General features: G+C 48.7%; 2 protein-coding genes across 4 annotated transcripts; one reads left to right on the forward strand and one right to left on the reverse strand.

Annotated features, from left to right (window-relative positions):
• The first annotated feature begins 3,896 nt into the window (after window positions 1–3,896).
• Window positions 3,897–46,906, forward strand: TTLL9 (tubulin tyrosine ligase like 9). Of its 3 annotated transcripts, none has more exons than XM_058685226.1 (16): window positions 3,897–3,969; window positions 7,112–7,155; window positions 13,689–13,781; window positions 15,620–15,703; window positions 15,888–15,999; window positions 16,754–16,939; window positions 25,825–25,893; window positions 26,498–26,572; window positions 27,744–27,834; window positions 28,757–28,797; window positions 29,694–29,781; window positions 35,394–35,452; window positions 36,479–36,675; window positions 38,392–38,505; window positions 39,945–40,069; window positions 46,517–46,906. In XM_058685226.1, exons 1-16 carry the CDS (start codon window positions 3,955–3,957, stop codon window positions 46,591–46,593), a joined length of 1,470 nt encoding a protein of 489 aa, XP_058541209.1. In that variant the 5' UTR covers window positions 3,897–3,954; the 3' UTR covers window positions 46,594–46,906. The 3 variants fall into 3 exon arrangements, with proteins under 3 accessions (XP_058541209.1, XP_058541210.1, XP_058541211.1); XM_058685227.1 differs by having other exon boundaries at window positions 36,512–36,675; XM_058685228.1 differs by lacking the exon at window positions 15,620–15,703.
• Window positions 46,907–48,635: 1,729 nt separating this feature from the next.
• Window positions 48,636–55,095, reverse strand: PDRG1 (p53 and DNA damage regulated 1). The gene is made up of 5 exons (XM_058685254.1): window positions 54,909–55,095; window positions 53,215–53,290; window positions 52,137–52,211; window positions 50,144–50,224; window positions 48,636–49,545 (listed from the first exon to the last, which is right to left on the reverse strand). Exons 1-5 carry the CDS (start codon window positions 54,993–54,995, stop codon window positions 49,463–49,465), a joined length of 402 nt encoding a protein of 133 aa, XP_058541237.1. The 5' UTR covers window positions 54,996–55,095; the 3' UTR covers window positions 48,636–49,462.
• Between the last annotated feature and the right edge of the window lie 1,661 nt (window positions 55,096–56,756).

Here is a 56,756-nt window from a genome sequence, read left to right on the forward strand (position 1 = left end):
CTATTGTGAGTTTGGTGTGCATCTTTCTAGTATTTTTAAACTTTGAATGCCAATATATCCGTAAGTATGTAGAATACACTTTTGTATGTTTATAATTAATACAAATTTCAACCTTTAAAAATATTTGTCATCCTGCAAGTCTCTTTTATTCACTCAACAGTAAGTTTGGGGTTATTTTTTATGTTGATACAGATCTGGAACATTAATTTTTAGCATTATAGTATTTTTATTAGAATATATTCCATTTTATTAATCCATCTCGCTAGGAGTGGACATTTAGATTGTTTCTAATATTTCTTATGATTATAAAGAATGTTTTGGGGTGCCTGAGTTGGTTGAACATCCAACTCTTTTTTTAATTTTTTAATGTTTATTTATTTTTGAGAGGGGGGAGGGGAAGAGAGAGAGAGAGAGAGGGAGACACAGAATCTGAAGGAGGCTCCAGGCTCTGAGCTGTCAGCACAGTGCCCAGTGCGGCGCTTGAACTCACGAGCGTGAGATCATGACCTTAGCCAAAGTCAGATGCTTAACCAACTGAGCCATCCAGGCTCCCTGAGCACCCAACCTTGATTTTGGCTCAGGTCATGACCCCAGGGTTGTGGGATCGAGCCCCACATTGGCCTCTGCACTGAGTGTGGAGCCTGCTTGGGATTCTCTCTCTCTCTCTCTCTCTCTCTCTCTCTCCCTCTCTCTCTCTCTCTCTCCCTCTCTCTCTCTCTTTCTCTCTCCCTCTGGCCCTCTCCCCGCTTGTGCTCTCTCTCTCTCTCTTAAAAAAAAAAAGAATGTTGGGGCGCCTGGGTGGCGCAGTCGGTTAAGCGTCCGACTTCAGCTCAGGTCACGATCTCGCGGTCTGTGAGTTCGAGCCCCGCGTCGGGCTCTGTGCTGATGGCTCAGAGCCTGGAGCCTGCTTCTGATTCTGTGTCTCCCTCTCTCTCTGCCCCTCCCCAATTCATGCTCTGTCTCTCTCTGTCTCAAAAATAAATAAACGTTAAAAAAAAATTAAAAAAAAAAAAAAAGAATGTTGCAGGGGCGCCTGGGTGGCGCAGTCGGTTAAGCGTCCGACTTCAGCCAGGTCACGATCTCGCGGTCCGTGAGTTCGAGCCCCGCATCGGGCTCTGGGCTGATGGCTCGGAGCCTGGAGCCTGTTTCCGATTCTGTGTCTCCCTCTCTCTCTGCCCCTCCCCCGTTCATGCTCTGTCTCTCTCTGTCCCAAAAATAAATAAAAAATGTTGAAAAAAAAAATTAAAAAAAAAAAAAAAGAATGTTGCAACAAACATCCTTGTACATATAACCTATGAACAAGAATGAGAATTTCTTTAGGGAAGGATGACGTCTTGCCTCAAAGTGATAGTCCCCAGGTTGTGCAGCTGTATTCAGAGAGCTTCTAGAATACATGTCCAGTAGTGGAATCAGGTTGTGAGTTGTGTGCATTTTCAACTTTATGAGATATTGCAAATGGCCTTCCAAAGTGTGACTGTACCAACAGCATATAAAGGTTTGATTTCCACACATCCTTAAAAATACTTGACATTAGGAGTGCCTGGGTGACTCAGTCAGTTAGGTGTCCAACTTCAGCTCAGGTCATGATCTCGCAGTTCATGAGTTCGAGCCCCACATCGGGCTCTGTGCTGACAGTTCGGAGCCTGAAGCCTGCCTACTTCCAATTCTGTGTCTCCCTCTCTCTCTGCCTCTCCTCTCGCTCATGCTCCGTCTCTCTCTCTCTCAAAAATAAATAAACGTTAAAAAATTTGTTTTAAATGTTCTTATTTTTATCTAGATGATGTGTTTAAAATAATATTTTATAATTGTTTTGATTTACATATCTCAATTTGCTTATTGGTTACTTGAGTTTCTTCTGCTGAAAGTTTTCTATTCATGTACTTTGTCCAGTTTTCTTTTGTGAGGTAAGAGTAGTCTTTTTCTTAAGAGTTTGTAGTTCTTTGAGTACTGGTCCTTTGTTATATGTGTTGCAGATATTTCCTCCTCATCTGTAGCTTGTCTTTTTTTTTTTTTTTTTTTACCTCTATTTATTTATTTTTGAGAGAGAGAGAGAGAGAGCGCTAGTTGGGGAGGGGCAGAAAGAGAGGGAGAGAGAACAAATCCCAAGCAGGCTCTGCACTGTCAGCGCAGAGCCCGACATGGGGCTTGAACTCATGAAACCGTGAGATCATGACCTGAGCCAAAGTCGGACGCTTAACCGACTGAGCCACCCAGGCGCCCCTGTAGCTTGTCTTTTAGTTGAACTTACAATGTTTTTTTGTTGTATGGCAGTTTAGATTGTGAGAGGGTCACAGATTTTTTCTGCTGAGTTGTGCTTTATTAAGAAATATTTCTCCACCATGACATCATAAAATATTATATATATGTATATTTTCTAATAACCTGAAGTATTTGTTTGCCATATTTATTCTTTAACCTGCTTGAATTAGGCATCTGTTTTTCACTCCTACAGAAAGCCAGTTTCTCAACGCTATGTACTGAGCTCCCCATCCTTTCCCCACTGACTTATGATGCCACCTCTATTGCACATCAAGTTAAAACGCACACATGCACACACACACACATGCACACAGACACCTGTGTCTGTTTCTAGGATCCCCTTATTATTCCATTGATATTTGCCTCTCTTGGGTTGAGACGGTTTCGCAAAAATCCTGACTGAATTTGGGATAATACACATTTTTTTGATATTGAGTTTTCCAGTCCATGAACAGGGTATATTCCTCCATTTATTCAGGCTTTCTTTAATGTCCTTCAATGTTTTGTAATTTTCCCTGTGAGAACATACACTCCACAAGGGCAGTTGCTTGTTGGTTTTGTTCATTGTTGTATCCTCAGAGTCAAGAATGAGGCATGCCATAAGACTAGAGGCTTAAAATTAAAAGAAAGACTAGAGGCTTAATAATTTGTTGTTTAATGAAGCATCTTGCATATATTTTATTAGATATATTCCTACATAACTTATATTTTGTTGCTATAAAACAAACAACACATTTTTTTTAACAGTTTCTAATCAGTTATGGTTGGTATATAGATCCCAAGACAGTGGAGAAGTGAGGCAGGAAAAGGCAGGGAGTCAATACAGGGTTCAATGGCAAACAAATTGCTACTTCAGGCTATATGTAGTGTAGAGACACGATGGGATTCGTGTTCTAGAATGCTCTATAGGGGCGCCTGAGTGGCTCAGTGGGTAAAGCATCTGACTTTGGCTGGGGTCATGAACTCACAGTTCCTGAGTTCGGGCCCCCTGTTGGGCTCTGTGCTGATGGCTCAGAGCCTGGAGCCCGCTTCAGATTCTGTGTCACCCTCTGCCTGCCCCTCCCCGACGTGCATTCTGTCTCTGGCTCAGTCTCAAAAATAAACATTAAAAACAAATTTTTTTTTTTAATGCTCTTTAGCTGCAGTGCCAAGAATGAATTGTTATGGATAGGCACTAGCAGACTGGTCAGCAGGCGTTGACGTGACTCCTGGCATCGAGTTGGTGCCTAAGAATTAGAGAGAGTGGCTGAGCAAAAGCAGGAGTGCCTGGCCACGTTGCCAACTGACCAACCGACAAGGTGACTGACTTAGGCACCGAGTAAAGAAACAGTGCCGTTGCATTTACCAAAGACTGGCCACTTTTCAGGCTAGGTGCTCTTAGGTCAAGCGAAACGTAGCTGGAGGAGGCGCAGTAAGTGCCTGCGAAAGGCAGCCAGTCTCCGGCCGGGTGCGCCCCCGGGTCGCGGAGGCTACGGGCTGGGAGGGAAAAGTCCGGGGAATAGGGGGATCTGGGCCTCTAGGGCGCGCGAGCTTCCCGCGCCCCGGGTCAGGCGCACCAATCGCGCGGAGAGGAGGCGCCTCGGCTCATCCAATCAGCACGGCGGATCCGGACACCCTCTGTCGCCTTGGCAACGGGACGCAGGGGCTCGGGCGCGGCGAGGTGGCAGTTTGGGTCTGGTCCTGTGGAATCGTATTATGTCGCGCCCGAAGGTAGGAGTGCCACGGGGTCCAGATGTTTTCAACGTCCCGAGAGAGAGGGAGGGAGGCCGCGGAGGGATTCAGACTCGGGGGGGGGGGGGGGGTTGTACGGAGTCTCCGCGGAGTGATGCCGGACAAGGAGGAGGAAAATGAATTCAGAGAAAAGACTTCAAGCCCTGGCTGGCCTCGCGCCGCCGCCCGAGATGCTGCGCGAGTCCGCAGCCGGGGCTTGCTGGCGGGAAAGCTACGAAAATGTGGGATTCTAAACTGTACTCAGCGATTTCGGGGGCCCTGGGGGCAACCTCAGAACCTAGAAAAGCTCTTAGAGATCTATTCATCCCGCCTCCTGTTTGCCTACCTATCCATCCATTCGTAATGCATTCATCCTCAAACGCTAATCAATGGCTTCTCCAAACCGAGCCCACTGCTGACCAGTGAGGAGGACACAGAGGTGAATCACATAAGTCCCTGTCCTCTAGGAGTGCACAGGCCAGCGCCCCCCCCCCCCCACACTTTAAAGTGGGGAAAATGTGGCCCAAAGAAGGGAAATGAATTACTCTAGAATCCACCCTCCTCCCCACCAGCCTGCTTCTTATCCCGTGTTCTCTCATGCATGGCACCCCAGTTCTTTAAATTCCATCTCACAACAAAAAAACCAGTGATTACATTGGGCTCACTCAGATAATCCAGGATAATCTATTTTAAAGTCAGTTGATTATGTCTGCAACTTTAGTTTTCCTTTGCAATGTAACATATTTACAGGTTCTGGGATATTAGGACATGGGCATCTTTTGGGGGATCATTATTCTGCCTATCACAATATTCTATCATCAAATAACTGGAAAATGAAATTGTAAAAAGTACTATTTAAAAAAGCATCACATGGGCACCTGGGTGGCTCAGACAGTTAAGCATTCTATTCTTAATTTCAACTCAGGTCTTGATCTCAGGGTCATGAGTTCAAGCCCACAGCTGGGCTCCATGCTGTGCGTGAAGCCTACCTAAAAAAAACAAAAAAACAAAAAAAAAATTAAAATAACATTACAAAATCAAAGTCCTATGAAATAATTTAATTTAAAATGTCCAATGGAGGTGCCTAGGTGACTCAATTAGTTAAGTGTCTAACTCTTGGTTTCAGCTCTGGTCATGATTTCACAGTTTGTGAGCCCTGAGTCAGGCTCTGCACTGACAGCTCAGAGCCTGCTTAGGATTCTCCCTTTCCCTCTCTCTCTCTGGCCCTCCCTCGCTTGTGCTTTCTCTCTCTCTCAAAATAAATAAACATTTAAACAAGTCCAAGACTTCTGTACTGAAAACTAGAAAATATTGTGGACAGAAATTAAAGAAGAGCTAAATTAATGGAGAGATAGATCATATTCAGGGATTGGGAGACTCAATACATAATGATGTCACTTCTCAATATGATCTATAGATTCAATACAATCCCAGTAAAATCCCAACATGCTTTTTTTGGAGAAATTAGCAAGCTGGTTCTAAAATTTATATTGAAGTGCAAATGACCCCAAATTGCAAAGACAATCTTGAAAAAAAGCAAAGTTAGAGGACCTATGCTACTTGATTTCAAGATTTACTAGAAAGCTATGGTAATTAAGACAGTGTGGTGGTGACATAAGGGTAGATAAATAAGCAAATAAGATGGAGTCTAGAGACAGACCCACATATACACAGTCAACTGAATTTTGACAGAAGAGTCAATGTAATTCAGTGAGGAAAGGAAAAGTTTTACAACCAAATACTCTGAGCAACTGGATAAACTGATGGAAAATAGAACTGAAAACATGAAAGAGTATAAAAGATATAATAAATAAAAAAAGAGTAGGACACCTGACTAGTCCTGGGGTACTTGGAGGGGCTTGTGTATATGACTGAGATAAGAGTTCATTTGCTTTTGTGGGGGGCTAGTTTCTGTCTGTTTCATAAAGCAGTACTCTCAATCCCTTTCCACTGTCCCTATCCCTCTGAGGGATATGATGGTGTGGTAGGCAGAATTCTAGATGGCCCCCAAGATTCCCACCCCTTATGGACATACCTTGTGTAATTCCCTCCCCTTGAGTGTGGGTGGAGTCTATGAATTTGATGGGATAGTTACTACCGTGATTGTTACTGTGCATGGCATAGGACTCTATCGTGGCTGACTTGGAGAGGAAAGGGTTGGAAGTCAGAGAAATGAGCTCCTGCTGGCCTGGAAGAAAGCAAACATCCATGTTGTGAACTGCCTAGGGGGTTATGTTGAAAGGAACTGCGTGGCCTCTAGTTGCTGAGAGCAGACTCCAGTCGACAGCTAGCAAGTAAACAGAGACCTCAGTCCTGCAGCCCCAAGCAACTGAATTCTGAGAACAATCTGGATGGTCTGGGAAAAGGACCCTGAGCCCTGGATGAGAAACATAACGCAGGCCATCACCTTGGCTGTAGCCCTGTGAGACCTGGGCAGAGGATCCAGCTAAGCTACTCCTGGCCAGCGGAAACTGCAAGACATAAATTTATGCTGTTTTAAGCCACTAAGTTAGTGGTAATTTGTTATACAGTAATAGAAAACAAATGCAGATGACAAGTCTGTCTAAGCTACAGAAGTCATCCTGCACACGACCAATTTTGATTTCTTTCTCATACCTGCCGTTAGGGATCAGTCTTGCCAGGACTGAAGGCCAAACTGTTTTAGACGTGGTAGAAGCAAAATAATACCCACTCTGCTTTGAGGATTTGAAAGGCCCATTTTGGATGCAAGAGATTAACTTTGCTCCGAGCCTTTGACTCAGTCCACTCCTGGATCATGGATCTAATCAAACATGTTTCAGCTCCTTCTCACAGAGCCTGCTGAGCTCAGCCCTTAAAACTCAGCCCTCAAAACTGGGGTTGGACCTTTGGAGTGCTGAAAACTAGGTGTTCACTCTACTGGTCATGCTTGTGGAACAATCCTATGAGGTGGGCCCTTGAATACCTGAGGATTTATCCCAAGGACCAAGTTGCTGGGCACATATTGACCAACGTGAACTTGGCCAGGCAGGTCCTTCTTGTCTCAGCATTGGGCGATACTGCATCGGATGGTTTCAGCATTTTAAGATCTGCGGTAAGTTGAGCTGGGAAGGCAGTGTGGATATACAGAACCAGTTACATCACTTTCCTTTTCTCATTACAGAATCAAAATTACAAGGGCCATGGATTATCAAAGGGAAAAGAGCGGTGAGTGGTCCCACGCAATCTAATAAACGCAGAACTAAATTCCTCCTCTCTCCTCCCTCCCACCCCCCTCCCTCCCTTCTTTCCTTCCTTCCTTCCCTTTTCCCATCTCTCCACCCCCCTTCTTTGCTTCAGTAATGACAATGATAATAACAAACAATCACTGAGCACTTACCATGTGCCAGGCTAGTTGTTTTATCTCTTTGAATCTTTGCCACAGTCCTTTGAAGTAGATACTGCTATTGTGTCCATTTTATAGATGGGGAAACTGAAGCCCAGAGAGGCTAAGTAGGTAACTTGCTGAAGCCTGTAGGATCAGTTAGTGGCAGAGCTTGTTGGGCTCCAGGGCCCACGATGCCCAAAGCAGGAGGGAGCGGTGTGGACTTCGCTGGAGGTTTTTCGTGAGAAGTTAGAAGTTACACCACACACGCCGTGGCGCATATTTTCGATACTTCTGTTTCATTAGGTATTTCTATTCTTTCTAAAGTCACATCTGGCCATGTCACCACTGAGGAGGGTGTGTGTGGTCTCTGACCCCACCTCTCGTGCAGCGCCCATCGACTTTGCCTTCTTTCTCTACCTACTGAGAGAACTTTGCCACCAATTTCAAATCTCTTACTCTCTTCCACAGAGCAGCTCAGCTCTAGTCTGGGTCCTGACCCTAAATTTACACAGCCACTCCCACCCCAGCCAAAAAAGGGCACTTCAGTTAACAGGGTCTATTTTATTGGGTCAGGCACCAATTAGAAATGTGTTTAGCTACAAGTAACAGGAAACCCAACTAATAGTAGCTTTAAACAATTATATTTGCTTTCCTCATATAACGAAGAGTCAAGAGGGCGGGTGCAGAGTGGTTCAACGCTCTCAGAGCTAGCGTCTCTGTGATTGCCTCGACCTTTTCCCTCTGGACACTAAGTGGCTGCTACAGCTCCAGCCTTCATGTCATGATCAAGGTGGGAAGGAGTGGCAAGGGAAGTCTCAAGCCACATTCCTTTCTTTCTTTCTTTCTTTTTTTATTTTTAAGGTTTATTTGTTTTTGAGAGAGACCGAAACAGCGTGAACAGGGGAGGGGCAGAGAGAGAGAGAGAGGGAGAGAGAGAGAGAATCCAAAGCAGGCTCTGTGCTACCAGCACAGAGCCCGATGTGGGGCTTGGACTCGTGAAACTGAGATCATGACCTGAGCTAAAACCAAGGTTTGGTTGCTTAACCGACTGAGCCACCTAGGTGCCCCATCTTTCTTTATTTTCATCAAAAGAACCAGTGCTTTCCAGGAACCCACCCTCTTTAGCCATCTTATGTTTTTATCTTACCAGAATCGTGTCGCCTGGACACCCTTAGCAGCATGAATGGTTAGGAATATAAGTTACATAAGTGACGTTATCGTGTTATTATTCTGCACCCTGCTTTTGTCACACAAAATTCTATTTTCAGTATTTATCCACGTTGGTGCACGTAGCTCTGGATGCATTTTGACTACTATCTGTGTTCCATTGTAAGCCACAAGTCATTTATCTGCTTCCTGTTGAGAGGCCTTCTGGCTGGGCCTTAGAATTGAATTAGAATTAGAAAGCACACCCTGAGACAAGGGTGTGTGAGCAAGTCGTTTATTTGGAAAGTTGGAAGGTGATTTCAGTAAGCATTGGCAGGGCAGAGGGGTTGCAAGGCATCCAAGGGAAGGAAACCAATAAACGGGGCATTACAGACAGGTTATTGTGGTGGGCCAGTGGGGCTCAGTCCTACTGGGGATTCCTAGGAGATAGTACAGAATACTGCAGACTCGTCCCCACTGAGTTTTGAGGAACTGGAGGCCTTACCCATCAACTCCAGTCGTCATTAGTTGTATGCTGGTGTGGGAAGGGCACTTGGGACCTGCTTTAAGCACTGGTTGAGCTGACTGCGTGCACAGGAATGGAGAATGTCCAAGGGACAAGGGTGGGCCACCAACCGTGTGCTGCAGGTTATTTCCGTACAAAATAGTAATAATTACAAACGAACATCCGTGTACATATAATGCCTAGGGTATCTATCTAGGGTATAGAGCTAGGATGGAATTGCTGGCCATAGACTATGTGCAAGTTCAGTTTCACTAAATACTGCCATGTGGTTCTCCAGAGTTCCTTCTACCAGTACAGGAAGAGTTTCCATTTTAGCACATTGTTGCCGAACTTGGACGTCTAGGTTTTTGCCAGTCTAATGTGCCTGAATAGTAACTGACAGTTTCAATCTGCCAGATTGCTCTCTAAAGATTTATCCGATTTACAGTTCCATCAGCATTATAGGATAATTGTCATTTCTCTACATTCTTGTGAACGCTTGGTATTTGTCTGATTTTAAACATTTCCCCCGACCTGATGGATATTAACATTGGGTCTCTTCATTGTTTTGGATTAATGTTTAAATACTCCTTACTTTACTACTTTATAGCAGGGGTTCTTAAAATTTGAGCTCAAATTTTCTACTTCAAAATTATTATGGACTCTTGTCAACTTTTATCATAAACACTTCAAAAATTAGAAATTTAAAACGATACATTTAAAAAATTTTATTAATTCATTTAGAAAGCAATAACGGACTCATTACCTGGTAGTGTAAATGATGCATTTTTACGAACTATAACCGTATTCTCCCTCCTCCAAATTTATTATGATGAGTAGTAAATGTTTGCACATCTTTGTGTATTTCTTAAATGTCTGGCTTAATAGACAACATTTGGCTTCCTGAACCTTCTGGATTCAATCTGTTGTGATATGTTGTTTTGGTTGAAGAAGAGGAAGGAAATCCAGCCTCACAAATGTATGTAGTTGGAAAAGGGAGGACTTTGTGTACCTCTGGAAGAGACTCGGAGACCCTGAGGACTACTTGGACGACCCACCAAGAACTGCTGTTTTAGGGAATTACAATACGCATCCTTAACTCATCACCGTCTACTGTGAATCAGTAATTATACCACTTTGTGCACAATGGAAGAACCTTAGAACAGCTTGCTCTGTTTACTCCCCTCTGGTCCTTTGTGCTGTTATTTTTGTCATGTATTTAAAAAAAAATTGTTAATGTTTCTTTTTGAGAGAGAGACACACACAGAGCACGAGTGGGGGAGGGGCAGAGAGAGAGAGACACACAGAATCCGATGCAGGTTCCAGGCTCCGAGCTGTCAGCACAGAGCTTGATGCAGGGCTCGAACCCATGAACCATGAGATCATGACCTGAGCCGAAGTCAGATGCTCAACCGACTGGCCACCCAGGTGCTCTGACTCTTTGCCATGTATTTAAACACTAAAGAAGGTGCTTCAGGGTCAAGGAAAATTATCCCTGATGGAGATTCAGATGTACCAAAATGGATATGTGAGTAGAAAGAGAGATCAATTGATTGATTTTCCAGATGATGTGAAAATGTTAGGGTTTAGGAGCTAACAGTCAAGAAGGAATTCTTGAGACATCTTTGGTGCAAAAAGGTGGTTTATTAAGGCATGCAGACAGGATCTATGGGCAGGAAGAGCTGCACAGGGAGCGCCTGGGGTGGCTCAGTCAATTAAGCATCTGACTTTGGCTCAGGCCATGATCTCAGGGTTTGTAGGTTCGAGCCCCACATCAGGCTCTATGCTGACAGCTCAGAGCCTGGAGCTTGCTTTGGAGTCTGTGTCTCCCTTTCTTTCTGCCCCTCCCCCACTTATACTCTCTCTCCCTCTCTCTCTCTCAAATATAAATAAACATTAAAAATTAAAAAAAAACAACAACAGATGCACTGGGGTTGTGAGGAGTGGCTGATTATATTGGGTTTAGGATAACGTAAGTCTCTAAGGAATTTGGAAGCAAGGTTTCCAGGACCTCGAGGGGCTAGCTGTTGTTAGGATACAGTCATTTACAACGGTCTAGTAAAACCTTAGTCATGAGACCCTTCAGGTGGATGTCAGTGGGCCATGTGTTTGGAGGACGATTGCTAACATATATCTTGGTTACGGAGGGCAGGGGGAGAGGTAGAGATAAGGGATTTTCTTTACAGGATCCTAGAGGTCAGGCTAATGTCAAGCTAAGGTTGCCTTTTATCTCTAGCAAAGTATTAACATGGAGGCAGTCGAGTTTCTGGAGGAAGGTCACTCTGTCTCAAGGACTTGTCAATGTGCTATAAGTTGTAAAGAAATTTAACTTTTTTTTTTTTCTTTTGCCTTTGTTTTCCACTCCACAGAGACCGTAAGCCCTTTCTTCTGACCACTACTTAGGGTTAGGGGCCGATCATTTGATTCCTCCTAAAGCTGAGTGGAACATGGGTTGGGCCAAAGCTTTAATTACAGTGAGTTGGCCCCAAGCCCAACCTCCTGTACTGCCATTTTGAGCCTTTGCCCCGGAAGGGGGTTGAACTACAGTTCAGTGTTTGTGTATTTGTTTGTTTGTGGGTTGTTTTTTGGTTCATTTTTGGATTCAATCTGGCAGGGCTGCCAGAATGCCCACACCACATCATTGTGCAGGAGTATGGGTTTTCTCTCTGCTTTACTACGTTCTCTACTGTTTCTTTCTTAAGCAAATTTGCCGCAATGTTGTTTTGGTTCGGTTCGGTCTGCTTTGGTTTCCGAATGGGACTCTTCCAGATTTTGATTTGTTTGGCCGCCCTCCCTCTTGTCCAAGCACAGCTGCTTTCTCCTGGTGACTGCTTCTCTGTGGCTGGCTCGTTCCTCCCCTTGCCCAAACTCAGACGCCCCCCCAGACCTGGACACCTGCTATAGCTCTCTGCTCCCCGCTAAGGGCTTTTTTCTCTCTGGAATCAGTTCAGGTTTTCTTTTGTCCGTTGCTCCCCACTAGCCCCATAGTCAAGTGTGCTGTTTAGTTTGCACATTTTCCCCCTCCCTGCTTCAGTAGGACTGAGAGTCTTTCGCATCCTCTTCCACTATAACCTGCGATATTTTAATTTGCGTTTACTTGATTGTCGGGAAGGTTGAGAATCTTTTCTCGTGCTTACTGGTATGTTTCCCCTGCTATGAATTGCCTGTTCAATCCTTTAGGCATTTTTGTCTTTTTATTTTTAAAAATTTTTTTTTCAACATTTTTTATTTATTTTTGGGACAGAGAGAGACAGAGCATGAACGGGGGAGGGGCAGAGAGAGAGGGAGACACAGAATCGGAAACAGGCTCCAGGCTCCGAGCCATCGGCCCAGAGCCTGACGCGGGGCTCGAACTCACGGACCGCGAGATCGTGACCTGGCTGAAGTCGGACGCTTAACCGACTGCGCCACCCAGGCGCCCCATTTTTGTCTTTTTAAAAATGATTCGTCGAAGCTCATTCTGTACTTGGTCCAAATGTCTTACAGATTGTAAGCATTACAAATATTTTGTCTTAATCTGTAACCAGTCCTTTAAGCTTTATTCGTGGTGTATTTTGTTACAGAGTTCTGTTGTATATACAGAAAGGTGCATGTGTCGTAAGTTTATAGCTCAGTGAATTTTCGTCAACTTAATACACCCACATATCAGGAATCAGAACATCACCAACACTCCAGAAACCCCACTCATGCTCTCTTTCTATCATTCCCCCACAAAGGTAGCCATTATCCAGACTTCTAATGATGTGCTAATTTTTTTAATTAAATAGTTACTTTGAGATAATTGTAGATTTATATGCAGTTATAAGAAATAATATAGTGAGGGGTGCCTGGCTGGCTCAGTTGGTAAAGCATGTGACTCTTGATCTCAGGGTTGTGAGTTCAAGCCTCATGTTGGGTGAGGAGCCTACTTAAAAAAAAAAAAAAAAGTATAAGAAATAATATAGTGAGTTACCATGTGCCCTGTATTTGGTTTTCTCCAATGGTAACAGAGAATACAACTATAATGCGGTATCACAACCAGGATACTGACATCCATACAGTCAAGATAAGGAAAGTTCCCATCACCACTGATTCCTAATATGACCATTTTATGACCACATCCACTTCCTCCTCCTCCCTCTGCCTTCTTCCACAATCCTACCTCCCCCCTGTGCTTAACCCCAAGCAACTGCTAATCTGTTCTTCATTTTAATAACTTTGTCATTTCAAAAAGTCATATAGGGACACCTGGGTGGCTCAGTCAGTTAAGCGGAGAACTCTTGATTTTGGCTCAGGTCATGATCTCACAGTTTGTGGGCTGGAGCCTCACGTCAGGCTCTGCACTGACAATGAGGAGCCTGCTTGGGATTCTCTCTCTCCCTCTCTCCTTCTCTCTCTCTGCCACCCCCCTCCCCCACTTGCATGTGCGTGCATGCTCTTTCTCTCAAAAGAAAAGCTATATAAATGGAATTGTACAGTATATAAGAACGTTTTAGGATCGACCTTTTTCACTCGGCATAATTCCCCAGAGATGCATGCAGGTTGAATGTACACATATTTCACTCCTTTTTATTGCTAAGTCAGTATTCCATGGCATGGATGGACCGCTATTTAACCATTCACCCATTGAAGGACATCTGGGTTGTTGCCAGCTTCGGGCTATTCTGGATAAAGCTGCTGTGAACATCCACGCACAGGTTTCTGCGTGACCCTGAGCGAGTGATCTGTCACCCTGTCTTGCAGAGAGCAGAGAGCTTCAATCCGATTCAAGACCACTCTCATGAATACTCTCATGGATGTCCTTCGCCACAGGCCGGGCTGGGTAGAAGTAAAGGAGTAAGACGCATCCCCACCCCCTGCCAATCTCGGCCCTCTTTCCCTTTGACTCACCAGGCCTTGTCTCCCTCTGTTTTCTCCCAGTTCCTGTGGGTGGCTCCTGGGACTTGTCCCAATTTGGCCATGACAGGGACCAAAATTTATTTGGCACTCCGAGTGTATCAGGCACATTACAGACGACATCTCTGCCTTGTCTAAGTCTTAGAACCATCCAGCAAGATATGATTATGTTCAGAGGGATCAAGCCAATTGTTGAAGGTCACACAGCACATGTGTGTCAGAGTGGGAGTTGCTCCCAGTTCAGTTGGACTCTTCCGTAGCCAGGGTCCTAGAGCTCTCTGGAGAATCAAGGAGTGCAGCCGTCACAGACTAGCTGGCTTGAATCCTCTAGGGATGGCAGGTCGAGGTCAAGGGCTGCTCGTCCCTGGCCACTTACTAGTCCTGTGACTTTGAACGAGTTACTTGACCCCTAAGCCTACATCTCTTCTATGGTGGGCCCTGGGGATGCTGAGATGAACAATGTCTGGCACATAGCAGGTGCTAATGTTAGTGAGGGCTAAGGTTGGGCTGCATATAACAGAGACCCAAAGCAAAAGAGTCTCTGACGGACCAGAAGTTTATTTATTTATCTCTCCCACCAAAGTCCAGGTGTAGGAATTTCAGAGATCGCATAGAAATTTGGAACCACCTGTTTCCGTCTTTCCATCCTGCCATCCCTTGAGTGAAGCCCTTCTCACGGTCTAAGGTGAAGCTCCAGTCTTGCATCCACAGGGCGAGCAGCAGTAGGTAGGAAGGAGACAAGAAAGTACACGCCCTGCCCTTGAAGGACACAGCCCAGAAGTCCCTCACGTTGGCCAGACTTAGCCTAGCTGCAAGAGAATCTGGAAAATGTAGCTTTTATTTTGGAAAATGTGGATTACATTTCCCCAGGTAAATGTTGGGAATTCTATTACTGTAGACAAAAGGGGGAGAATGGATAGGAAGGGGGAGGGCCACCAGCTGCCCTGACCTGGTGCTCAGTCAATGTTGTTGCATAACAATAGCTGAGCCCGTTAGACACTCTTTACTATAGCAGTTTACACGCCTGACCTCTGAATCGTCCAGCAAACCTTCTTCTGGGAGGTGCTATTATCATACCCATTTGCTGGAAAACGGGACACCTGGGCATGGAAGAGTAAAAAGTGCCATGTTGGAGGTCACTTGGCTTGTCAGGGCTTGGGCTGCACCCAGTCGGTCTGTGTGCAGAGTCCCAGGTGCATTTCTACCCTCTCGGTGAATGAGGAAACAAATGAGCCAATGGATGAATCCGTGATTCCCACTGCCTGGTACTGGAGTCTAGTCTTCAGTTAATGCTGTAATTTTGTAACTTAAAAAAAACAAAAACAAACAAACAAACAAACCACGTTGGAAGCAACGGTGGTGGCATTATTTTCTTTCCTGTCACATCCTTTTCAAGCACCTCCTCTCTGCACCCCAGCTCTGGCATCGGATTCTGTGGATTAGCCTGGGTAGGAATGCTGATGCTGCTGTGCCCTGGGCGAGCGAGGTTCTCCTCGACTCAGGGCTCCAGGGATGATTGTAGTCACCTCTTGAGGCTGTTCTGAGGACTCAGTGAGGGGAGGGCTTTGTGGACAGGGAAGGGCTTACAGATGTTATCGGGAGGCACTGCTTGGTGATGTGGGCCGGGGGTGGCAACCCAGATGCTTCTAGAGCCCAGGCAGGTAACCTGATCAGGTGAGGCTGGCTGGTTGCCATGGGCCGTAGGCAGTGGTAGGTAGGGGCTGTGATCTGGAGAGGGTGCGTCCCAACTTGGTGGCTGTTCCTCACTCCCGCGACAGGTGCCAGGAGGCATCAGGACCCCGTGTGGCCGATACCCCGGTTGTTCAAAGGGAACCCAAAGGAAGTCAGCAGCCTGGATTTGTGTAGGAACGTTTCTCCCGTTCTCACTCTGGCCTAGCGAAGCACACTGTGGGCAGGGCTGGCCCACGGCACCCCCTTGAGGCTCCTTATGAAACTTGCTTGTCCCTCAGCTGCACCTCCATGGGCCCCAGGCCCTCAGCAGTGCTGAGGTCCTTACCTCATGACCTTTGTCCCACCCACCCCCAGTGAAGGGGACTGGGATTTCTACTGGTGTGACGTCAGCTGGCTCCGGGAGAACTTTGACCACACCTACATGGACGAACATGTGCGGATCAGTCACTTCCGAAACCACTACGAGGTGAGCTGGGTGGGCTGGTGGTGGCGGGGGAAGGGGGGGCACTGAGTCGGCCCCTTCATGTCACTGCATGTCGCAACGAGCAGGGGCTGGCGCGGGAGTGCAAGGAGCAGAATGGAAAAGCGTAAGGGAGTTTGGGGTACATGCCAGGTGGGGAGCATGTGCACAAGATACACGATGGGCTAAAGGATGTGAGAGGGTAAGGATCTAATACCCGAGCAGCAGGCTATCTTGGGGTGGGGACTCAGGTCACAGGCTGGTGGGCATGTCAACACTACAGATGTGAGGGGCAGCCTGGCTTGGGGGGCAAGGGCCGCAGGAGCAGGATGCTTGAGCCATATGGTGATTTCAGGGAAGAGACAGATTGAGCAGTCGGGAGTCTAGAGCTGGGAGGGAGGTCCGGGAGGAATCAGATCACAAATCACACTGGAGGAGCCAAAGATGCTGAGATTTGAAAAGGTTAGTGCAGCTTAGAAGTTAGCAACATGAACTTTGGAGTCAGACAGGCCTGGGTCAAGTCCTGGCTGTGCCTTCTGTTAGCTGGGTAGCTCTGGGCAATTGACTTAGCCTTTCTGAGCCTCAGTTTTCTTGCCTGTAAAGTGGGGATGGTTATAGAATAGCAGGCTCTCAAAGTTACTCTTCCTGTTATTGCTACTTCGTGGGCCGAGAATGGAGGCTGTGGGAGGCAGTGATGATGGCTGGGGCTGGGAGGTGGGGCACGAGCGCTAACAGCCTGTCCACCCATCCCGCCGCCCAGCTGACGCGCAAGAACTACATGGTGAAGAACCTGAAGCGGTTCCGGAAGCAGCTGGAGCGCGAGGCAGGGAAGCTGGAGGCAGCCAGGTGCGACTTCTTCCCCAAAACCTTTGAGATGCCATGCGAGTACCACCTGTTCGTAGAAGAGTTCCGCAAAAACCCGGGGATCACCTGGATCATGAAGCCTGTGAGTGCCTGGTGCCCAGTCAGGGGACCAGAGGAAAGGGGCAGTGGGAGGGAGGGCTGCCCAGGCACCAGCAGGGATCCTTCATGGCAGAACCCCTGCCTGGGGTTTCAGCCTTAAGTGCACCATCTGCCTCCCCAGAAGAGCTTTTTTTTTTTTTTTTTTTTTTAAGTTTATTTATTTTTGACAGAGAGAGAGAGTGAGTGGGGGAGGGGCAGAGAGAGGGAGACACAGAATCTGAAGCAGGCTCCGGGCTCTGAGCTGTCAGCACAGAGCCCGATGCGGGGCTCGAACCCACAGACTGCGAGATCATGACCTGAGCCGAAGTCAGACGTTTAACCGACTGAGCCACCCAGGTGCCCCTCTGCCGAAGAGCTTTGTCTCCTCTTTGCAGTGTTTGAACCCAGCAGCTATGACTGCTAGTACACAGTAGGTGCTCAATACATGTTTACTAGGTGGAAAAGTATCCTCAGGACACCAGGGCAGAGAATCCAGAGCCTTGCTGGAGCTCAGGTCCCCACCTCTCTTCCTGACATGAGAGAAAATGGTGGCAGTCAGGCCATGCCAAGCGCTTTGCCTGCATTACCTGATTCTCCAGATGGTCTTTGGGATGAGATATTACCTTACTTTATTTTATTTCATTTTTAAATATGTATTTATTTATTTTGAGAGAGAGAGTGTGTGTGCGCTTGCGTGAGAGCAGGGCGTGGAGGGAGAGGTAGAGAGAGAGAGAGGGAGAGACTCCCAAGCAGGATTGTCGTGGGGCTTGATCTCACAAACCATGAGATCATGACCTGAGCTGAAGTTGAGTCAGACGCTTAACCCGACTGAGCCACCCAGGCGCCCCAATATTACCTTGGTTTATAGATGAGGAGACTGCGACCCATTTATTCAAGCATTCCACAATGTTTACCGAGCGCTGGCTACATGCCAGGCATAGAAGTAGGTGCTAGGGACACAGCCCTCGGCAAATTGGAAGTGGGTCTCTACCTTCCTTGAGTGCAGACGATACAGAAGATACCTGTGTGAGTACGGTTGTTCTAAGTGACACTAGAGAGGAAACAGTAGGAGGTTCCCTGCTGCCCAGCGGGCTTTTCTGAAGGGAGATTGGGCTCCGAGGTCAAATCCCTTAGTTTAAATACTGCCTGTACCACTTCCTTGCTGTGTGACCTCAGACAGGTTACTTAACTTGTCTGTGCCCCAGTTTTCCCATCTGCAAAGTGAGACTGTGTTACCTGTCACATAATGTTGTGGTGTGATTAACACAGGTAGAGCATACCTTAAGCACTCCATAAATGATAGCTGCCATTGTTATTAGTGTTATTAAAAGAATTGTTGACTTTGACTGAAAGTCAAGAAATATTGACCGTGGCCTGAAGGATGCCGAGGAGTCAGCCTGGCGAAGGGCAGAAGTAGGGAAGAGCATTCTGGGAAGAGGGACTGCATGCATGAAAGCCTTGCATCCGGAGGTAGCCAGCCCTTCGGGGATCAAGAAACTGAGTGGAGGGCAGGCGCGGCAGAGCACCTATGAGCCCCTCGATTGTTCCTCGTGCCAGGGCTGGTTTCTCACCACAAAGCCACCATAGCCTTGAATGGTATCATCAAAGCCCCCTAATATTTTCTGGGCTTGGGACCGTGCCAGGCCCCAGGAAGGGAGCTGGGGGGAGGACGTGGGGGGCAGCCCTTCCTCGTGCAGCTGGGGACTAGACCTGGTGTTGGCCGATATGCACATTCAACCAAGAGCACAGCTGCTTGGAGGGGGAATCGACGTGCCAGACAGAAACGACGGATCCTCCCGACTGGGTCCCAGCCAGCGTTGACCCCGGGACCTCCTGCACCTGTCCCCTCCTCTGCAGCCGGAGAAGAAGGGGTTCGTTAGGCACAGGAAGACTACAAGCCACAGGGCGGTCCCAGCTCCCAGCATTAGCCTCTCAGACAAATGGTAATTTGTGCTAATTGGGATGAGCAATTGCATATTAAGTTGATTCCTTTCCCAGCCCACGGCCTTTGTTAGAGGCAGACACAAGACAGCTGTAATTAAGAGGAGGCATCTTGGCTGTGTGCGTGTGTCCTTGCTCCTGAATAGCTGTGGCGCCCTGCCTGGGGTGTGGGGAGCCGGGAGTGGGTGCTCTGAGCTCTAACTCTGTACCCGCCACGCATAAGCCCTGGGCAGGTTCCTCAACCCCTCTAAGTCTGCGTCCTCATCGTCCTCATCCATAAAATGGAATTAATGAGTGCACCTACCTGCCGGGCTTGCGAGAGAATCCAATGCGGTTATACACATTATATAAAGGGTTTGGCACTTAGGTGTCCAGTCACTGACCGCTTTTACGGTTATTTCCAAGACTCCAGGCGACACCTGGAAAGCACGAGGTCGGTGCTTCCAAGCCCAAATGTGCCCACAATCATCAGGCAACCTGGTTAAAGGCAGAGACTGATTCGGCAGGTCTGGGTCGGTCTGAGAGTCTGCCTTGCTAACCAGCTCCCAGGTCAGGCCCTTGCTGCTGGTCCACGGACCACACTTTGAAGAGTGAGACCCTAGCGGAATCATTTTCAAAACTGAGAGTGCATCAGAATTTTCTGGAGAGCTTATTAAAGCCCCCCTCCCATCCCCCAGGGTCTGATTCAGTAGGCCTGATGTGGGGCCAAAGAACTTGCATTTCTAACAATTTCCCAGGTAGAGCAACCAAGGGTTCTCTGGAGCCACAGAACCATGAACCGCTGGGACGGAGTATTCGTTCTGGGATCCTGTTGTTTGGATCCTTCGGGGTGGGGAAAATGTTAAAAAAAAAAAAAAAAATTACTCCAAATTCAGAAAATAGAAAAAATCCCGAATCCCTCCACTCCTCCCACAAGGCCTGTCTCTGTGAGCCAGCTTGTCCTCGTGCACCCACACACAAGAGTTTTCACATAGCTGCCATGGCCGGCGGGTCAGGATAGCCACTGGCCTGCCTTTTCCCTCTGGCATCTCCTCTGCACGGTCGGTGCCCTAGGGCCTGCTGACTCTTCAGCTTCCAACTCCACTCCGGGCAGCAGAGCAGGGGCGATGCGGGGGTGGGCGGGGTGAGTTGGACTCAGAAGGGAGTAAGCAGCATCATCCCCTCCCTGCCATCCGCAGGGACCCCTCTTCCCACGGAGCCTGAGCCCCAGCCCATCTCAGAGTATAAGAACAAGCCCTTGGCTTTGCCATTTAAAAGTCTAACTGATGTAAAAATTGCATCGATCCCAACTTATTTGCCATCGAAACATTCTCCCTTCCTACCAGCTCAGGCCCTCTGGGTGGGCAGGAGGTCGGCAGGATGCCTTGGGCAGCAAATAACAGAAATCACGACTACAGGGAGCCCAAACGAGAGGGCTGGTAAAAATAGTGTTTCACACGGTCACAAAATAGTGTTTTTAAAAGGATAAAATAATTTGGTTATAAAAAGAAGCAACTCTATTGAAAAACAGTTATCAAGCGGTTAGTCTGGGTCCTCTGAGAAACAAATGAACATGCCGGGAGTTTTGCATGTGAGGAATTGGGGGAGGGAGTGGGGGGAGCCTGGACGGCAGTCAGACCCCAGCGAGGGAGAGAGGGAAGGAAGAGAAGCACCTAGAGGCCGGGCAGCAAGGCCTGGGGGAGGCCTCATGCCAGAGGAGGCCCCACTCTCCAGGGAGTGGGCCAGCCTTCAAGGCCCCCTCTGTCCTCTGTCCGTGGCAGGAGCGTCCCCTGCAGGCGGGGCCCCACAAGTGCAGCGTGGATTGCGGTAGTAGAAGCTGGCGGTCAGTCCAGCACCTTCCGCAGTTGGAGACCTGCTAGCATGTTCTCACAACGGCCACACAAACTATTAAATGATCTGTATGCAGTAACAGTAACAATATATGTGCTTTTCATTAACAGTGAGAGTCTAACAGCAGGCCCCATTGTTACCATACTTTCAAAATCATCACAAGCAAAAACAATATTTTGAGACACCTGCAGCAACTCTAATGTGATCTAAAAATAACCGAGATTTCTTCTGAGAGTAAAGTCACAGGCTTGGCTAGTACTACTAGGATTTGTTGTCTGCATTCATAACGGGAAGCAGTGGGAAAATCTGGTTAGGATGAAAAACTTTCTTCTCTTTCGAGTTTACAGACCCCAGGACATTTCCTTTAATGACGAGAGGTCGCTTCCAGGGATGATTCAACATCATAGGGCAGCTCGACATCATCATCGGTTCCCACCCCAGCGGGCTGGCCGCTACTCTTGGTCACAATGTAGCTGCCAAGCTCTAGCTTCACCTCCTCACGCCTCCACTATTGCCACAGGATTGAAGGAACACCCTGGTCTTGTGTGTCCCTTTTGAAGAAGACACAAACTCCCCAGAGGTCACTACAGTAGACTTCCCCTGGCATCCTGCTGGCCCTGCTTGAACCGGTCACATGGTGGGGGCATGGGACCACCGTGGGCATCAGACCCCGCAGAGGGCAGGGCCACCAGGAAGAGGTGATCCAAATGAGGTTCTGTTGGGAGCGCCTGGCTGGCTCAGTTGGTGGAACAGGTAATTCTTGATCTCAGGGTCGTGAATACAATGCCCACGATGGGTGTAGAGCTTACATTAAAAAACAAATACACAAATGGGGTTCTGTTGGCAGAGAAAAAAGGGAATTTTTTTCCCATACTTGGCATTGCTGAGTGGACCACCAACTACATCTGTAACACCCAGTGAATGCCACACAACGAATGCCTCACGAGAAATGATCCCCAGGGGCAGGGCATCGAGGGCCATGAGTGGCCACAGGTGGTACAAAATCTAAATATGGTTCATTCTAACAATCCGTTCATATATATATGTTTTTTTACATTTATTTTTGAGAGACAGAGCACAAGTGGGGGAGGGGCAGAGAGAGAAAGAGACACAGAATCCAAAGCTCCAGGCTCTGAGCAAGCGGTCAGCACAGACTCACAAACCGTGAGATCATGACCTGAGCTGAAGTTGAAGGCTTAACCGACTGAGCCACCCAGGCGCCCCAACAATCCATTCATATTATTTTCCAATTGAAAACATATCTTTTTATAAAAATAATATTTTACTCCCAGATTATCAAGTAAGATTGATAGTCCCAACAGTAGGACCATGTTGACTGTGGGGGTTGGGGGGCGCCTGGGTGGCTCAGTCAGTTAAGCGTCTGACCTTGGCTCAGGTCATGATCTCACGACTTGTGAGTTCGAGCCCCGTGTCCGGCTCTGTGCTGACAGCTCAGAGCCTGGATCCTGCTTCGGATTCTGTGTCTCCTTTTCTCTCTGCCCCTCCCCTACTTGTACTCCATCTCTCTCTGTCTCTCAAAAATAAATAAATGTAAAAAAAAAAAATTAACTCCCTGGGTTTGTCACCTACAGGCTGGGTAACCTTGAACAGAGTGCTTGGCCTTGTTCCTTGGTTTCCTTGGCTGCAAAAGGGGGATAATGTTAATGCCTACATAGAAGATCGTTTGTAAAGCTTTAAGGAGCTCATGGGCATAAGTCTTTGTGCCTGGCACCCAGAAAACATCTGAGAAGTATTGGCTGCCACTGTTAGAAACCATTCCCCTAAAGTCAGTGTGCTGGTCCTATTCCCGCACCCCAAAACTCAGTGGCTTGAAACGAAAATCCTGTCTTATTTATTAACTCGTGCTAGTTTGGGCAGCATTTGACAGGGAAGGCTCGTTACTGTTTGAGCATCTACTGGGACGGCTCCCGTGAGGGCTGCAGGATTCTCTTCCGAGCTGGCTCCCTCACTGGGCTGGCAAGTCAGTGCTGGCTGTTGGCTGGGAGCTCAGCCAGGGTGGAGGGCTGGAAGACTCAGTTGCCCTCCGTATGGACCTCTCCATGTGACCTGAGCTTCCTCACGGCATGGTGGCTAGGTTCCAAGGGCAACCATCCCCAAAGAGAAAGCTGTGTGGAAGCTGTGTTGCCTTGGAGGACCCAGCACTGGAATCCACACAATGTCACTTCTGCCATATGCAATTAGTAGAGACAGTCCCAAATGCTGGCCCAGATTCGGGGCGGGACATTGAATTTACCTCTTGATGGAGAGTGGAGGTAGCAAGGTTCTGGGAAAACATATGGGAGTGGAAATATTTTTGTGATTGTTTTTGGAAACTACAGTCTGCTGGAGCTAGGGAGCAGGTTGTGGTTTCCAGCCTAAACAACCCTGATAGATCACCAAGCAGGAAGTTTACTTTTCACCCTGAGGATTATTCCCTTAGGAGGGCATCTCCTGGAACAGACGTGTTTGCCAACATACGAGCAATGCTTCAAACAATAAAGGCATTTTATCCCGCATATAACAAGAAAGCCAGAGGTAGGAAGTTCCATGTTTGGGGGATGTGCTCAGTGGTGCTGTGAAAAGACCACATTCCTTATCTTTCTTCTCTGTCATCACTCTGCATCCTCAGTGTATTGGCTTTCCTCCATCAGACTCGTCACCTCATTGGTGACGGTTATAGTCCTCACCTCCCCAGAGTGTAGCATTCAAAGGAAGGAAAGGAGGCAAACATGTCTTTCTCTCTCTCTCTCCCTCCCTTCCTCTCTTGCTCCCTCCCTCTCTTTCTCCTCTTCCTCAACCCCAATGTATTTTTTTAAATGCTTGTTTATTTACTTTGAGAGGGAAGGAGGGGCAGAGAGTGCGAGAGAGAATCCCAAGCAGGCTCCGCTCTATCAGCAGAGCCTGATGCAGGGCTCGATCTCGCGAACCATGAGATCATGACCTGAGCTGAAATCAAGAGTCAGACACTTAACCAACTGAGCCACCCAGGTGCCCACCCCAATATTGTTAACAAGGAAAAAAAAAATCGTTCTCAGAAGCCCCAAGGCCCCAAGCCGATGTCTCTTTGGGCCTCATTGACCAAAACTAGTTGCATGGTTCCCATGAGCTGCATGGGAGGCTGACCACACAGGTATCTGCTCTTTCCAGCCTCCGTGTGAGAGCTGGGCTCTGCCGGCCGGAAAGAAGGAAGGGGAATGGCTACAGGGAAGGTGGGGGTGGGGGGTCCTAGACCCAAAGGCAGGAGTCTTTAAAAAAGCTTCTTAATTGAAGTTTAGTAAACAGAATACGCCCCAGTCACAGAGGCACAGCTTGGTCAATTTCACGAGGCGAGCACACTTGAGTAACGAGCACCCAGACTGCAAACAGGGCATTGCCAGCCCCTCAGCAGCTCCCCTCCGACCCTCTCCCACTCACTACCCCTCGGGTCCCTAACAGCATGGATTCATTTGTCTGCTTTCGTACTTTGTGTAATTGGAATCACGTCTCCCTCAACATCGTGTTCAGGCGACTCATCCACACTGACGCGGGTCGGTGCATTGTTCATCATCGTTGTCGACACGATTCCGTTGAGTGCGTACTTGTCCATTTGGGAGTTTCAAGGTTGGAGCTATTGTGAATCGTGTGCTACACGTCCTGTACATGTCCACGGGTGCCCGGGTTTCTGCCGAGCAGGTGCCCAGGAGAGGAGTTTCTGGGTCAGAGCAGATGCCTATGTCCAGCTTTGGTGCACGCCCACCAGCAGTTGTGAGTTCCGGTTTCTCCACAGCCTCGCCAACACTTGCTGTTGTCGGTCTTTAGTTTTACCCACTCTCAGGGAGTATAGGGTGGCATCCTCTTGGGGTGTTCATTTGCATTTCCTTGAGGCTAATCAAGTTGAGTGACTTTTTCACTGTTTACGTTGGGTCATCTTTTGTGAGGTGAATGTAAGTCTTGTGGGTAGCTGGGAACTGTGGGAAGCCCTTTATGCACACTGTTGCTCTCCCAAATAGCTGTGCGCATGTGGCTTCCCCTGAAACGCTACCAGTACTCCCAGGTCTTGCGGGCACCCCATCTTCTGGGCGTACACAACCCCGAAACAGGCACACAGCACAGCAGGCAGAGCGGGGGCTGAGTTTCAGCTCCCACTGGCCCCATGACGGGGAGCCCTTGTGCAGTGGACAGCCTGCCCATCCATGCCCGACAGCCCTGCCTGCCCCTGCATTGTGCAGAGAACATCACATTAACCAACTTGGCCCTGCTCCGAGAAGAACAGAGGGAAATGAGAGTTTGCATTACCTGGGTGCCTTAATGCCAGAGAAAAGACGCCTCGAGGGGATCTGCTCACTGGCTGCAGATTACCCAAAGGGCTGCTCTGGGGCCCAGGGATCAGATTTGTTTTAGGAAGCCCTACAGGCCAGAGCCAGGCTGGCAAATTTTTAGCTCAACACAGGTTAGGCTGTGAAAGCTCCATGAGGTCTGGGTCACGGCTATAGCATAATGCCCAGCACACAGTAGTCACCTAATGTATACCTTTGGGATGACTGCTTCATAGAGCGATCCCGCAACAAATGAGCTGCATCGGGAGGTAGGGGGAGGGTGGCGAGCTCCCTGGCAGGTGACCATCACAGAGGGATTTCTCAGGGGGGAATAATGCCTTTGGTGCTGACTGCTCTGCATGATATTAAAGATCTTTCCAGCCCCTAGACTCTGTGAAGCCATGAATTATCCATGCTGGGATTCAGTAAAGGCAGACTGATCAGTATTAGCTGAAGCAAAACCTAATTAGGGAGGCAAATTGATTTCCAAAAAAAGAATTGGATGATGTGTTCCCAAGACTGTTAGAAATGGTTTTTTAATTGTCTGTTGTTTTGTATTATTCATGCCATTGTATGCCTTTGTGAGCGAAGTCGGCTTCTCTCTTTCCTCCCCCCTTGCCTCCCTCCCACCGGCCAGCCAGGCTTAGTGCCTTCTCAGTAGCTGGCCCCATGGGGCTGGGCTGGGCCATTCCTCTGGGGAGGGCTGGAAGCCCATGGGAGAGATAGAGACAGAGAAATGGTGGGGAGGTGCCCCAGGCACAGGGGCCAACAAGGAACCACATAGAGCTGAGAGCAGACCTTTCTGCACTCACCCCCACCCCAGGTAGCCCGGTCGCAGGGAAAGGGCATTTTCCTCTTCCGGAGGCTGAAGGACATCATGGACTGGAGGAAGGTAAGCTTACCCCTCCCCCTTGCTCCGGAAATCTCCCTCTGCCCTTGCTGCCACGAGGGGCCCCTCCTTCCTTCCTCCAAAGCTTGAAGGGCTGGCAGCGAAGCTCTGTCCCTGGGAACGGAGTCTCTGAAGCCAGATTGCCTGGGCTCAAATCTTGATTTTGCCCTTTAAAAGCTGTGTGACCCTGGGCAAGATGCTTCTTCTCCTCTCTGTGCCCAAGTAAATGGGGGAGAGTAGTAACAGTGGCTGCTGAGGATGAGTTACTCTGCCTAAAACCTGAGAACGTGGCCTCTGTACCTGGGCCTCCTGCTCACCTGATTGGGGAGAGCTTGGCTGACTCTTCCTCCAAGTCCCAGGCCGAGCCTGAGGTAGCTCCCTCCCTCCCTCCCCATGACCCATCCGTATCCCAGGATCCGGCGTAGTAGGAATCCCGCTTCCAATCCTGCCCCTGCCACTCAGCAGCTGTGTGATCTTGGGAAAATTGCTAACCCCCTCTGAACTTTAGAGATGATAATGCTGCTACACAACCAGCACCTGCTGGATGAGCAGGTGCTCAGTAAGTGAATTGCCTCCCTCCTCTGTGTGTCTGATTCCTTCCCATCAGGGCACCGCTGGGAAGAAGCTCACCAGCTCAGAGGCCCAGCCAGCCCGGAGCGCTGTCAATCCACCCGGAGGCCATGTGAGTACAGGTGCCAGGTGGCCCGGGGCCCAGGAAGGGAAGGCCTGGTTGCCTCTGTCTTGAAGCAGCTTGGCGGTGGAGGGGGAGGGGGCCGGGGGAGGACAGCCGGTGTAGAAAATTCTGCCCTGGGGGCGAGAGACCCTGAGTTCCAGTGGCTCCCTGCCACCAGGCCCTTGTGTGACCTCACCAAGTATGCGCCACTCGCCTTTGGGCCTCAGTTTTGTCACATGGTTACCGTGAAGGGGACAGCGGCTGAGAAGGGGCTTTGCAGGCCATGAGGTGCTGTGCAGGTGGGAGACAGAGCCTCGGTGGGCTGGCCAGGAAAGGATTCGCAGGCAGAGAAGGGAGAGGAAAGTCCCCGGGCACCTGCGTGGCCCTCCAGGCAGCACGGACCGATGGAATTTTCTACAGAGGCGGAACGGTGTATGCCTGTGCTCTCCAGTACCGTGACCACTAGCTACGTGCTGACGCTGAGCACCTGAAATGAAGCCGGTGTCCCTCAAGGACTGGATTTTAAATTTCTTTTTGTTCTTGTATCTACATGACATTTACCATCTTAACGACGTTTAAGCATATAATTTAGGGGCACTAAGTGTATTCACATCATTGTGCAACCACCACCACCGTCCACCTCCAGAACTCTCGTCCGCTTCCAGAACTCTGTCCCCATGAAACACTAACTCCCTGTTTCCCAGCAGCCCCCCCAACCCAGCCCCTGGCAACCACTCTTCTACTTCCTGTCTCCGTGGATCTGACTCCTCCAGGGACCTCGTCGAAATGGACTCCTAACAGTGTTTGTCCTTTTGTATCTGGCTTATTTCACTTAGCGTAATGGCTTCAAGGTTCATCCACGTGCTAGCGTTTAAATTCACTTATCTTTAAGCAGTTTAAATGTAAATAGACAGCACAGGTCTAGAGGTTAAACGCGGAAGCTCTGGGCCCAGCCCGCGTGTGGGTCCACATCCCGGCTGTGCCACGGAGCAGCTGTGTGACCTTGGGCAAGTCGCTTCCCCTCTCTGTGCTTCAGTTTGCTCATCTGTAAAATGGGGGATAACGTTTGTCCTTCCCTGATAGGGTTGATTTAAAGACCAAACGAGGAGAGTGTCTAGCACGATGCCTCCTGCACAGGAAATGGTCCGTAGATGTTAATAATACTTATTGTTACAACCAGGACGCAAGAAGTTCTGATGACCAGAAGGATGAAATCCCCGTGGAGAACTACGTAGCTCAGCGCTATATCGAAAACCCCTACCTGATAGGAGGTGAGATGGCGGTCTCTGCCCAGAACAGAGGGCCACTTGGCTCCTCTCACCACTTCGGGCAACATCCTCCCTCCCCTCCCCCAGTGACCCCATCCTCTCTCGTGGCTTTCAACACCCCCAGATGCCAGTGACCTCCCAGCTTTCTGTCTCCAGCCAGGACCTCACCCCGGCAGCCCGGATCCTGATGTCCCACCGACCCTTGGGCACCTCCCGGCAGCTCACACCCAACATGCCTAAGATTCAACCCTCGCCCTCCCCCTGCCATATGGCTCCTTCCCCAGCCTCCCCGTCGGGATACAGCCCCTCCAGCCCCTGGTTGCTAAGCCAGAGGTCGGAGACCATTGTGGGTGTGTTTCTCTCTCTTCCCCTCCCACGTCTGACCTCCCATCAAGCTCCCACGCAGCTCTTGAATCCATCTGACCCCCTCCATCCTGGTTCTGGCCACTGTCCCCTCCCATCCTCACTGATGCCCACTGCTACTCTGGTCCCCTATGCTCCGCTCCAGCACAGTACCCAGGGGGACAAGATCCCCTCAGTGGCTTCCCATGGTTGCTAAAACAGAATCCAAACATTGCACGTGAGCTGGCCCCTGCTGACCTCAGTGACCTCGTCTCCTTCCACTCTGCCCTTGGACCGAGCCCTTTGCTCAGGCAGTCCCTCCTGCCCCAAGGCCCGGCCCCTCCAGGCTGGGGGGCACCTCTCTTCCTCTAGGCCACCACTTCTCCACGAAGCCTTCCTTGATCCCCTGTCTCCAGCCTTTCCCCCACATTAACCACCTCCTCTCCTCGTTACCTTCTCCTTGTACCTCTTGTGCTTTTGTTGGCATTCACCTCTGCCTGTCCACTGCTCTAACCCCCAAACCTACCATGCTGCCTGGCACACGGTCAGTATTTGTTGCATGAATTCTTTCCTTGCCTGACAGGCCGCAAGTTTGACCTGCGCGTCTACGTGCTGGTGATGTCGGTGAGTAGCTAACATGGGGCCCTCCTCCAGCAGCAGGTAAGGAAGAGCTGGGCCAGGAGACAGGGGGCAGAAGCCATTCTGGGGGGTGCCTATGTGAGCCTGCCTGGGAGAGCCCAGGGGGCGTCTGAGGGTAAGGCGGGGGCACGGAAACAGATCCCATTTCTGCCATCTCAGAGACCCGAGTCTGGATTTGCCGTCCGCCTGTCCTTTATTCACTCCGCCATTCCTGGTAACCGCAGCTGACCTTTACCGAGCACCTCCTAAGTACCAAACCCCGGTATTCAGCAGGTTTTACTACGTTTGGTCCTCCTAATGACCGGGGAGGCGGGTTCTATTATTATCCTCATGTTACAGATGAGGAAACAGAATCAGAGGGGGTTGAGTGGCTTACCCAAGGTCACGCACAGGTGACAGACAGACCTGGGCTCCCAATCCAGGCGGCCTAGTGCCAGAGTCTACTCTCAGACAAGGAGCTGCCATACCGCCTCTCCCCACCCATTCGTTCAGCAACCGTTCAAACCTTCGTGAGGTGCTCCTCAATGTGGGACATGAGGACATAGGGGCGTGGGAGGCGGGCTCAGCCCCTGGGCTCCTGGAGCTGAGCGTCTGGTGGGGAACGTGGACACACCCGGAAGGGTGTCGCGCGTGGTAGCGGAGCAGGGAAGAGTCTCGTTCATTCGGTTCCCTTCTGCGTCTTCTCCCTGCCCCTGACACCAGGGAGGGAGGGGGTGGAATCAGAGGAGGCTGTTTGGACGGATTCTTGAGGGGTGATGTGAGAAGGTAGGAAGGAAGGGCACTCCAGGTGGAAGAAACAGCGAGTGCAAAAGCTAGGAGGGGCAGATTGCTCGTATTCGCCCCCCTCCCCTTCCTCTCCCTCCTTTTCCTCCTTGACACAGTACATCCCGCTGCGGGCCTGGCTGTACCGGGACGGCTTCGCCCGATTCTCCAACACCCGCTTCACACTGAGCAGCATCGATGACCAGTGTATCCTCGGATCCCGTCTGCCCAGCCCCCTTGCGCCCTGCCCCTCCCCATCCCCCCAGCTGGTCAGGGAGAGCTTCTTCATTCCACCGAGTCCCAAGCTGCGGTCTCGGCACAGGAGATACAGCAGTGGACAAGACAGGCCTGGTCCCTCCCTCTGGGAGCTGACAGTCTTGTGGGGGTGGGGGAGCCCCCGGTGATCCCAGGGGAGCAGCCCCACTCTGCTCAGAGCAGCTCACCCCAAACTTCTCTGCTCGCTCCACACTGACTCACATTCACAGGATGGGAGAGCTCGAGCTCCTTTGGAGAATGTTTGCATCCTTCCGTGTGCCTAGACATTGGCTCACTCATTCACTCAAACACAATGCCCTCTTCACCCACCAAACTGGCAGAGACCAAAAACATGATCACACACTATGCTGGGGAGGCTGGGGGAATACGTGTGTCGCTGGTGGCATGTAAGTGGGTACAACCACTCCAGAGGCAATCTGGCAAATGTCTATAAAAGACAAAAAGCACATACCCTCTGACCCAGCAAATTCCCTTCTGAGAATTTACCCGACATGTACACTCACAATATAGGAAAAGAGAGGTTTAAAGGCAATGCACTGCTCAGCCTTGTTTGTGAGAGAGAGAGAGAAAAAAAAAAGGAAATAAACCGCTCATTTACATGATGGAATACTATGCAGCTGTTAAAAAGGAATGGGGCCGTGCTTTATGTACAGATATGAAATAATCCCTGTGACGTATTGTTAATTGGAAAAGAACAAAGTATAGAACTCTGAAAAGTATGCTTCCATTCACATTACAAATTATATCTCTGTATATGTTTGTATCCCTGTGCAGACATCTCTAGAAGGAAGTATAAGAAATTGGGAACGGAAGTTGCCTTTGGGATGAGAACTGGGCGGGTGGGAACAGGGGTGGGGAGGAGATAGTTCCTCAGGCACATTTTGATGCCTTTTGACTTTTGAACCACGTGAATGTATTATCTGGTTAGAATACTGACATCAAAAATAATGTTTCTCAGATTTTTAGATGTGGGGCGCCTGGGTGGCTCAGTCGGTTAAGCGTCCAACTTCGGCTCAGGTTATGGTCTCACGGTTCATGGGTTCGAGCCCTGCTTCGAGCTCTGTGCTGACAGCTCAGAGCCTGGAGCCTGCTTCGGATTCTGTGTCTTCCTCTCTCTCTGACCTTCCCGACTCATGCTCTGTCTCTCCAAAATAAATAAACATAAGATTTTTAGACATGAGCATCAGAAGCAAAGAGGCCGGTAATCCAGAAATGGAGAGATGATGAATCAGCAGGACTGGATTACCTGCCTGTGGGGGAGAAGGCTATGGAAGGTGCTGCTGCTGCTGCTGCTGCTGCTTGGACAACACAGCTAATGCTTCCAGCCAGTTCCACCCCCTGCCTTAATTTTGTCTCTCGATTATGTGTCTGTCCTGAGCTCATGCACATGCGTCGCCTGCGTGTTAGAATGGGAGTTGGCCCTGCTGAGTATTTCCAACAATTTCCCCCCGCCCCCCGCTATTTTTCCAAGTCCAGCATTTTTTAAATTTTTTATTAAAAAAAATTTTTTTTAACGTTTATTTATTATTGAGAGACAGAGAGAGACAGAGCATGAGCAGGGGAGGGGCAGACAGAGGGGGAGACGCAGAATCCGAAGCAGGCTCCAGGCTCTGAGCTGTCAGCACAGAGCCTGACACGGGGCTCGAACTCATGAACCGTGAGATCATGACCTGAGCCGAAGTTGGACGCTTAACCGACTGAGCCACCCAGATGCCCCAACTCTAGCATTTTTAGTATGTTTGTTTAATTATGTAATTCTAGCAAGCATTTAACATATGCAAGTCATCATTCATTGCAGTTTTATCTTTTGGCCACCATGTGTTTTGTTAAAATTAAATGACACGCGTAAAACCCTTAGGACAGTGCCCGGCACAAAGTGAGCGTTCAGCACACGTTAGTGGTCCCCTGTTCCCTACTTAAAAGTGCTTGTATATCTCGGGTCATGGCGCCTTATTAAACAGACCCTGGCCTTTCCCAGGACTAGTTTCTAGTGAACAAGCCTTTGCTGTTTTCACAGTGAGTCAATACACATGATGTTCCACAACTTCCTTTAATTGTTTTTAATTTTCAAACGTTGAAATATTTAAAATATGTACAAAAATGCAGAAAAAAGACTATAAGAGAAATCCAGGCATCCACCACCCAGATTTAGCAGATATTAATATTTTGCTGTATGTGTTTCGTATATGACACACCAACTTTTAAAATAATAAAGCAGGGGAGCCTGGGTGGCTCAGTCAGTTAAGCGTCCGACTTCAGCTCAGGTCACGATCTCGCAGTCCGTGAGTTCGAGCCCCGCGTCGGGCTCTGGGCTGATGGCTCAGAGCCTGGAGCCTGCTTCCGATTCTGTGTCTCCCTCTCTCTCTGCCCCTCCCCCGTTCATGCTCTGTCTCTTTCTGTCTCAAAAATAAATAAACGTTAAAAAAAATTAAAAAAATAATAATAATAAAACAACTTTGGATCATAAAGTTCATAAAGATCATAAATAAGACATATTTTAACCTGACCTTAAATATACAGATTTACATTTTTTAAATGTTTTTTTCTTTAATTTTTTTAATTTACATCCAAGTTAGTTAGCATATAGTGCAACAATGATTTCAGGAGTAGATTCCTTAGTGCCCCTTACCCATTTAGCCCACCCCCGTCCCACAACCCCTCCAGTAACCCTCTGTTCTCCATATTTAAGAGTTAGAGATTTATATTTTTATATATAGTTCACATACAGTTATTCAAATATATATGCATGTATGTGCACACACAAAATATAAAAATAATGACCTCAGCACTGTAACAATAAATAGAAACAAGTTAAAACACCCTTGAAGGATGGCAAAATGAACGATAAAACATCTATATGCTATTGTACAGCTGTTATAATGAGGCCAATTAAAATATCATGGAAAGGTATCTAAGACAGACTATTAAAATGAAAAACAACATACAGGTATAGACCTGGTGTGTTTATAATCCTAGTTTTGCTTTTTTTTTTTTTTTTTTTAAACGTTTATTTATTTTTGAGACAGAGAGAGACAGAGCATGAACAGGGGACGGGCAGAGAGAGAGGGAGACACAGAATCTGAAACAGGCTCCAGGCTCCGAGCTGTCAGCACAGAGCCCGACGCGGGGCTCGAACTCACGGACCGTGAGATCATGACCTGAGCTGAAGTCGGACGCTTAACCGACCAAGCCACCCAGGCGCCCCAATCCTAGTTTTGCTTTTAAGGAAATATGTTTCTATTCAGAAGAAAGTCAGAAAGGATGTTCACTAATTTATAAACTCTGAACACCAAGGGGGATTAGAATCAGGCCAGGAACGTTTATTTTCACCTTTACACGTTTTCCTATATTATGAATTGTTTTTACAACCTTTATGTATTACTTTAATAATAAAAATAATAAAACACTTAAAGAGTATAGCTTTCACAATATAAGTAGTAGAGCCGTTTAAAGGCAAATCAGAAAATTCAGAAAATGTACAAAAAGGAAAAACAGAAAAGAAAAGAAACCTTCTGTGTTCTTATTTTCTAGAGACAATTACTTACCCTGACGTATTTTCTCCCAGGTTCGTTTGTACAGTTTGTTGTTGTTGTATTTTATAAAGGAGTGATCTCAACTGTATAAACATAACTTTTTTTCACTACACATATCAGTATTTTCCTTGTAGACATTTTTTATTAGTTATAAAGTATCCCACCGAGTAGACTTATTGGTTTATTAATCTTCCACCCTGCAGGCATTTAGAAAGTATTCTGCTTCCTCCAATTATGACACACAATGCTGGGAAGAAACATATTTTTCATAAATCTTTTACCATATTTAATTTTTCCTTCAGACGACATTGCAGAGGTGTAAATACTGGGTCAAGGGTATATGGGCCAGATTGTTTTACAGAAGGTTCTTTTGTATTTTTATTACCCTTCCATTGACAGGGCCATTTTATCCCAGCTCTCCCTGCTGAAGACAATCATTTGATTTTATTTTTTCAAACAGTTTGGAACTTAAAAAAAAAACTTTATTTAGAGCGCGTATCAGCGGGGGAAGGGCAGTGAGAGAGAGGGAGAGAGAAAAACCCAAGCAGGCTCCCAGCTGTCCGTGCAGAGCACGACACTGGGCATGATCCCACGAACCGTGAAATCATGACCTAAGCTGAAATCAAGTCGGATGCTCAGCCGACTGAGCCACCCAGGCGCCCCTGAAAACAATCATTTAAAAAAGACTTTTCTGGGGCGCCTGGGTGGCTCAGTCGGTTGAGCATCCAACTTCGGCTCAGGTCATGATCTCACAGTTTGTGGGTTCAAGCCCGGTGTCAGTCTCCGGGCTGACGGCTCAGAGCCTGGAGCCTGCTTCAGATTCTGTCTCCCTCTCTCTCTCCCCCTCCCCCGCTCGTGCTCTGTCTCTCTCAAAAATAAATGAACATTAAAAAAAAATGTTTAAAGACATTTCTAAAACGATTAGCACCTGTAGATGAAGCCTATATGGGCATTCATTACACTTGCAATGATTCTGTGAGTTTTGAGTTTTTCCAAATAAAAAGGTTAAAAAATATGTAACTGACTTAATAGGGAAGCAGGGTTTTGCCTTAGAATTTGCGTTTCTTCCAATTGGTACTTCTTCCTCATTTACATCCCTTTATTTACAGCTTTTTAATTGTTTTTTAATGTTTATTTAGTTTTGAGAGAGAAACAGAGCACGAGCAGGGGAGGGGCAGAGAGAGAGGGAGACACAGAATCTGAAGCAGCTCCAGGCTCCAAGCTGTCAGCACAGAGCCTGATGTGGGGCTTGAACTCATAAACCATGAGATCCTGACCTGATCTCGTGAAGTCAGATGCTTAACCAACTGAGCCACTCGGGCGCCACCCCTCCCCTCCATTTACATCCCTTTAAAATTATGTATCTTCTACTACTAGAAACGTCAGGCATTTTCCCAGATGGTCTTTTAGCAGTTATGTTTTCCCTGATGTTTTCATACCCCTATATCTATGTATCTATTAGGGTCATAAATTTTTATTGTTAACAATTTATGTGGGATTTTCATGTGATAAAAACATTAGTCTGTCACATTTGCTACAAATCTTTTATCTAGTCATGCTTGCTTTTCATTCTTGCCCTGATATCTGATTATTTTTATTTTTACATGGTTGGCTCTGTTCATCCGCTGACTTCCTCTGTGATTTCTATTGTCGTTTTTAAGCTAAAAAAAATTCCGCTGAAAGATTTCATAACTAATCAGCCCCACTTCCGTCCAGATTGGTTTTGATTGTTTGCTTACTCTTTGCCCGTTTCCCCCACCTAAGTCCCCCCACTTAATAGGGCTCAGGGGTTAAGTGACTTGCTCAGGGGCGCACAGCCAGTAAAAGGCGCAGGTGGGATTTGAACCCAGGCCCATCTGAACTCAAGGCCCACATATGTGACGTCTGGGCCATTGTGGCGCCTTCCTCATCAATGTCCAAGCACAAGTCTTAGTCTGATCTCTGGGGGTTCCATGGAACAGGGCTCACCCTTCTTGTTCACACTTGTCCTTGACCACCTACCTCTCCCAGATGTTCACCTCACCAATGTCGCTGTGCAAAAGACCTCTCCTGACTACCATCCAAAGAAGGTGAGGAAGCTGTGCTTCTGGCCTCCAGAGCCAGCCTTTTGGGACTGGGTTGGGGTGAGGAGATGGTGTACCACGGAGCCCAGGACAGGTCAGTCTTGGGCTCATAGTTCCAGTTCATCAGTGAGGTCAGGACCACCCTTCCCACTTGCAGGACCCAGGACAAGAGTACAGAAGGAGACCCACACATTGTGCGTCTGAATATTTAAAAGTTACGAATCAAAGACACACACCCTGTAACAAAATGTGTTCTATCCTCCTACCTTGAAAGCATTTTCTTTCTTTCTTTCCTTCTTTCTTTCTTTCTTTTCTTTCTTTTTCTTTCTTTCTTTCTTTCTCTCTCTTTTCCTTTCTTCTTTCTTTCTTTCTTTCCCTTCTTTCCTTTCTTTTCTTTCTTTCTTTCTCTTTCTTTTTTTCTTTTTCTTTCTTTCATCTGTCTATCATCCATCCATCCATCCATTTATCTGTCTAATAACCTACAAGGCCAAGTTCGAATTTAGAATTCTCAGACTTCTCAGAGTTAAGAGCCAGAACAGAGGGGCACAGGGAGAGCTGGCTCCCAGCTCACACTCGCTCCCCTCTTTTCCCTCCCCCAGCTCCATCCTACACAGTGGGGGCCTCCTGCATATACGTACCCCTAGCCCCCCGAAAACAGTAACCAGTTGGTCATCTTTGGGTCTCAGGGTACACCCATGGTCAGTGCAGTCTGTCCCCAGGAAGGCAGGCCCAGGGAAGAAACCTGTGCAGGGTGTTGGGGCAGCGACTTCCGGGAGCCTGGGGACCCAGGCTGTGCTCTAGAAAGAAGCACAGGCTCTGGGAGGGCACATCCACCCCTTCCCCTGAGCATGCAGTAGCTTTGCCCTGCAAGAGGGACAAACTCAGAGTCCTCCTAATCACAGGACCCTGGTGGGAGCCTCTTGTCGAAACCCAAGGCCCGTGCTGATGGTGACTGTTTGAGGGTCCCGGCCGGCCAGGTCCCAGTTAACGGAGGCTCCCTCTCCCCCACTCCCTGGGTGCTTGGGGCCCCAGGGCTGCAAGTGGATGATCCAGCGCTTCCGCCAGTACCTGGCGTCCAAGCATGGGCCGGAGGCGGTGGAGAGGCTCTTCAGCGACATGGACAACATCTTCATCAGGAGCCTGCAGAGCGTGCAGAAGGTGATCATCAGCGACAAGCACTGCTTTGAGCTGTACGGCTATGACATCCTCATAGACCGGGACCTCAAACCGTAAGTGGGTGGGCCGGCAGCCCGGGGAACGGGGGCGGGGTACGTTTCACACACTCTGCACCCAGACGGCCCCGGTGTGGTCTCTGCCGCTTCCTGGTTGGACGCACTTCCTAGTTTTGTGACTCAGTTTGCCCATCTGTAAAATGGACATTGTGCTTATAGAATTATTACGAGGGATAAATGAGGTATTGTCTGTAAAGCACCGAACCCCGTGCCTGGCGCTAAAAGACCTTTCCTGAACATCTGCTGAGTCAGCAATCCTTCCCAAGTACCAGGCAAGAAACTTCTCTGTAAGCCCCGCTGCTCTCAGGGTGCAAAGTGCCGTGTAAGGGAATATTGTTACCATGTCACTTCCTGTTAAGAATGTGGTGCATTCATGGGGCGCCTGGGTGGCTCAGTCGGTTGAGCGTCCAACTTTGGCTCAGGTCATGATTTCACGGTTTGTGAGTTCCAGCCCCGTGTTGGGCTCTTGCTGACAGCCTGGAGCCTGCTTCGGATTCTGTGTCTCCCTCTCTCTCTCTGCCCCTCCCTGCTCACGCTCTGTCTCTCTCTCTCAAAAATAAACATTAAAAAAAAAAAAGGAATTTGGTGCGCTCCCACAATCCCCACAGAGGAGGTTGAGCTGTTGAGGAAGACAAGCCTGAGGTGGCAGGGACCATCGTGATGGCCCTCATGTGACACAACAGGACACAGAAGCCCAGTGGGTTTGTTCTGGGCGCTTGGGGTTACACATTAAGTCAAGGGCAGAGCCAGGTCATAATTCCTGGGCTGAGCTACTCCCTGCCTGCCCTGTGGCTCACGAGCTCCTTCCGCAGGGTCACTGGATAGGTGCTGAGGGCTTTCCGAGCCAGCAGTAGGAGCTCTAGACTGATACCTATGTCAGACCCAGGTTCAAGGAAACAGGGTCCAGGTGCCAGCGGGTCTCTCCTTTGCCCCCTGCTACAAAGATGTGGCTGCGGGTATTAAAGTGGACACTGATGGGGAAACAAGCTTGGGGGTGGGAGGGGCGCCCGAGTCTGCCACTCACCTGCCGGATGGGTCCTGCCCTCTCTGTGCCCCAGGTTCTTGTCTGTAAATGACCGGATTTGCACAAAACAAGAGTTTGCAAGCTCTAGGCCCTTGGGCTGCTTTTGGCCACAGACGCTTCAATTTTGGAGTTCAAATTATTTTCCTTGTAAATTCATTTGAGCATCTCGAAAAACTGGGAGATGTTTACACAACAATCTGGATGTTCTCCTTTTCTGGAAAACTCAGAACCCTGGGCTCACACTCCCACAGGGTGACAGTCTCCTGGAGGGGCCACCGCTTTAGAGTGGAATGTTCTTCCCGGTTCACCGCTCTCCACCCCTCCCAGCTCCTGCCGCCCTCAGTGGCCATTGCCCACACACGCAAAAGTTCACTAGGAAATGGGACTTTGTCTTGTATTCACAGCTCTAGTGGGAGAAGGAAGAGCAATACGAGGGCACCAAGATCATTCCACCCCCTCCAGCTTGCCTCGTTTGGGTACCACCTGGCCCCAGTGGGGATTTCAAGTTTGTGACAATTGTTTTCAAAAAGTTTCAGCCACTGAAACCTTTCTTCTAGTGGAAAAATGGAGACAGCAACCTTGGTTGAACTGAGGGTTGGGCCCAGGCACCCCATCTAGCCTCTCCATGAAATTCCAGGGTCCCCAGGGACCAGGCAACCCTAAGGCTCTCCATTCCCCTCCTTCCCCAGGTGGCTCCTGGAGGTCAACGCATCCCCATCACTGACAGCCAGCAGCCAGGAGGACTATGAGCTCAAGACCTGCCTTCTGGAAGATACCCTGCATGTCGTGGACATGGAGGCCAGGTGAGGGAAGGCAGCCTCGCTCAGGCACCCCTGTATGTGACAGTTGGGGCTCCCATCAAGGAAGACAGAGAACTCAGAACCCTGGGACTTGAGTGGCCCTTAGAGATGGTTCGGGCCTGCTCACCATTTTACAGATGGACAAACTGAGATGTCCACACAGGGTTGGATCCTGGTCCAAGGACTCAGCCCTTTTGAGGCACAGCAGGGCCACCTATAGCCTTCTGAGATTCAGTCCAGCAGGATTTCCATGAGACCCTGGACTTCACTTGTCTAAGCCTGTTTTCTGGTCTGTAAAATGGGAAACCTCATGTTAACCCCCAGGATTGTTAAATTAATCTACTAAGATAATTTATTATAAAGTGCCTTGCTCATAGTAAGTGCTCAATAAGAGACTACCTACTGTTATTTTTTTTAATGTTTTTATTTTATTTTATTTTTTATTTTTTAACACTTATATTTTATTGAGAGACAGAGGGAGACAGAGCTTGAGCAGGGGAGGGTCTGAGAGACGGGGAGACACAGAATCCGAAGCAGGCTCCAGGCTCTGAGCTGTCAGCACAGAGCCTGACACGGGGCTTAACCCACAAACCATGAGATCACGACTTGTGCCAAAGTCAGACGCTTAACCGACTGAGCCACTCAGGCGCCCTGAGACTATCTACTGTTATAACGATGTGCATATGATGGGAAAACCCAGGGTCTGACTTCAGGAATGGCTGAATCCAGGTTCTCAGTCAGTATTGGTTGATTCCCTTTCTTTCCCTTTCTCCTTCTCCGTGACCCACCTCTTTCCTGTGTATTAGCTTTTTCCCAATTATTCCAGCAAAAGTTTGAGGGCTAACTCTCATTCTTATTGGTGGGGATTATGTCAATGCCTATCTCTGAACCAATCATTGTGACTCTTGATTGACTGGGCCTACATGTTGTGCCCATCTCCCAGGGGAGTAGGATCAGCCCTGAGCTGAGCCATGTGAGTGAGAGAGGGAGGAGTGGTTCTCAAAAAAACCCAAGGTACCCTGAGGCTGAAAGAAGCTGAAATGGGTGCTGAGCAGGTAGAACCTCAAGTGTCCTCTGTATCTACCATCATTCATTCATTCAACAAACATTTGAGCTCCTACTATGTGCCAAGACCTGTGCCCCACACCGGGGACACAGTAAAGGACAAAACAGACCTAGTCCCTGCCTTCCTGCAGTTTATAGTCTGGGAAGGACAGCAGACTTTAAGTATAAGTAGGTTCATGTTACCGAGGGCAAGGGTGGGGGCCTGGGGACAATATGGGAGACGACCCCTCTGAAACCTGGGAAATGGGTGAACAAAAGAAGAAATGCTGACAGCGTGGGCACAAGCAGGGTGCCGGGAGGGATCAGGAGCCTGGCCTGGGTCTTAGGGCTTCACCAGGTGCACCTTCATTAGCCCCTTGTATCTCCTGCCCATCTAGGCTCACAGGAAGGGAGAAGCGAGTGGGAGGCTTTGACCTCATGTGGAATGATGGCCCTGTCAGCCGAGAAGAGGGGGCTCCTGACCTGTCGGGGATGGGGAATTTTGTGACCAACACACACCTTGGTAAGTGGGGCCAGGTGGGGAGTGGGCACGGGGGATGTGTCATGAGAGGAGCCAGGTAGTCTAGGAGGCAGCTTGGCATAGTGGTTAGACCGTTTTAATTTGATCTACAATTTACCAGCTGTGTGACCTTGGGCAAGGGACTTAACCTCTCTGTTCCTCATCTGTAAAATGGAGACAAAAGAGTTTTTATCTCAACATATGCCTAGAATGCCACCTGGCACATGGCAAGAGATATTATTCATCTATCAGGAGGTGGATTGCAAAAGGCTTAGGTGGAAAAGAACTCCAAAAATGTACAATGTGGTAAAAGAAATTAAGGACTTCAGGGCTTGACTTTAAGCTTGGTTTTTAAAAAGTGAAAAATTTTCTTGATTATAAAAATTATTCACTCATTGTAGAGTATTTGAAAACTAAAAGGGAATAAAAAACCATCCAGACATAACCAGCTTCAACAATCTGTTGTATTTCATTCCAGTTTTTCAAAAATGCCTATATTTATACTTTTTTCTTTACAACATTGGCATTGGGCTGGAGTTTTGAGTCCCACTTTTCCACATAGTATATTCCATGTCATTCAACAATACTAATAAGAGCCTCTCTTTTGGAAACACTTTTTGGCCAGGTCCAAGCTTTACGTACATCATTTCATTTTTAGGCAGCTTGTATCATTTTATAGATGGAGAAGTGGTCTCCAGGTGTTACATAACTTGCTGAAGGTCCCAGTTATAAGTGATGAGGAGTTGAACTCCAATCCCTCTTACTCTAAAACCTGAATGCTTGGGTGCTAGAAAATTCTATCCCTTAGCACAATTAAAAACAAAATTACTCTACAGCTGTAAAATATTCCAGCTTGTATATAGGTCAACCTTACTAAATCAATTTCTCATAATTGAACATTTGGTATGATTCCAATTTTTTTCTTTTATAAGTAATGCCATGCTGTGATGAACATCTTCTCACATCAAGCTCAGCTGAAATTCTGGCTATTTCTTTAGGACAGACTCCTAGAAGTAGAAGTACTGGGTCAAAAGGATGGACTTATTACAGCCAAATTGCTTTTTAGAAAGAGTACACAGATTTGCCTGCTCTGAATAAAACACACACACGCACACGCACACACACACGCACACACACACAACACCACAAAAAACCTTTGTCAACTAGATAGGTAAAAAAGTAGATTTGTATAGTGCTGGAAGTTCTAGCATCAGCAATCAGACAACAAAAGGAAATCAAAGGCATCAAAATTGGCAAAGATGAAGTCAAGCTTTCGCTTTTTGCAGATGACATGATATTATACATGGAAAATCCGATAGACTCCACCAAAAGTCTGCTAGAACTGATATATGAATTCAGCAAAGTTGCCGGATACAAAATCAATGTACAGAAATCAGTTGCATTCTTATACACTAACAATGAAGCAACAGAAAGACAAATAAAGAAACTGATCCCATTCACAATTGCACCAAGAAGCATAAAATACCTAGGAATAAATCTAACCAAAGATGTACAAGATCTGTATGCTGAAAACTATAGAAAGCTTATGAAGGTAATTGAAGAAGATATAAAGAAATGGAAAGACATTCCCTGCTCATGGATTGGAAGAATAAATATTGTCAAAATGTCAATACTGCCCAAAGCTATCTACACATTCAATGCAATCCCAATCAAAATTGCACCAGCATTCTTGTCGAAACTAGAACAAGCCATCCTAAAATTCATATGGAACCAGAAAAGGCCCCGAATAGCCAAAGTAATTTTGAAGAAGACCAAAGCAGGAGGCATCACAATCCCAGACTTTAGCCTCTACTACAAAGCTGTCATCATCAAGACAGCATGGTATTGGCACAAAAACAGACACATAGACCAATGGAATAGAATAGAAACCCCAGAACTAGACCCACAAACGTATGGCCAACTCATCTTTGACAAAGCAGGAAAGAACATCCAATGGAAAAAAGACAGTCTCTTTAACAAATGGTGCTGGGAGAACTGGACAGCAACATGCAGAAGGTTGAAACTAGACCACTTTCTCACACCATTCACAAAAATAAACTCAAAATGGATAAAGGACCTGAATGTGAGACAGGAAACCATCAAAACCTTAGAGGAGAAAGCAGGAAAAGACCTCTCTGACCTCAGCCGTAGCAATCTCTTACTCGGCACATCCCCAAAGGCAAGGGAATTAAAAGCAAAAGTGAATTACTGGGACCTTATGAAGATAAAAAGCTTCTGCACAGCAAAGGAAACAACCAACAAAACTAAAAGGCAACCAACGGAATGGGAAAAGATATTTGCAAATGACACATCGGACAAAGGGCTAGTATCCAAAATCTATAAAGAGCTCATCAAACTCCACACCCGAAAAACAAATAACCCAGTGAAGAAATGGGCAGAAAACATGAATAGACACTTCTCTAAAGAAGACATCCGGATGGCCAACAGGCACATGAAAAGATGTTCAACGTCGCTCCTCATCAGGGAAATACAAATCAAAACCACACTCAGATACCACCTCACGCCAGTCAGAGTGGCCAAAATGAAGAAATCAGGAGACTATAGATGCTGGAGAGGATGTGGAGAGACGGGAACCCTCTTGCACTGTTGGTGGGAATGCAAATTGGTGCAGCCGCTCTGGAAAGCAGTGTGGAGGTTCCTCAAAAAATTAAAAATAGACCTACCCTATGACCCAGCAATAGCACTGCTAGGAATTTATCCAAGGGATACAGGAGTACTGATGCATAGGGGCACTTGTACCCCAATGTTTATAGCAGCACTCTCAACAATCGCCAAATTATGGAAAGAGCCTAAATGTCCATCAACTGATGAATGGATAAAGAAATTGTGGTTTATATACACAATGGAATACTACGTGGCAATGAGAAAGAATGAAATATGGCCTTTTGTAGCAACGTGGATGGAACTGGAGAGTGTGATGCTAAGTGAAATAAGCCATACAGAGAAAGACAGATACCATATGGTTTCACTCTTATGTGGATCCTGAGAAACGTAACAGAAACCCATGGGGGAGGGGAAGGGAGAAAAAAAAAAAAAAAGAGGTTAGAGTGGGAGAGAGCCAAAGCATAAGAGACTGTTAAAAACTGAGAACAAACTGAGGGTTGATGGGGGGTGGGAGGGAGGGCAGGGTGGGTGATGGGTATTGAGGAGGGCACCTTTTGGGATGAGCACTGGGTGTTGTATGGAAACCAATTTGACAGTAAATTTCATATATTAAAAAATAAATAAATAAAAAAAAAAAAAAAAAAAAAAAGTAGATTTGTTTTTATGTGCATTCTGTTGATTACTGGTTATGTTGCAGAGTTTTTCAATTCGTATTTCTTCTTTTGTAAGCTGTCCATAGTCTTTATGCAGTTTTCAGTGGCTTGTTCTCTAAATTTATAAAGGCCTTGGATATCAATACATTGATGACATTACCCCTCTGTCAAATGTATTTATAAATATTTTCCTGAATTTGTTATTTGCTTTTTAAATTTTATTTAAGTGGCTTTTTTTTTTTTTAATGAAAAGAAGTTTTAAATCTTTTTTTAGGGTTTGATAGGATTTAGGATTGAGTTTGGCTACAAGCAACTGAAAAGCCAAATAATAGTTACACAGAAAGGGAATGATCTGTTTTGAGCCACAGGATGTCTTGGGGTAGGGGACAGGGCTGACACAATGGATGCAAAATGCCCCCAGAGACCCAGCGCTTTCTTCTCTCCACTTGGCTACACTTAGTGGGTTGCCTTGGTGCTCATGCTTGTTGCCTCATGGTTGCAATATGGCTGCTCCTACTCCAGACACTGTGTCTTCGTCCCAGGCAGGAAGAAGCAGGAAGGCCCAAGGGCCAAGGCTTTTCCTTCAAGATTTGACTCTTTATTCCAAAAGGGAAACCCTCCCAGGGCTGACATCTTATGGGCAAGAACTGGGTCACATGGCCACCCCAGCTGCAAGGAAGCCTGGAGTGTCGATTAATTTGCTTGAGAAAGGAGAGGAGAGGGGATTTATGAAAGGCTTTTCTACAGCAGTGCCACCTTGTGTTGTTGCAAGATGACTCTACAGAGCTTTCAAGCTTTGATGTGCATATATATAATCATCTGGAAATCTTGTTAAAATGCAGATTACGATTCAGTAGGTTTGGGATGCGGGCCTAACATTCTGCCTTTCTAACAAGCTCCCAGGTGATGCTCTCCTAGTTGACTGTTGCTATGTAACAAACAAACTCTCCCCAAACCTAGAGGCTTAAAACAACTTCTGTCCCATTTGCTGATTCTTCAGGTCTCGCCTGGGGTCATTCATTAGGCTGCAGGCACCCGGCCGATTCACTGAGACACAAGGCCTAGAATAGCCTCATTCGCACGGGTGGTGGTTGTGATGCTGGCTGTCAGCGGGGCCTCTCTTTCCAGGTGGCCACTCATCCTCCAGCAGCCCAGCCCTGGCTTCTTCCCATGGTAGTCTCACGTTCCAAGAAGGTGGGAGACCTAGCAAAGCCCCCTGAGGCCTAGGCTCAGAAGTCCCACGGTGTAGTGTCATTCCGTCACAATCCATTAGTCAAAGCTGCTGTAGCCCAGATTCACAGGGCAAGGAAATGGAGCCCTCCACTGGGTCAAGGAGCGGCAGTCACCTTGCAGGAAGGCGTGCATATAGGAATGGAAGGAGTTGTTGCAGCCATCTTTGGCAACCATCTGCCTCAGATATTAATGCTGCTTATCCCTGGACCCTGTCTGAGTCGCAAAGATGCAGAACAGTGGCTCTCCATCTTGGCCGCTATAGGAATTATGCTGGAGCTTTCAAAAGTACTAATGTCTGCTGAAGGTAAAGATACAGTTGATCTGGCCCTTAGGAGTTTTAAAATTTTTTTTTTTTTTTAACGTTTATTTATTTTTGAGACACAGAGAGACAGAGCATGAACGGGGGAGGGTCAGAGAGAGGGAGACACAGAATCTGAAACAGGCTCCAGGCTCTGAGCTGTCAGCACAGAGCCCGACGCAGGGCTCGAACTCACAGACCGCGAGATCACGACTTGAGCCGAAGTCGGCCGCTTAACCGACTGAGCCACCCAGGCGCCCCTGGCCCTTAGGAGTTTTAAAAGGTCCCAGCTGACTAAAGCACAGCCTAGTTGAGAGCCCCTGCTTTAGAAGTCTCTAGAATAATCCCCAAGTCTCCAGTCGAGCGTCTGGGTGCGAGCACAAGAGAAGCTGGTCGAGTTGGGAAGAGCCTGGATGAAATGAAGGGTTGAAGGGTCTCCGGGTGAAAAGATCAGCAGGTAACTCAGAGATGAGTCTAGAACTCCAACAAGAGGCTTGCATTGGACACAAAGATTTGGGAGTTATGAAGGAACCAGGTAGTTCCATGGAACTCACTTTGGAAAACCCTGGGGACGCATATAGTGGGCCTCAGCTCAGTGAAGCCTTGATGATCAGTTGAGTACCCAGGAGGCTCTGGGGTGCTGAGAGGGCAGATGCCTCCAGGTCAGTAGTTGTGGCCACAGCGATGCAGTCATTCAGCCAGCATCTGTGAGCGCCATCAGTGTGCCTGGCACAACTAAAGGACCATGATGCTGCCTCACAGACCAGCCGTGAGAACAAACGAGAAGCGGGTAACGCCGTGAAGGTGCTGAGAGGAGGTGTCTCAGAAGCTCCTGTCGCCTCTCAGCATGGATTGCCTGGGACACCCTGCCAGGAGTAGGGGCCACTTGCGGGGAAAATTCCTCTCTTAACCACTTGTGCCTGCCATATGGGGTTGGGTAAGGAAGGGAAGGAAGCTAACGTTTAACCTGTTAGGTACCAGGCACTATGCTAGCTTGCAATGTTTTCACCAAGCGAAGCCAAGAGGAAAGGTAGTGTGGGGTAGTGGTTAAGAGCGTGGCCTGTCTGTGCTGACAGTGCAGGGCCTGCTTGGGATTCTCTCTCTCTCTCTCTCTCTCTCTCTCTCTCTCTCCGCCTCTCTCTCTCTCTGCCCCTCCCCTGCTCACACTCTCTCTCAAAATTAAAAAAAAAAAAAAGAGCTTGGCCTCTGGAGCTAGATCTGGGTTCGAGTCTCAGTTCTGCTACTTGCGGTATGATTCGAAGCAAATTTCTTACCCTGTCTGAAACTCAGTTTTCTTCTACACGTCATTCCTGTGAAGGCTCAGCAAGTTCATCCGCATTCAGCACCGGGGTTGAATGTTACCTTTTTCTAGTGATCCTTACATTCAGTCCACAAAGCAGGTATCCTGGTTGATCGATGAGAAAGCTATGCTCAACAGGGGAGAATGATCTGCTTGAGGGCGTGCAGTTCAGGAGTGGAGTCGGGACGAAAAACACAGGGAAAAACACAGGCCATCCGGGGTTGCACGGCTCCTGCGGGCCCTCCCTCTTCCAGGAAGTGGGAGCACAGGCCCCTCCACGCCCCCCATGTCTCCTCTACCAAGGACAGGCCATCCCAGCTAACACTCCATTTCCCTTCCAGGCTGTGCCAACGATCGGAAAAAACAGCTGAGGCAACTGTTCCGCTCCCTTCAAAGCCAGAAGAAAGCCTCCAGTTAGTCCCCGTGGTGGGGAGGAAAGCGACCCTGGGAGGTGCCAGCACAGTCCTCTCCCCCCTCTTTCCAGCACAGCGGTGCCTCCAAGCACTCACCTCCCTCCCTCTGGCCTGGCAGCAGCGTTGCTGCTTACTGCTTGTTCCACGTCCCCTGGATGCCCCCACCTGGGCACCTCTGCACCAGGAGACGGCCAATCCCTGGGACTAGATGCGTATTAACCTTGAGGGATTGGCCTGGCCATCGGGCCTGACAAGGACAACCGCAGCAAGTTCTGCTACCCCAGAGAGATCCTGTCGAATAAATGAGAACAGACCTCACTCGGAGTCACTGGGCACTGGGCCTGGCTCGGGGCATGATGCTGACCGGAGCCAGGCCCTCCTGGCTTTGAGCCTTTGATGTCTTGAAGGTCAGTGCTTGAAACAAGCCTTCAGGAGCAAGGGGTCAGGGGCTAGGGAACTGGTCTTAAGGTGTGCTTGCAAAGCAAGCACTTACTGGATTACTGGGGGTCTGGGGAAAGGCTGAGCCCTAAATACACCTTTCCCCCCATGCAACACCCTGACTTGGCGTGTCAGGAATTCATGGAGCTCCCCTGACCATCTTAACATCAACAGGCCAGAGCATCCTTGTTTTTCAAGTGGACAAGGGAAGGATCGGGAAGGCCAAGCTGCTTAGCGAGGGTCTCTGCAAAGGTGCACTTAGGAGGCAGCTAGGTGATGTGGGGCCTCTACGCACCTTCCCGAGGTTGGGAGCTGAGCTTTTTAAGCCAGAAGGCCTTGGCCTGGCCAGCAACGGGATACGGCTTGGGGAGTTGGGCGCAAATCAAAGTTCTGCATTCTCTACACATTCCACCATTCCTAAGCCTCCTGTTGGTTTAAGAGAGACTGCAGCAGAGTGGGCTGTGGGCAAACTGCTCCATGGGGGACCGCCTAGGAGAGCCCAGGCAGCTCCCGCTGCAACTCTCCCCACTGCAGGACAGTTCTTTTGGCTGCAAATAGCAGAAGGGGAAGGGGAAGGGATTTTGGGAAGGAAAAATACTGGCAGACCCAAGAAGTGAACCAGCCGGCCTTGGGAAGGCCAGAAGCTAGGCCACTCTGGGCCTCCTGCCTCAGAGCGTGGGAACCTCCTTCCACCCATGTGACTGAGGCAAGGCCAGACAGCCCTGGACACAGGTTCCTCATTTCCAGGACAGCCAACCTGACCGGCTCCTTTGGCCAAGCATCCACCCTGCCACACAGGCAGGGACAACGTTCAGACAGAAGTCACGCGCCAGGCACACCTATCAGACAGCAGCTACCGGGGCGAATGCTCCGGTCCCTTTTTTACATTTTTATGTAATATGTACTACAAAGGTGAGGTGTCCTTCTCTTTCACCCTTGTGCTCCAACCCGGCAGTTTCTGTCTTGGGGAGGGAACCATACAGTGTTTGCACACAAATTATTGGCTTATGAGACCCTGCTCTGTCGTCTTGCTTTTCTCACTTACTCTACCCTGGAACTGGCTCCCAATCAGTGCACAGCAAGCTTCCTTATCCCTGATTGTAGGTGTAGACTATTCCCCTGTCTGGAGCTGTTGACTCCTTTAACTAGTCTACTATGGATGGACAAATAGCTTCCAATTCTACCTCCCCACTTTAGGACCATGATGGGGAAAACAATGTAATTGTACTTTTAAAACTCAGGAAGATGCAAAATTGTAGGTATGGGGCCAAATTTGGCTTATGTAGGGTATTTTGTTGGCCAAAACCTAAGTCTTTAAAACTCTTCTGTATTAGTGATGTTTAAAAGGCAGAAGATTCAATTTAAAAATCCAGATTTCTAGCTCCTCTTGAAAAAAAAGTAACATCTGGACATACCAGCCTGTGTTCCCACGTAATCATCGGCTGGAGCCAAGTGCAGTGAGGGGACCGGGTGAGGCGTGCCCGCTCCGTGTTATCAGTGTTGGTACTGGCGGTCTAGTCCTGCTAGCATTTCAAGGCTGGTGGCGTCCTAAAGGCAGCGTGGCCTCGATTAAGGACCAAATGAGGTAAAGAACAGAAGCTACTATTCATTTGTTTAGGAAACATTTATTAAGCTCTCAGTGACATGAAAGACAGCGTGCTGCCTCACAGCACATTAGGATCTGAGACCAGCGAAGGCAGGCCGGAACCCTGAGTGGCGCTGACCCAGGCCCCGCCTTCAGAGGTGGCAGAGGGCCTCGTGAAGAGGCAGCTCCCCCACCCGTCCCTGGTGCGGGACTCTGCAAGGCCTTCCTGACTAAAAGACAGGTGCAAGAGTTTGATAAGCAGCACCCACTCTGGGCTCCATTCTGGGGGCAAGCAGGAAAAAAGGGTCAAAGTGGAGGCGGTGCTGGGGGAGTGGTGCGTCTGGCCCACAGATGGCTGTGGTGAACTACGAAACACTGATTCGGCCTTTCATTCAGAAACCACCTGTGAGCCTCCTGCTTTATTCCAATTCCACTACATGCTGCTTGAGAATGCCTCTCTTCTGGAGAGGAATGCAGGAATGATGCTCCCCGACGTCCAGGGCCCATCTGAACAGGGGCCCTTGTTAAAAGTGCCTGTTGTGGCCATTCTCACACCCCCACAGGCGCTGCCCCCACTCAGCACTGGTGGCTGCCAGGGCCTATCAATGGGCCTTGTGTCCATCCAGCCCCAGCAGACACTGGCAGGCTGAGGGCTCCCTCCTGCCATCACGGAGAGCCAATTCCCCCAGACAAAGGCTTTTCATGGGGCAGATCTTTACATCTTAAAGTGTAAAGACGCCCATCTTCTAGCAGGGTGGATTGTGTCCTTGCAGGTTTCAAAGCTGGAGTCCTGGGTCCTCCATGACCTCAGGGGGGATGCTGTCCTAGGTCCCCCATCTCATTCTTGAATTTCATCCTTTTAAAATGATCTTGAGAGCTTTAAGCTCATCCTGGTTGAGGGGATTCAGGTTAAAACCCTTCAGCTCTGGTTTGCCTAAAGGGAGAAAACAATCCATCAGCTAGTTGGGCCTCCTGTTGTCCAACTCCTGCTGGCCCTGGAGTCAGGCCCAGGAAAGGGGCTTATGCTGCATTCATGTTGCCAAACACTTGGCCTTGAGGTCTGACAGGGAAGGGCCTCAAATTCTGCAATGCATTGGACGAGGCACAGGAGTCACCAAGAACCTGACTCTGCTGCCCAGAAACCTCCAGATTTCTGCCAGACCTGTGACCAATCTGGAGGGGTTAGGTTTACCCAGAAATTTAGCTCTGGCCTTAACCACCTGACTGAGGCCCTCTGAGTGCCCTGAGTCAGAGCTATCCTGCTTCTTATACCATGCCTAGGATTTCCTGTGAGATAGCCCAGGCTGTTCCTTGTGACTGGAAAAGGACTCCTGACAGGAATAAGACCCCACGACCTTCCTTGTTCATTCCATCTCTGGGTGGCTACAACCACCGTCCCTGCCCACAGATTCAGCACCGCTCGCTTGCTGCCCAGGCCTTTGCCCGCCTGGGAGAGGCTTCCACCCTGCTCTGCAAAGTCCATGCTGACAGTCCTCTCTCTTCCTAGTTTCCATTTCCCGCCAGGCCAATACCTTGGGCCTCAAAGAGGCGGTTGACCTTCACTTTAAGTTGTTTGCGGAGTTTCTCTATTTCTTTATCCAGATGGTCTTGATCTGAAAAAAACGAGGTAGGCAGAGGATGAGGTTATACCACAGACAGACCCACCCAAAGGGAGAAGCCATCCGCTTCTCCCCCCACTCCTTGAGATCAAGGGCTCCTGGCATTCGGGAAGAAGGGGACTTGAGAGACCAACTGAGGAAGGAAGTAAAGCCTACAGAAGGGATGCGATCTGCCCAAGATGGTCGAGTAAGCTCAGGACAGGACTGAGCACTCGCCTCTCCGTTCACTGACCTATTTTCATATGCAAAGTACCTTGGGCTGCTCAGTGCGTGGGGAAGGCAATATGGGACTTTAGGTCACCCTCCCACGATGAAATCACAGAAAATTCAAACATCAAACCAGAGTGAAGAAGATGGTTAGGAAAAGCATGGCTAAGGAGTTTTACAAACCTAACTCCATCAATGCGAGGGGTTTTTAGGTAACAGGACTGTGGTAACACGTGACCTAAACAATCAATGGATAGGCCCGATGCTCGGGCTTAACCTAATTAACCCTGGTGAACAGAAACGGTTATCTTTGCCAAGACTGTTCATACCTTAGGGCACACTGCATTGTAAGAAGTAGACGCCACAATGTTTGGTGACACCACTGCCTAATGTCACCAAACGACCACCTGCTGGTTTGTCTTCCCCACAGATTTTCATTCTTTCCGGTGGGGAGAAGGCCTGGGCAGCGGTTCTAGTGCTCCTGGTAAATGAGCGACGCTAGGCCCTCAGGGGCTTGGTTAGCTTGGGAGGACCCGGAGAACCAGCGACAATCATGTCCCAGAACCCCTCGAGGTATGGTGACAAGGCCGTATCTGTGGACCAAAACAGCTGAGGACCAGATCCTGAACCCAGGCAAGCAACCCCCTCTGAAAGCTTAGCCTGAATGAACTGTGGCCACCACCCAAGTGCAATGACGACTCTTAATTTTATAACCATAGTATCACTGTACATTTTTCAAAAGCGCAGTCAGAAACTTCTTTAAGCTGTTCTAGTCTCCTTTGCTAAAATTTTACTTCAACAGCGCTAGGGAGACTCTGCCTTCAGGGAAGGGCGACCTTGCTGGTCCTCTTGGTCTATACATTTTCCAAGGGTCGGGAGAGAAAAAACTATGCATAATCTTTCCTTTTCCCAGGCAAGGACCCATTTGCAGCTTGACTTTCTGCTGTTATGCTCCTACAAAGAGCCTCCAGGGTCGTGGCTATGAAGATCTGAGTACATGCTGAGTGCCCAGGCTGCAGCAGACCCCGGAGGCTCACTCTCCCCAGACCTCCATTTTCAATGCAGTCTCTACTACAGGGGACCTGAAAAATAAAGAGCTCACTCTGCCAGGCTCCCTTGAAGCTACGGGTGGCCACATGACTTAGTTCTGGCCAATGAGATGTCCGAAGTCTCTAAGGAGGACAGCCTTACTTTGAAACAGAAAGCAAGGCCATACATGGAGCAGGCCCTCTGCCTTTCCTACAGCCTGGCATGAGGACACGAGGCCTGCAATGACCACACCGCCACCACGAGAATACGTGAGGGTCACCTTGCTGTGAGCAGCAGTGCCAGTCCTGGACTGCCTGCCTCTGGACAACAACTGAGGAGAAAAACAGAACCAGGTTTCCTGAAGCCTCGGTTTGTTGGGTCTTCTGTATTTGTGGCACAAACTGTTTCTCACTGGTAAACAAGCACTAGGCTAAGTACATATACTGTTTTATCCCACCTTCCCAAGTGTGCTACAGAGATGCGTCCTCCCCTTTAGAGATGAGAAGTAGCTCAGAGTGGCAGAGCAGGGACTCAAACCCACACCTACCTGAACCCTGTAACACAGCTGCCTCTCCTCAAATGGCCCAAAGCCTGACTCTCACTCAGTTCTGGGTTACGATTGGCGCTGGTGGGGGAGATGTGTCCCTGACTCATCCCCAGAAGGCCTTACCTTTCTCAATCATCTCCTTCGTCTGAGGGTGAGGCATCCTGATGAACATGTTCCCGAAGCAAACCATCACATCTTCTGAAAGGGCAAATGGTCACTCTTTCAACAAATATTTTGGAGCACCTACTCCCTTGACAGGCATTGTCTGAGATGCTGACAACACAGTAGAACGAGACAAAGTTTCTGCCCTCACAGAGCTTATGTTACGGTGGAGGAGAAAGAATAAATAAGCAAAGATAGGACCTGTCAGACCCTGATAAGTCTAAGTACTCCACAGAAAAATAAAGCAGGGTAAGACGATGGGGAATGTCAGAGTAGGGGACGAACTTGTCATTGGTATTAGGTGGTCTGAGAAGACCTCAATGATCATGTGACATCTGGGCAGAGACTTGAAGAAAGTGGGTGTGAGCCCTGCAGACATCTGGGGAAAGAGTGAGCAAGGCAGAGGAAACAGTAACAGCAAGACCAGGGTGAATGGAGTCGATGAGCGAGGGAGAACAGGAGAGGAGAGGATGTTGGAGAGTTCTAGGCGGTCTTACAGGACTCCGCCTTTTACTCTGGTGAGATGAGAAGCAATGAGCAGGTTTTAGGCTTTCTGGTGCACTTTAAACACTGGGCCTGGCCTCTGCCCATCTTTCCAGCCACATCACACGCTGCCCCCCCCCCCCCCCCCCGCTTACTTTGTCTTACCCACCTGTCTTCATCTGAAAAGCCCTCAACCCCTCCTCCAACACCCACCTCATGTCCAATTCCTTCCTCAGCTTTCTCACAATTTCCAATTATGTATTTATGCTGTTTTATCTGTAAGGGCACAAGGGCAGGAACTGCACTGTGTCCGTAACCCCCACCCAGCACCTTCCTAGTGCCATCAGTGAGCCAGCAACTAACCCCCATCATGGAGATGAGCCGCTGAAACCCTGAGCCACAGTCCGTGTCAGACCTGCAACACTCTCTCCCTCATCTCCACAGGCTGTGTCACACACGTGGGGCTTCCTGACTTGTCTTTGTTACAGATAAGTTGAAAGCCTTAGAAGGAAGATAGAACAGGCCTCCAGAGCCCAGTGATGAAATCCTGACTTACCGGAGAGGCTGAGATCCTTCTGCAGAGCCCTCAGGCCCTCCCGGTTCTGATTCCTTTTGGTGTCCAGATCCACAATCTGCAAAGCACAGGGGTAGGAGGGAACTCAGCTCCCTCTTGCCCCAAACCATTACCTTCCAACAGACCAGAGGCTTTTAAAACTCAACAGACACAAGGCATTATCCCTGGGTTTCTTCCAATGTCATGCCCAAAACACACTGATGTGCAAATGTACTTCTCCTATTCAGTTTCCAGGTCCTTAAAGACAATACTCCGTGTAGGTGCTGTCCCCACAGAGAAGGTGCTGGGGAAAAGTTCGCTGACTAAATGGGTAACTTATTATTCACTGGAGTGCTAGTTCTCAAGCTGCAGAGCATTTCAGAATCACCATGGCAGTAGAAACCGCTCCCTGGACAAGTCCCTTCAGCTGATGCTGACCTAGTATCAGGAGAAGGCCAACAATCCTGGACTGCAATAGCAGGGGTGGGGGCACTGAAACAGTGCTAACAACACAAAAGCGACTAAGGAAGTGAGGAGACGCTACGGTATCCTTCTGGAGAGCCCTGGCTCTGGAGCCACGATACCCAGGTTTGAATCCTGTTGCCCGCCACGAGCTGTGTAATTTCACCTTCGGAGAAATGGAGATATGAATAGCACTTAGCTCATAGGTTATTGAGCCAGGAACTAAATGAGTTCGCATAGTCCTTGACACACAGTAAGTACTCGGCAAATTTTAATCGCTTCTTTATTATTATCATCCAGCACACCCTGATGCAGTGTTTCATTTAATGGGCACTTATTCATCCAAGTCTTCCCCTTCTCAGTAAACACCCGACCAGTCATCCAATTATTCTAACTGGAGACGAGTCATGAATCACTCTTCACTCCTCCCACTCCCTCACCCCCATATGTAACCACATCAAGGCCTACTAAAGCCCCAAAATATACCTCTGACCCATTCGCTTGTCTCCATCACCACCAGCTAGAGCCAAACCCATCTCTTGCCTGAACCTTGGCAGTGGCTCCTCACAGACCACCCCCCATGCCCCCCCTATATTTTGTGCTCCACACACCAGCCAGAGAAACTCTTTTAAAGCCTAAACCCAATTACATCATCCTCCCTCCCCCCATCATGTCCCTTCAAACCCTCAACGCTTAAATTAGCACAAGACCCAAGACCCAGACTTCCAGGTCAGGTCTACAAGGCCCTCCACGACCAAGGCCCCACTTCTCCAGCGTCCCCACCTGCCCAATCACAAGACCACTCTTTTCTCTTTCTCTTGTCCGAAAGCCTTGGCCAAGGCAGAGCACCCACAGTCAGTGGGGCGAGGCAGCAGGAACTGCCCTTTGAAAAAGATGTTCAGGTAAACCTACGAAAGAGGTAACGGCTCGGGATCCCGAGGGCACGGCGAGGGACGGAGAAAGGATGGGCACAGGGAATCTCTGGCACAGAGCAGGCGCCCACTTAACACGTGCTAATAAATGCGTGAAGCGAGGCGCCGTCACAGGCGTCTGGTCCACCTTACCTTACCGCAGCCCCACGTCTGTAGTCACAGCCGTGAGCCCACCAGCCCAGGTCAGCCCACTGCGAGCCCCCGCTGGAGCCGGATTCCGCGCCCAGCGCGCGGCCTTACGGCGCTCGCCGCCAGGCCCCAACCGCCGAACCCCAGCCCCAGCGCCTCGGACCGGCCTCCTACCTGTCGCTTGTCCGCCAGCACCTCCTCGGCGAGCTCTTCCACCTCCACCAGGTACCGAAGCACCCGTTCCGCCTCGGGTGACAGCATGCCCACCACCTCCGACTCCACTCCACTTGGCTCGGCTGCGACACAGCTCAAATTCCGTTCGGGCTCCGCTTCGGCTGCGCATGCGCACGCGCAAGCGCCGCCCGGGCAGGCCTTCCGGCGGGCATGCGCAATTAAAAGAACTGTGACGCGCAGGCTCCAACACTCGAGAGAGAGGCGGGCCTAGCTTTGGGGGCGGGACTGGAACGCCCCCTGCAGGCCCAGAGCGCCTAGCGTGCAGCGCTGCCTTTGAACCCACCTGCCTGTCTTTCTCTATTTGTTGAGCACCTACTAGGCGCCAGGCAGTTTTAGGTGCTGAGGGCGCAGCAGTGAACAAAACACAGTCTCTGTCCTCATGCAACGTCATCCTAGTGGGAAACACCGACAATTCATGACAAAAGATATAATTACATACTATGGTGTTTGGGAGTAATAAAATCATTCTTCCCCTGTTTCAGGAACACTAAGAAGGAAGAAGGTCCATGTGTCAGAGTGGCTTATATTTAATCTCTGACACCTTCAGTTTCCAATTTATAAAAATGGGAGTGAATAAAATTCTCCCTCATTGTGTCTCTGCCGGATCAGAAGGAGGTAGGCATCATTTTAAAAATTCAGCTTTCACCAGTATTCATCAAGCCCCTGTCTTAGGCCCAATGTTCAGAGTAGTTGACCTAGACCCAGGGAAGGGGCTGGAAAACCATGTGCAGTGAACAATGAAGTGCCAGCTCAGAAAAGAAGTTCTGTAAGTGTTAGAAAGCAAATCGGTGTGGGCCATAGGTTTGGAAGGATGTCCAAGAAAAGGCAGGCAGGTGGAACATGGCTGCCACTCAGAACTAGAAGGTTCCCTAGAGATCTTCATGCCTGAACCCCTCATTGTACAGCTGAGAAAAACTGAGGCCCAGAGAGGAGTGAGGACCTTACACAGCCAACAGCCGACCTAGGATTCTGACCTCCTGCCTCCCTGATTCCAGCTTTTTATTCTCTCCTTTGGCCCCTGGTAACCAAACCCCTTAATGTCCGTTGCCTCACTTGAATTTCACAATTTTTTGTACAGATAGGTTATTACTGCCCATTTCATAGCTGCAAAGTGAGGCCAGGAGAAGCACAATGCCCTGTCACACAGAAAATCAGGAACAAATGTGTGTCTAGAAGCATTCTGGTCTCCATACCACAACTGTCTTTGGATCCTGGGGGAAAAAACTCCCCCCACCCCAGATTGTGGCCCCAGAAGCCCCACCTCCTCTTTGCCTGGCCTTTGGCTTCCTTCAAGTGCCAGAGGCACGGCTAATTTTCCCTGCAGCTGCCCTGCGTGGGGAAAGAAGATTCATTAAGGATTCCTCACTGAGGGTGAATTTGTCGCCAAACCCAAGATGTTTTGTGTAAACACCTTCTGGTTCAGAAACGTAGGCACAGGCCCTATAAAGGAAAGAGGAACATTTGCCAAAGGAGAAACAGGACTTACCAGGCATCCCTGGGGCCTAGACCCCAGGACTGGGTCTCCTCCCAAAGGAGGACTGGGCCCAAAGAGGGCTGGACCAGGCTAACCCTTGACCCCTGCCAGATGAGCCTGGATGGGGAGGGGTTAAAGTGGGCTCCCAAACTGACTGTGACTGGCCCTTAGAGAGCACCCCTGGGGAGAGAAGTCATATGTTTCATTTATATCCAAAACCGTCATTCCACAAATATTTATTGACTGCCCTGATCCCGTTATAAGGATTCCACCATGGGCAAAAAACAGACATGGTCTTTGCCCTCAGGAAGCTT

Source organism: Neofelis nebulosa, chromosome 9, assembly GCF_028018385.1.
Source record: "Neofelis nebulosa isolate mNeoNeb1 chromosome 9, mNeoNeb1.pri, whole genome shotgun sequence".
In the NCBI taxonomy this organism is placed as follows: Eukaryota; Metazoa; Chordata; class Mammalia; order Carnivora; family Felidae; genus Neofelis; species Neofelis nebulosa.

What these genes read in the sequence shown, in the direction of transcription:
- PDRG1 (XM_058685254.1), bottom strand. Translation starts at nt 54,995, where the DNA reads ATGCTGTCACCCGAGGCGGAACGGGTGCTTCGGTACCTGGTGGAGGTG. An exon ending in TGCTGGCGGACAAGCGACAG is followed by an intron (nt 53,291 to 54,908) that starts GTAGGAGGCCGG and finishes TGTGCTTTGCAG; the next exon opens with ATTGTGGATCTGGACACCAA. An exon ending in GAAGGATCTCAGCCTCTCCG is followed by an intron (nt 52,212 to 53,214) that starts GTAAGTCAGGAT and finishes TTGCCCTTTCAG; the next exon opens with AAGATGTGATGGTTTGCTTC.
- TTLL9 (XM_058685226.1), top strand. An exon ending in TCACCTGGATCATGAAGCCT is followed by an intron (nt 16,940 to 25,824) that starts GTGAGTGCCTGG and finishes CCCCCACCCCAG; the next exon opens with GTAGCCCGGTCGCAGGGAAA. An exon ending in ACATCATGGACTGGAGGAAG is followed by an intron (nt 25,894 to 26,497) that starts GTAAGCTTACCC and finishes CCTTCCCATCAG; the next exon opens with GGCACCGCTGGGAAGAAGCT.